Below are 71,287 nucleotides of genomic sequence, written 5' to 3'. Positions count from 1 at the left end.
GTGCCCGTGTCAGCTTCAGTATGAGCCCCGTGCTAGAGCATATTCAGCATGGTCGTGTCATTTTCAGCACGGCCGTGCCAGGAAGCTGCACGGCCGTGCCATATATAGCACGGTCGTGCCAATTTGAAGAAGAAACCCGGTTTACTTACTGACAAGCTAGCACGGCCGTGCCAAATACAGCACGGCCGTGCTGATCCAGGGTTAACTGCGCGCTTGACTTCTCCGAATTAGAAGACGTATATAAGGCCCGACTTTAAGAGGATTAAAGGACAGTTTTCAGAGACAGTTTTGAGAGCCTTTGTAGAGAGTTTTTGGAGAACGTTCTTAGTATTAGAGATTCATTAGTTTTCTTAGAGAATTTCCTAGAGATTTTAGTTTTCTTGGATTGATTTGAAGCAAGATTTGCGAAGGTTCTTTGTATTATTCATTGACGACGGATATCGAAGTTCTGAACTTTTCCATTGATTCGCATCAATACAATTGGTATTATTCATTCTTGTTTATTAATCAAGCTTTATTATTCCTTAATCAGAATTCATGTTTATATCTATTATGCTTTTGGAATTCATTATTGCTTTGATTATGAATATGTGTGAGTAGTCTCCTAGCTAGGGTTTCGGGATGAAACCTGGCCTAGGTAATCTATGTAATTGAGGATTGATTTTGATAAACGGATTGTGATTAATTTGATTATATGCGATTGCATGTTAATTCATTATAATAGGAGTAGCTAACCTAGAATCTTGAATTTGATTGCATGATATTCTTGATTTGAACAAGAGATTGTGAATTGAGTATTTCATTATTGAATGTGGTTTGATTATGTATCGAGTAATGTTAAGTGCATGAGAAATCCAAGCTTAGTATCGCCCGTTGTCTTCCTATCACATGATATTGATCAGACTTATAGTCTTTGCATATCCCGTTTGTCTCTGTGATTCCTTGTTGCTTAGTTACCAATGGTTAGGCGGATTCCCGTTCTCCCTAGTGTCTTAGTTTATTGATTTATTCCATCTTATTAGTAGTATTTTAGAACACCATTTTCCATTGATTTCGAACTAGCTTAGGTTTAAGATTGATTTGCAATTACTCTCGTTCCTCGTGGACCGAACCTTTATTTGCCATTGTACTTGGTTATAGGGTGTTCGTATAAGTATTGTTTGATTGAGAGTTAGATTGTAGCGACCGATTTAACCCTTGTCAATACCCCTCTTCGGTGATGAATGCAATTTTCTGCCTGTCTAGCCTATGTAAGCTGATTTGATGGTACCCCGAAAAAGCATCCATGAAGCTTAGCAACGCGTGTCCACTTGTCGCGTCTACTAATTAGACAATTCGTGGCAGCGGGTAATAGTCTTTTGGACATGCTTTGTTGAGATTCGTGAAATCAACGCACATCCTCCATTGAGCATTTGCTTTCTTTACCATGACTATGTTGGCTAGCCACTCAGGGTAATCACATGGCTTAGTAAATTCGGCCTCTAGTAGCTTATCCACTTCTTGTATGGCTTGGTTCCATTCCGCAGTGAAACTTCGCTTTTTCTGCTTGACCGACTAGATTTCTTCTTTCACGTTCAGCCTGTGGACCATAACCTCTAGGTCAATTCCAGGAATCTCGCCTGCCGAGAATGTAAAGATGTTCTTGTTTTTTCTTAGCAGCTCTACGAGGTTTACCCGCACTCCGGGCTCGATGTCATTTCCGGTTTTTAATGTTCTGGAGTTGTCTCCCTCTGTGAGCTCGATTACTTCATGCTCACCGTTGGGTAACGGTCTGGCCGATTCCTCTTTTGCAAGCTCAAAGTTCTCCATGGCCAGCTTTTGTTTGTTTTTTTCCCTGCGATATTCTTCTCTTTTTCTCTTCCGAGACCTCCTTTCACCCTGAACCTCCTGCTTCACCTCCGAGCCTGACTAGGATTTTGCCTTTTCTGGTTGTTTGAGAGTTGTAATGTAGCACTGTTATGTTATTTTTAGACTTCCTCTGAGCTTGGTAGACCTTACATCATTAGCTGTATAGGCTATGGCCAGGTGATAGGTAAAGACCACCCCTCTTATCTTGTGGATGAGCGGTCTTCCCATAATTACATTGTAGGGTGAGGGTGAGTTCACTATCAAGAATTCAGACCCGACGTCACGTCGCCTGGATCCTTCTAGTATTAGGCCTGACCCATTAAATTCGGTGACTTCATAGCTCACCCTTTTCAGGTCTTTTTTCGTCCAGCTGTAAGCTCTTAAACACACCAATGAATACTATGTTGGTTGAATTGCCGCCGTCTATTAGTACTCTGTCCACCTCTAAGTTTGCAATCCTCACTGTGACTACCAGAGGGTCATCATGAGGGTAGACTATGCCTTTCTAGTCATACTCGTCAAACACTGCTCATGGTTGTGGTGGTAGGGGTGGCCATCTATGCTTGTCATTGTAGTTCACCTGGTGGATCATTGCGCGGAGATCATCTATTTCCTTGTTCACCGTTCCACCATGTACCGGTCCACTACTGATGACATGTACTCACCCTACGGTCTACTGTCACGATCTCTACCTTCACCCTAATCTTTTTGACCCTTTTTGCGGTCGTAGCCTGACTTATCCTCCTCTCTTCGTCGGCTGTAATCAGAGTGTTGTTTGAAGTGGTTCAGGTACCCACGTCGGACTAAATCTTCAATGTTGTCGTTTAGATGCGTACATTCGTCAGTGGTATGCCCATGGTCCCTGTAAAAGTCACACCACTTGCTAGGATCACGGTTTCTGTTTACCATTTTAGGTGGTCTTTGCCACTTGTCATTAGATTTATTCACCCCACTTGACCAGGACTGAGATCTAAAAAATCTCCATCAAAGAACGAGACAAGTGACCACATTGATAAGTAAAACCAAGTCTAAAAGGGTATTCGTACATCATTACGTGCCCTGGAGGACAACTTTCGGGCCTCTTTGAACCTTTTGGCACTTGAATCACCGCACTCCCCGGCATCCCTGCTAAAGCTATGAAAGACTCTACCTCCTCTTAAGTAATGTCGCTCGAAGGGTCATCAATTTCAACCATATCCGTTAAAATTTTACTTTCCCCTCTTTCCAAGACCCTAAACAAAAACCTAGTTCTTTGAAAGTTTGCTCTAATGGCCATAATTAAACCAAAAATTTGAAAGGAATGGTGTCCTTCAAACAAGTGTATTATTCTGATAGAGGGTTCAGAATTACTAGAAAGCTAATTATTCAGTAAGATCAAGTGATCGAAATGCCTAGCTAGAGGCCGCATCCGATCAGTAATATTAATGCATAATTACTATTACGGCATAATCTTGACTGAACACCCAATCGGGTAACCAAACCGAAACGATGAATTAATCCAAAGGATTAAACCAGTCATTAGAGTATTATGAACATAGACGTCGAATTCTGAGCTTAAAGCATCGGAAATCGAGCGTCTTAAATCGATAAGAATTTAGGAATCGACGAGACGAGATATCAAACAAACAACAAGTCATCGCATGAGAAAATCCTAGCCTCGAAGTGGACTAGCCAATCGAGGGCTAGGTTGGCTAGCATGGCTAGTCCAAGCCATTGTCGCAAGGCAAGGCTTGGTCGCAAGCTCAGCATGGCCGAGCATGCTGGCCGAGCCAGCCATGCGTGCAAGGCAAGGCCTGCAAAGGGCCAGCCGCACATGCTAGGCATGGCAGCAGCCAACCCGCACCATCGCAAGCAAGGCCAATAGCACATGCTAACTGAGCCTTACGCGCGAGGTAGTAGCATGCTGGGCTGCGCCTAGCACGAGCATCGCATTAGTAGCAGCAGCACGTTAAGCGTGCGTGTGCTGCGGGCTGTGCGTGCTTGGTTGCGCCTAACACAAGCATCAAAGCAGCATCTAGCTAGGGAATGCTAATGATAGCAGCACAGGAGCAGCAGCTCGCATGCATAGTGTGCCCAGCATGTCTGGTAGTAGCCCGCATGCATGCGTGGTGTGCTTGCTAGGCTGCTCGCACACTCAGCCATGCTGGCAGCACAGCCAAGCACCAGCCCACCAGTTGGGTGTGCCTTGGTGCGTAAGGTCTTGCTCCAGCTGGCGTGCGGAGGTTGGCTTATGTGTGTGAAGGGCGGTTTGTGTGAGTTGCTTGGGGAACAAGGGGAGGGCGGCCCCCCCTTGTGGTCCTCCCCTAACCCCTTGCTCTCCACTTGACACTTGTTGTTTTTTGATTCATTTACATTTTAATTTGATTTTAGAATTAAGTTACATTGAATAAATGCCTTTTTACAAACTCTCCCACATTCATGGGAGATTGGAATTCAAGGGCTCATTTCCTTATAAATACCAATCATTTGGCATTGGGAAAGGGTACTTGAGTTATGAACTTGAAAGGATCTCCATCAGCGAGAACACTTTCGTTCTAATACTCTAAGTACATTTGGTCTAGCCCCGACTAAGCTTCGGGTAGGGGCTGTTCGGGTCGGGTCTCGAGGGTGAGAGCCGTTGGAGGCTTGCGCATTTGCGAAGCTCTACGCTTTCAAGTACGAGCTCTAAGAAAGAGCGAATCATGCATCAAGGGTATGATCGTCTTTTCTTTCTCTCTTGTTTAATTAATTATGTGATTGTTAATTAATATACATATTTAGTTACTTTAATTTGTGTGCGAATTTTGGGAGGGTTTCATTCACGTAGTGTCGGACACTACGAAACCCAACAGCGGTATCGGAGCCGCGCTCATTTAATTATTGTAACTAATAATTAATTAAGGTGATTTAAATGGATTCAAATTTCTGGTTTTGCTTTCTAATTAGATTAGAAGCTCGTTTTAATTAGTTTTAATCTCGTTTTAATGTTAATTTTGGCTAAAGAACCCAGATTTCGACCCAAAAGTAGTGAATTTTGGGTGGAATTGATGTTCTAAATCGGTTTTGATTCTCTTTGAGGGTTGTGCTAGGCGCAGCCCAGCACGCAAGCACGCACAGCCCGCAGCACACGCACACTTGATTAATTATGGCATGTTAATGTTTTTCGAGGGGTTTTTTCGTTTTTGACGAAAAATTTTAAATCTTTAAACCTTGATTAATTATAGCATATTAATGTTAAATTATGTGTACGGTTAAATCATTAATCTATTGCAATAATAACCCTTATTAAGCATGTTTATGAAGTCATATTTGGTGCTTAATTTAATGAGTTCATTTTTCACATAAACTTGCAATTTCACATCTTTGCAAATTAATTGCTTCAAGTGTGAATGTTTATGGTGAATTTGTATTTTATGAAGCCCCTAAAGGGTTAAAGATCTAATCTTTAATTGTTTATTTGGTTGGAACTTAACTTTCTAGATTCTATGTTGAACGAATTTTTTATTTAATCATTTTTGAGTTGATTAAAGTCTTAAAAGTTCAAACTTGTGATTGAAATATAATTAATCTTCATAATGGAAGATGTAATTTTTCAAGTTTACACAAGTTAGTGTTGGAAATTTTTGTCAAATCTCATTATTAATTTATGTTTGGTTAAATTAATTGTGAGAATAGCCCTCAATTTTTGTAGCATCAAGTTGAGCCAAAAATAATTTAAAGAATGGTTCTTGAATGATTTATTTAATTATTTTAACGAGGTTAGGCCTCGGTTTTTCCCGGCACTTGCAAAATACTTTTGGCAAAATTTGGGTAAACCTCATGTGCTTAGAATGACTAGGCTCTTCAAGCACATGGAGCTTCTCGGAATCCCATTGGAGGATGAGATGGCGGGTCATATCTTGCTTGCCTCACTCCACTCGGGCTATGATGCACTTAGGATGCATATAGCTGCAGGAAAGGAGTCACACTCTTTAAGAGATGTGGTGCAGCTACTTCGCAAAGCCAACTCCTATGGAGCAACCAAAATGCCCTTGAGAGCAAAGAAGATGGAGTTCAACAACAAAGCGAAGATGCGATGCTTCTATTGTGGTGGGCAAGGCCACTACAAGAGGGAATACAAGATCTTCCAAAGGGATGAGGAGAAGAGGAATGTTTCATCTACCCCAGGTATCTTCATTAACACTTGTGCATAAGCTATTCATAGGTATTGGATACCATGTATGACTCACTTTATTCTCCCATTTTCAGGGACTAAGTGAGAGGGCTTCACAAGTGGATGTGCAACCACAAACGGACAATGAAGATGGTCTTTCCGTCATGCTTGTAGGCACATCATTTGTCTTTGGCTTGTAATAGACTAATTCTTGTTTATCATGCTTACCGTTGAACATATTTTGATCTATGGCGTTGGACGTCGGGTTATTTGATCACAAGACTATAACAATGGTTGTTTTGAATGATACCACCAAAAGAGCTAAGACCATTGAATCGAATCAAACATACTTGTGGCATTGTCGTCTTGGCCACATTAACATCAAACGCATCAAGAAAATTCTTCAAGAAGGTATTCTTTACTCATTCGACTTAGAGTCGTTTGAAAATTACGAAGGATGCTTATTAGGCAAGATGATAAAGCAGCCATTCTCCAAGTTGGGAGAAAGGGCCGATGACTTATTGGGCCTAATGAGTACCAATAAGTACACCCTCAAGGAATGGTTATCGCTATTTTATCACTTTCACGGACGAATATAGTAGACATGGATATATCTACCTTATGTCGAAAAAATCTGAATCATTTAAAAAATTCGAAGAATTTCAAAGTGAAGTGGAAAATCAGCTTGGCAAGAAAATCAAAGCCCTTCGATCGGATCGAGGTGGCGAGTATTTGAGCCATGAATTCAACGGTCACCTGAAAGAACATGGTATTCTCTCAGAGTTGACACCTCCCAGAACTCCACAATGGAACGGAGTGTCCGAAAGGAGGAATCGAACCTTGTTAGACATGGTCCGATCAATGATGGGTCTTTGAAATCTTCCTATCTCTTTCTGGGGACACGCACTTCTAACCGCGGCACTAACACTGAACCGAGCTCCGTCAAAAGCTGTTGAAAAGACTCCATATGAATTATGGACGAAGAAACCTCCAAGGTTGTCTTTTGTTAATATTTGGGGTTGCGAAGCATATGTCAAGAAATTAATTTCTAACAAACTTCACCCAAAATCAGACAAGTGTTTCTTTGTGGGATATGCAAAAGAAACTAAGGGGTATTACTTCTACAACAAATGCGAGAGAAAAGTGTTGTTGCTCGTGATGGTGTCTTTTTAGAGAAGGATCACTTTTCCAAAATGAAAAGTGGGAGGAAAATCGAACTCGATGAAGTTCGAGAGGCGAGCAACAAAGTCAAACTGACAAAACTGACAATCAAAGTGTTTTAAAGGCAGCTGTTGACATTGGTCAAAGTCAAACCGACAATGTGCTAAGTCAAACCGACAATGCAAATGCTCAACCTATTACCTACGTAGGTCGCAAAGGCTAAGATCTCAACTAGACAAATACCTCGGTGTTGTCTTAACCGAAGATCAAGACATCCTAGTTATGGATGGAGATGAGCCAGGGATGTACAAGAAAGCTATGATGAGCCCTAACTCTGCAAAATAGCAAGAAGCCATGAAATCCAAGATGGACTCCATGTTTGAAAATCAAGTATGGGACGTGGTTGATTTGCCCAAAGGTTACACACCTATCGGTTGCAAATGGATTTTCAAGTTGAAAACCGACAAAGATGGAAATGTATATGTATACAAAGCTATATTGGTGGCAAAAGGTTACAGGAAAATTCACGACGTTGATTATGATGAAACCTTTTCGCCAGTCGCCAAGCTTAAGTTCTTCCGGATTATCCTAGAAATTTCCGCATATTATGATTATAAAATATGGCAAATGGATGTTAAAACCTCCTTCCTTAATGGGATTTTGGAAGAAACTGTGTACATAACACAGCCGAAAGGTTTTGTTGATCCAAGAAATGCTGGGAAGGTACGCAAGCTTAAGAAGTCCATTTATGGATTAAAGCATGCAAGCAGAATTTGGAATCTACTATTCGATGAAGCCATTAGTAAGTTTGGTTTTATCAAGAATCCAGATGAGTCTTGTGTTTACAAGAAGGTCGGTGGGAGTGACATCGCATTCCTCGTCTTATATGTCGATGACATATTGCTCATTGGAAACAGCTTTCCAGTGTTAGAGTCCGTAAAGAGCTGGCTTGGAAAGTGCTTTTCAAAAAAGGACTTGGGAGAGGCACAGTACATATTGGGTATCGAGATCTGTAGGGATAGATCTAAGAAGATGATTGGATTGAGCCAAAGTACTTACATCGATAAGGTACTGGCACGATTCAACATGCAAGAGGCCAAGAGAGGGCACCTACCCATGTCACATGATATAACTCTCAGCAAGAAGTAGTGTCCGCAGACACCTGATGAGCGAGAGAGGATGAATCAGATTCCATATGCTTCGCTTATTGGATCAATCATGTATGTCATGATATGTACTAGGCTAAATGTGTCGTATGCCTTGAGTGCTACGAGGCGATACCAATCAGACCTAGGAGAAGCGCATTGGACTGGGCCCAAGAATATCCTAAAGTACCTGAAAAGGAACAAGGATAAATTTCTAGTCTATGGTGGGAGTAATGATTTGGTTGTTAAAGGTTACACCGATGCGAGCTTCCAAACTGACATATATGACTTCAAGTCGCAATTAGGGTACATATTCTGTCTAAATGGAGGAGCGTTTAGTTGGTAGAGTGCTAAGAAAAGCACAACTGAAGCCGAATACTTGGCAGCTTTAGAAGCAGCTAAGGAGGCAGTTTGGATTCGTAAGTTCATTGGTGAACTTGACGTTGTACCCTCAATCAAGGGTCCGATAGATCTCTATTGTGATAATAATGGAGCTATTGCTCAGGCTAGGAAGCCTAGGGAACATCAGAAGGTTAAACATGTTAAGAGGCAATTTCACATGATAAGGGAATGGAAGTCCGAGGGTGAAATCGGAATTTGTAAGATTGGAATGGACGAAATGTAGCCGATCCACTCACTAAACCTTTGCCTCAAGTGAAACACAACAACCACGTTGAGGCAATGGGAATCAGGCATGTTGGAGATTGGCTTTGATTTCCCTGTTTATGTGTTTTAATTAATTTTGAAGATTTTAATATAAAACACTATGTTGAACCATTCGATTTTGGAGTAATTTAATTTTCTGCAAATTATTATCACTCCATTTCTATTTAATTGATGTTTAGAATTAAATAATGAGTCCATTCGATTTTTGAGAATATTCAAAACAGGGTATAAAAACAATGTCTTGGATAAAGAAACACTTGTTAAGTGAACATTGAATATTTTAATCGAAAATTAATCCTAATCAAGGTTATTTAAATGATGGACAATTAATGACCACTGGAGATTAGTGTGTAGTATGATTTATAGCACCGTTTCTTATGCCACAAGGGCATGATTGTCATAAATCATTTGCATAGGTATTTGTTTGGAACTATACCGAATAGACCTATGAGAATACTTTAAGAGATTTAAAATCGTCATAAGTATATTTCTCATTATAGCTATCAGAACCATTTTCCTCGATCATGAGTATTGTAAGTTCTCTTGTTTGAGTACTAGCCCATTTTGATGTTGTCAAACGTCTATCGTACATGGGGATTATAATGGCAACACTCGGGCGGCTAGGTCCTCTTAGTAAGGGAAGCTAACAATGCAAGACTGGGAATGTCCCCCTATTAACAATAGGGAACATGTCTTTGTTGTTTACAAGGCCTCTCGAACAACTAGACTGTGAAAATGCATGGTCGTACTCATATGAATTTTATAAATCATCTGCTTATTGACATCGAACTCGGAAATCGAGAAACACTCATAATAAGGATGACGAAGAATCTTACCTTATAGTTCATGAAGAGACATTAAGTGACATAGGAAATAGGTTATACATTAACAGCGCACTTGTCCGGAAGGACAAGTGGGAGATTGAAAGGAATGGTGTCCTTCGAACAAGTGTATTATTCCAATAAAGGGTTCGGAATTATTAGAAAGTTAATTATTCAGTGAGGTCAAGTGATCGAAATGCCTAGCTGGAGGCCGCTTTCGATCAGTAATATTAATGCATAATTAATATTACAACTTAATCTTGACTTAACCCTTCGGGTCACACCCAATCGAGTAACCGAACCAAAACGACGAATTAATCTGGAGGATTAAATGAGTCATTAGAGTATTATAAACATAGACATCGGATTCCGAGCTTAGAGCGTCGTAAGTCGAGTCGAATTTAGGAATCGATGGAACGAGAAATCAAGCAAACAACAAGTCATCGCACGAGAAAATCCTAGCCTTGAAGTGGACTAGCCAATCGAGGGCTAGGATGGCTAGTATGGCTAGTCAGAGCCATTGCACTAAAGAGTGGCTATAAAACAATACCAAATCTACGAAAACACTAGAAAACACATATTAGTAATAAAAATGGCTCTAAAGAGCCAAAAATACTCCTAAATATGACTAAAGGACGGGGTAAAACACTATATAAAATGAACATATCAAACTCCCCCAAGCCAAACCTTTGCTTATCCCGAAGCAAAGAGCTCATCAATGAACAAGTAAAACATACTTCACCCCAAAAATCAATTAAAACCAAGCATAACCAATTCTAGGCAAATCCAACAAATATGCATCAAAGTCAACCAATAAAATCCATCCAACTACTCATCCTCCTTAACAATTGTCAAGTAGAACAAACCACAAGTTTATATGGGTTTCAAGACTAGTGCTCACGCACTCTTCACTCTTTTATGTGGCGAGTAAAAGATGTACTTGATCGCTCTCCATCCCAACCCCTTATATATGAACAATGCCCTCCCAAACTCACAACACTCATGTGTTTAAGAAAACAAGCACTCAACCTAGTAGTCGACTCAAAATACATCAAATTATTCTTTGCATTGATAAACAACTACTTTCACACTCATACAACTCTATGCACAAAGGTCAGAGGTCCTTAAAGCTTATAACGTAAGGTTAGGGTAAAAGGTAGGATAATTTGGGAAAATGTGAGAGTAAAGTCATGCTTTAGGGATCCAATCCTAATAAACCACGGTCAAAAATAAATAATGACCAATCATCTCCAACACAACTCATCTCAACTTCACAAAAATTCACCAAACATCCAATTACAAAAAAATTTCCCAACACTTACAATCTCACTCATAAAAATAAATAATAATAATCAGGAACTTGAGCGAATTAGACAAACGTTGAACTCTTTAACACTTGATTTTTTTCCTTTCTCATTTTTTCTTGGGCAATCTTCAACTAGAACACTTGAACATTGAAACAATTTTTTTCTTTTGTTTTTTTTTTCTTTTGAATTTCTTTTTTTCATATCATCATGCTTTATTTTTTTTCAAGAAAATTCAACTTTCAAAATCATAAAAAAAAACCACAATAAAAAAACAACACAACTTCTAAAACCACCCAAATTGTGCAAATTATAAGCACACTACAAACTCCCTCACCTCACTCACTAATAGCTCCCCTAAGCTAAGCTTGGGAATAGTAACCAATAGGGCGAAATCGGATTTGTTATGTGGTTAATAAACAACAAAAAGTCAAGGCAACAACATGGGTAGCAAGAAGGGAACAAATGTATCTAATTTCGTCTGAAGGCCACCTAAAAGAACAAATGCCTTCATCCTCCTCAATGTGCATAATAATGAGCCATTGACAAGCGCTAAATCGGTCGCAAAATTTAGGCTCATTCCAACACATTTATAACAAACACCTCACTCAAACAAGTACAATGGCAAGCAAGGGTTCGGTCCACGGAGAACGGGAATCAATTGCTAAATAATCTTAATGCTCAAGCTAAATCGAAATCAAGGTATGAGTGGTGATTAACTAACAAACTACAACTAAAGGTTGAATTCAAGGGATTAAAACACTAGGGGAATGGGATTCACTCAACCAATAGCAATTAGGCGAATAGGGGGGAATAAGGATAATGGAATAGCAAAGACCACATGCAAGACCAACATCAAACGATATGAAAACAACTCAAATTACTAAGCTTAGATCCCTCATTAACTTAGAAACAAAAGATACATAATCATATTGCAATAGGTAATGAAACATTCAACTCACATTTCCATGTCGAACCAAACATTTCATGCCATCAAGTTCAATAATCTAGGTTAATTACTCCTATCATGAAGAACTAACAAGCAATCCCATATAATCAAATTTAATTGCAATCCATCATCAAAATCATCCCAAACTCACATAATCACCAATAGGTTGAGTTTCACCCAACCCCTAGCTAAGAGGACTACTCACAATTCATTGTGAGTAACATGCAAATTCCAAGTTTGGATTATAAGTAGTTCTAAAATTTGGGGAAAAGTGATTATCTATGGACAAAGCTAACATGCAACAACAATATATCAAGATTGAGAGATAATCAAGTGACTTACAATTCAAAAAATAAAATCAGAAAATAATGAAGGACAAATGAAAGAAGTTACTATTGGAGCTTCAAGAATGTTGGATAATTGCTGAAATTCTGAAAATAAATCTTGAAATTTGCTTCTACAAATGATTAGATTTTGAGAGTTTCTAAAACTAAATCAACTAATTTAATGAAGTTGCTAACAAAGAGAGAGTGTTTTTGCTGAAAACTATTCTAAAAAAAATGTCTGCTGCTTCTCCCTCTCTCCTCCTTGATGTTTTAATCAGATTTTAGGTTACGGATCGCAGCAGATAGGCGCGCCAACTCTGAATAAAGGCGCGCCCGCTCTGAATAACGGCGCGCCCGCGCTCTAAATGGTGGCGTGGCCGCTTCAGATTAAGCGCGGCCGCTCCAAAATGGGTATCAAGGGATTGGGCCAGCTCAGCGCGTGCCCGCGCCAGGAAGAGGCGCACCCGCTCCTAAAGTGGCGCGACCGCTACTGGTGTTGCTCGCCCGCGCCAAATCGCTGGTGCAATATCTTCGATCCTTGCTCTAGTTCCTTCTAAATCTGAACCGCCAGCAATAATCTGCAATTACAAAATAGGAAGGCAAAGCGTAATACAACGAAGGAGGGGAGTAAAGACTACCTAAACCATATAAAAACACATTGCACAACACATAGGTAGACTACTTAAATTAGGCAAAACATAACAAAAGCACACTATAATGAACCAAATTATTGCTAAAACTACTAGAAAAGACTACCTTAGGAGTGACATAAATGTCACTCACAACCATACAAACACCACTCAAAGTTGCAAACCAATAATCAAATTCATTGACATACCAGGAACTAACACACAATTCCTGACCGAATCAACTAGCTAAGCACCAAATCCACAAATAGTTGGACAAAATTGACTCATGTTAGGGCATCCAAGCAATCAAACATCAAACCATGGCTAACCTATCCACAATACTCATCATCATATACCAAGAATCAAAACAATGTTCATGTATGGGGCATAGGGAAGCATGATTTATCATTCATTGGATCGTATTTTTGTATTTTTGTATTTTTGTATTTTTATATTTTTTTGAAAGCAATAAATCTAACCTAGAAAGCAATAAAATCTATACTATGAAAGCAATAAAACTAAACTAAACACACCAAAGAAAATAAAAAGAAAAGGGAAAGAAAGAGTACCTATATATACAAGAAACCCCCCCCCCCCAAGCTAAATCAGACAATGTCCTCATTGGCTTAAAGGGAAGGTAGTAATCCAAGTGACTACCCCTGGTTTGGAAGGAATTAACTTGCTCCATGGAACTCCTACAATCTTGACAACGGCGCCGAATTTTGACAGGCTAAAGTCGTATCACCTAATCAAAAGAATTACCTAAGTCCTCTAACTAAAGTAGATAGGGAAGTAGGGTCGAATCCACAGGGAAACAAGTCTTTCTATTCCTAAATAATTAATATAATCTAAACTATTAAGTAACCGAATTATTATTATGTGAAAATTAAACTAAGGGAAAACAATTAAACTAAAGCAAATTAAATAAGGGAGAAATCAATAAATCAAAGCCTAGGGTATAGGTTCACCAATAAATAAAATTCCAGGGTAAAACACAATAATCAATCATCAATGCATCAATTAATCAGATCATAAAGGGCTTTCGCTATAGCATCCACCTCACTGCTCCAAATACCAGCATCACATGCAGTAAAATCACCACAAAGTACTTCCTCCAATAGATCCCTCGCAAGGATCTGTGGTAAGCTATCTTCACAAATAACATCAATCACATCAATACTACAACAATTTTCCTCTAACATAGGACCTTTCAAAACCTTCCCTAAATTAAAAGTGATATTATCATCTCTGACAGATAGAGTTAGTTTTCCATCTTTTACATCAATAATGGCTCCTGTAGTGTGGAGGAAAGGTCTACCTAATATTATTGAAATTTGTGTATCCTCAGCCATGTCTAAAACAACAAAATCGACAGGGATAAAAAATTTACCAACTCTAACAAGGACATCTTCTAGAATACCTAAAGGATATTTAACAGAACGGTCTGCCCTTTGCAAAGTAATGTTAGTAACTTTTAAATCACCCATATTAAGCTTTGAACACACAGACGATGGCATAACGCTAACACTGGCACCCAAATCACATAATGCTTTATCAATGAAGACATTACCAATATGACAAGGAATAGAAAAACTACCAGGATCCTTTAATTTAGGTGGAGATTTATTTTGCAATAAAGCACTACATTCCTCTGTAAAAGCTACAGTCTCTACCTCATTAAAGGCTCTCTTCCTAGTCAAAATATCTTTTTTAAATTTAGCATATGGAGGAACTTGTGTAATTAACTCTATGAAAGGAACTGTTACCTGAAATTTTTTCACAACCTCCATAAACTAACCAAACTGCTTATCCAACTTAGTCTTCAATTGTCTATTAGGGAATGGTAGTTTGATAACTGGTTTCTGTACATCTCCACTCTTATCTTGGGTTGGAACTTTTTTTGGAGTTGTACCCTGCAATTTATCATCAGAAATGTTAGTTTTACCCTAGAGCCCTGCAGGGCTAGTAACAAGATCATTTGGTATAACAAAATTTGGATTAGCAACATTTGTTAAAACAGGTTCATCATCCTTATGCATAGGAGGCCCATCATAGTGTGAACCACTCCTCAGAGTAATTGCATTTTCATGATCTGTAGGTTGTACTGGCTGTGATGGTAGGGCTCCTTGCTGGCGAGTTTGTACAGAAGAGGAAAGTTGCGCAATTTTGATTATCCATGATTTTATTATGTGCTAGGATCGAATCAATTTGTGCATCCCTACTCTGCATCTGTTTCTATATATTGGCTAACATAGTTTTGATTTCTGATAAGCCAGAATCAGAAGGAGGAGGAAAAAACCTGTTGTGGTCTCTAATGTGGAGGTTGGTAGTACCTCTGTTGTGGTAGTTGTACTTATGGTGGGGGGTTAAGCACATTTGTACTATTGTACGACATATTTTGGTTATTTTTCAACCCTGTATTGTAGGTGTTAGTGTATGGACTAATTTGCTTATAGGTCTGAAAAAAATTAATCTTCTCAAGTGAACTCCTACATTCCTGCACCGAATGACATACAAGACCACAATTTTCACAAATTATTGCAGAGTTAGTATCAATAGCAGAAACATTAGCAACGGAAGATGAATTAGAATTATTAATATTGTCTAGTTTCTGGCTAATAGAAGTCAATTGTGCTTGCAAAAAGGATATAGAATCGACTTGGTGTTTTCCCTTATTTGCAAATCCTTTGGGATTCCCATATTGGGAATTATGAATAGCCATTTCTTTGAAAATATTGCTCACTATATCCTCATCCAAATTCATAAATCTTCCGTTAGCTGCAGAGTCCAAAATCATTCTTGAATTATATCCAAGCCCGTTGTAGAAGGCTTAGATTATCTACCACTTTGCTAGCCCATGATGGGGGCATTCTCTATGCAAATCCTTAAATCTTTCCCAAGCTTCATATAAAGGTTCATCCACTTCTTGGGAAAACATGTGGATCGAACTCCTTAACAAAGTTGTCCTCTCTGCAGGGTAATTTTATTATAGAAATTCATAGCAAGAGTACTCCAGTCAGTAATACCAAGGGAAGTCCCATTCAATCCATTGTACCACAATTTAGCTTTACCACAAAAATAAAAGGGAAAAAGGATCTCCATGATTTGGTCCTGCGTGACCCCAGCTTGTCTAATAGTATTGCAATATTGACAAAAATCCAAAATATGAGGATTTGGATCTTCACCCTTAGCTCCGCTTAATTGCTTCCTTTCGATCATAGTAATAAATTGGGGTTTAATTTCGAATTGTACTCCCTCGAGATTAGGTGTAGGAGCAAGATGTGGAAAATCCGTTAGGGACGGCTGCGAATAATCGTTGAGCTTGCAAGGTGATTGAGCCGTCATCTCCGATTCCGGTTCTGAAGAAACTTCTGTGTCACTAGAATCAGATGGGGGTTCCAAAGGTGTATTACACTCGCAAGTAGCTCGTACCTGTCTAAAAAGGTTCTTCTGTCTATGAAAAGGACGTTCGATTTCAAGATTGAATGGACTGTAACCTGATCTAGAACTCCTGGGCATAAACATAGAACTAAACAAACAGATATGAGAAAGTGTCCCAAAGAACTTGCGTTCACTGAGACGAAAGAAAATAATCTAGACTACAGAAATACTCAGGAATAAAAATTAAACTGTTTCCCCGGCAAGGGCGCCAAATTTTGACAAGCTAAAGTCGTATCACCTAATCAAAAGAATTACCTAATTCCTCTAACTAAAGTAGATAGGGAAGTAGGGTCGAATCCACAGGGAAACAAGTCTTTCTATTCCTAAATAATTAATGTAATCTAAACTATTAAGTAACCGAATTATTATTATGTGGAAATTAAACTAAGGGAAAATAAGTAAACTAAAGCAAATTAAATAAGGGAGAAATCAATAAATCAAAGCCTAGGGTATAGGTTCACCAATAAATAAAATTCCAGGGTAAAACACAATAATCAATCATCAATGCATCAATTAATTAGATCATAAAGGGCTTTCGCTACGTATTACAATCACAGAATTAACCTATCGGTATTAAATCACATCTCTCGAATCTTGACTTAACCATTTGTAAATTAACCTGCCTATTGAAACTAAGCCTAAACACTAATTCTCATCTCTCGAATCTCGAATCAATATTGCATAACTCATACAATTAAACCTGGTCAAATCTAATTGCATAGCATTAAATCAATCAATAGGAAATCAATTAAGCATTGACAATCAACAATAATATACTACCCCTTCATATTATTTATGGATCCCCACAACCCTAGAAATAAAATTACTCACACATATTTAAATCTAAACTAAGCAGAGCAAATTTAAACAAGACATAATTAATTAAGCAATTAATTACTGAAAATAAAAGGGGAAGGAATCGTGACTAAAATAAACAGAAATGAAGAATTGCATAAACCAAAAGTGTAGAGAGAGAAAACAAGAGTATTAACCAAAAGCTTAAATTAAAATTCTGGAAATTAACTAAGGAGAAGAGAGATCCCCGTCACTTGCTAAACAAACTTATTTATACATAAGCTCAAAAATCCTAATTAAAAATAAAGTAAGATCGTCGAAACTACTCTTAGAAACACGCACCCGGTCGGGCGGAGCTTTGCCCAGCCGGGCCCGCCTTTTTGATGGAGACTTCTTCGCTCGCGCCCGATCGGGCGCGAGACAGGGCGAAGGGCTGCTTCACTTTTCCTTCCTCGCCCGGTCGGGCGCGCCTTTGGGCGAACCCACCTGGTCGGGCGAGCTCCCGGGCAAGGGATTATCTTCGGTTTGGTCTACTTCTCTTGGCCCAATTCCGGGTTTCCACCTTGGGTCTTTAATACTTAGTCCATTGCCTCGGTCTCTTCTTTGTCGAGCCCTTAATCACCGACTCGATGACCCTAACCGGTCTTGGGCTACGAAATATGGTCATATTTCTCCAATGCTCGTAATGTCTTATCATAAGTCCGGGAAAATACTCCAAATCTGCAACATCCTATAAAACAATACCAAATCTACGAAAACACTAGAAAACACATATTAGTAATAAAAGTGGCTCTAAAGAGCCAAACATACTCCTAAATATGACCAAGGGATGGGGGTAAAACACTATATAAAATGTACATGTCACTATATTCATGCTTTCTCTCGTTTTAAGGAATGACAAGCTCATTCTTTTTTAGACTCTATACACCAACCCGATGATTTGTCCCACTCTCAGCCTCTGCATCCAACTTCCCCTACCGTTACTTGGTCCCCCCTCCGGTCGGATATTGTAAACTTAATTTTGATGGCTCTGCTACACATAATTCAGCATCATCTGGAGTAGTGCTTAGGGATCATTTTGAGAATCATATTGCTAGTCGTTCTTATAACTTGGGTTCCTACCCAGCTTTTCTTGCTGAGGCTATTGCCCTCCGTAATGGTCTTCTTTTGGCCAAAGACCATAACATATCTCATATTTTCATTGATAGGGATAATCTAACTGTCATTAATATTTTGCAGACCCACTTTAGCTGTCTTTGGAAACTTCACCTCCTGATGGTAGATATCAAGACAATTTTGGAACTTTCCGGGCCTTCAACTCTCAACATATTATTAGAGAAGGAAATCGGGTTGTAGACTATGTTACTTCACTTAGTTACTCTACTCCGACTCATCAAGATATTGACTCTTTTATGGACAGCAAATTTTCTTATTTTTAACTCCTTGATAAATTAGGTCACAGTCTTGTGAGAAGACGGTCCTAATTTTCCCCGTGTACTTAACCTTAAAAAAAAACTAAAAAACTAATTTAAACCTCTTTTCTCTCTCTCTTTTTTTTTTTTTTTTTTTTTTTTTTTTTTTTTTTTTTTTGTGGTAGCCTTGTAGGGCACACTAAATCCTTAATTGGCTCCGCCAATGAGTGTATGAGAATGATGCAAAAGTCAATAGTTAAAACACCAACTGGGTATAATATCCCCTCCATCCCCCTTCTGCCTCGCAATTCTTTTTGGGTGTTCCTTTGAGATTGCTTTATAATCTTATATTAGTGAATTTTCCACTTGTAAGCTGCAACTAGAGTTGTCAATAGCTAACTCGACTTAAGATATTAACTCAAATATGATCTTGACCTGACTTGATTGAATTTGCCTCAAATATGATGACACAAATTCAACTCGACCTATACTAGCCCGACCCAGGTTCAACTCAACTCGACTTATCATTGACCCCACCTGTAATGTATTCAACTCGATTCAAATATAACCTATACAACCTTGATCTTATGAATTACATCACTTACACAATAATGCTCCCTTTAAAAAAAGTGCTACTATGAAGATATTTTTCTCCAAACGATACTATACGAAATTGCTAAACAATGTTTCAAAACCATAGAATTCCTTAACTAAGTGAAATATCTTAGCTTCAATCCCAAGTTTTTCCCATGCAGCACATTGTTCAATTCAAATCTAAACTACATGCAATCAATGGCGCAAAAAAAAAATAAAATAAAAAAATAAAATAAAAGGAAGTATGAGTAGAAATTTAAAAATAGTTAGAATACTGAGTGCAAATACAAGCTAAATATGTAATATAATTTAATTTTTTATTATTCAGTATTTGAACTAACTTGATAATAGCTTGACCCAAAATTGCTTCCAATACAATAATGGCACAAATTATTTCGGGGTTTTTTGGAATCCCTCGGGATACAGGTCGTGAATATGTCCAGACGGCTGCAGACACTTGCAAAACAACGAATATTTCGGTTGACGGAATATTCGCCTTCGACGATCAAGTTAGTGATTGGAAAAAGAAAATAACTAGAGAGATAAAGTAGAGAGAGTTAGAGCAATTTAGTATGCTTTGAATGATATGTCTCAATCCACCCCTCCCATCATAAATGATTGGGGTATTTATAGGGGTGGGAATGTGTGCATTCTAGGGTTGGTGCCCTAAAAAACAGTGCACTGATTGGTGGCGCAATCAGGTTGAGACACGTGTCTCTTGAGGGCGCCGTTATGGCGCTTTGAAATTGAGCCTCCTGATGTATAGAGGCCCTCTCTCATTTCAGATGCTCTTATGCTTTGCCACGTGTCGTCATCCTATTGGGACACGTGTTACCCTTTTATTGGGTCACGTGTCACTATAGGATTGGTCCACGTGGTGGGGTAATTTTTACCCTAAACATTTGCCCTTCAGAGGGGGTGGCTCGTATCACAAGTGCCGCCTCCTCTAATTTTCATTCGTCCAGATATGTTTGAGTATAAGGCTTTTGAACAATTCTTTGGATAGGGCGGACTATACCATTCGCCTGAAGTTGGGAAGCATTCCTTTGGACTATTTGCCTTGAGCTTGTCCGCCTGATTTCTTCTTGGACTGAAGTCTTGGAATCAGGCAGACAAATGGTGCCGCCTGGTGTCAGGTGAGACACCTGTCCTCCGTAATTTTCGGACCAACGATTTAAATTCATTGATGTGGTCGTTTGTTTTGACGTGCCAATTTAATAACCTATCAAGAATCAAACAAATGACACAATTACACTAATTGACATGGAACATGACTCAACTTAAACTATTGACACCAAATTATCTGCATTTTAAATTAATTTGAGAATGGACAGTACACCAAAGACACCCAATGACATGAATTTAATAAAAAAAAAAGTTAATAACGTCATTAGAAGGATTTTTAATGATTAAGTTCATGCGGTAATTGTCTTTAGTATATTATTATATCAATGAGTGTTTTTAATTACCTACCAAGTTAATGTCAATCTAGTTACGATGAAATTTCATGTTAATGGTTATAGTTTAATCTTAGTTCATGTTAATGTGTGTAATTAACATTTGTCATATCAAAAATGTGAAACACAATGTCACAATCTCATTATCTAGCCAAATTAAAGTAAGACTTGTAGCTCTTTTAATAATAAGAACTCATCAATTACAACTCTTAGACAAATTTTATTTTAAATATACACATTCAAACTGATTTATAAAATATAGAATAATTTTTTATTTCCTTATTAGAGCTTAAAAGTATTGTCACATATCTTCTATCTTCTCCTCTTTAGTGGCTTAGTTAAAGTTTAGCAAATATTTATACAATATTATTGGTGAAATCAATTTTTTTTAACAATTGTTTCCGGGGTGAAGCCCTTGTGAGCCTCATATATTAAAGGTCCGCCCCTAAATGACACTAACCCAAACCTGATAGTGACCAAATCAACTTGACCCTATCCAAACTAAATAACCCACTACAAATCCGAACTAAGTTGACTTGATCGTAATTTAATTGAATCGACTAGAATGAACTTGGCCCGATTCAAACTTGACCAAAATCAATAAGATGCATGACTCAACCCGAACATGATTCAACCCAAACCAAACCCACATAGGTTAGTCCATCAACCTGACATGACCCAAAGCAAGCTAAACTGACTTGCATTCACCCGACCCACACCCGATCTGAAAACTTAATTTAATAGATCTAGTCACAGTGCACCCTCTACGTTACCTTCTAGCTCTCCCTAATCGCTCTGTCAAAAACAATGTTGTAATCCTGATTTTCACATTAATAATACAAAGATGATTAACAGAGAAATATACTACGAACGAGCAAACGACATAGTCTGCTTACAATATTTGTTATATATATATATGACCAAGTTATAATGAGAATTAGCTGAATAATAGGAACTAGGAACTTATTACAATCGTTGGATTAAAAGCAAACTCGCGCGAGATTAACGACCGTGATTTAATTTGGCAATTCGTTGGATTCAACCGTTTCTCTCTCCTCTTTCTCATATCAATGACGCCATTTTCTCTCTCCTCAAGCATTATTCAAGGTTCCTCAAATCAATCAACAGCTCTAATATCAGAAAAAGTTGCTACAATTTACATACTTCTTCAATATTGTGCTGAATCCGTTGCAAAATTTCTCAACATTAGAGGTAAGCATTGAAAATTTGGTATAATAAATCGATGTTTAGGGTTTGATACTTTTTTTGCCTAATCAGATTGTATATCCTACCAATTAGCTGCATAAATTTGCAAATTCATCAACAATTTGCTGTTTTTTTAGTTTAGCTAAGTGATTATAACTGTTTTTATGGTGAAATTTTGAGGCTCGTAGTTATGCGAAATTTCAGAGATGTTGGAATTAATTTTTTTTTTTGTTTTTTGTTTATTTATTGTTAGTATGATCAATTTAAAGTTCATAATACTGAAAGTCGAATCATATAAAATTTTTGGCGAATTCACTTTTATTCAATTCTTGAAATTTGGTATTTGTATTTCACTGATTTGTGCTTAAATTTCATTAAAATTTAAGCAAAATAAAGTGAATGCACACTAACTGTTTGACAGATTGCCCCAATGGAATCATATTATTTTATTAATTTCAAAAGTAGTTAGATAATAAGTAAAAGTAAATCAATTATATGCTAAAGTAAATCGAATTGAGTGACATTGTGAATGAATGTTAAATTAAATTTCTAGCCTAATTTTTTTTCTTAACTTTGTATTTGTACTGATCATTAGTCGCTTCCTGCTTCTTCTGGTGTGCAGGACTTGGTTTGTTTCTTCTGGCTATTTGAGTTGCTTATTATGTAATTGAGGTAGTTGGTGCAAACCCTATTGCAGGTGCTTCCTTTCGCAAATCTGCTTCCTTGGAAGAGTGTGTGTTTTTTGCTTCTTCTAATTCTGATGATGGCTCGGCCATAAATGCTGCAATGCCTCACTCACTTGATGCTGATCATGACTAAGTTGCCTCCTCTGATCAGCAGCACCAAAATGTGCTCAACATTTCCTTTGAACATGTTGCTTCAGCTCATGATATGTCACAAACTCCACCTCTTTGTCCTATTTCCCCTGCTTATTTTGCTAATCTTTGCTTGGAAGATGAATGTGCAGGTGACAATATGGTGAAGGGTAATTCATCGAGGCATTGCCAACACTTTAAGGTTCTGTAACAATCCTCTTACCTGTCATTCTGGATTTTTTGAAAAACAAATGATAACATGTTCATTTTGAATCTCTGCATTCGGATTTTGTTTTTAAATTTTTTATGCTACCTACTATGCAGATTGAGTTCAAGGCACAACTGTGATGTTCATTCCATATTCTTATTGTTTTTTGTTTTGTTTTTGTTGTACATCTAATTCACTCTGCATCTTTGAATATGAAATAAGGATTGTGATATGAATTCTCTCCCTGGCAACTCTAATTTAGTATGGCTATCCGTTTTGTTTAATTTGTTTTTATAATTTGATTACAACTTGATATGAGTTTTCTACTCTCCTATTTCACATCTCTCTTTCACACACATGAGTAAGGCTATCTTAGCATGGTTTAGAGTGATTGGAAGACATAGAGTGTTGAGCCCTAAAAATCGCCCACTTGTGCAATGAAAGATTGAGAGAGTTGTCTAAATGAAAGGAATGTGTATTATATGGTATTATAGAATTTAGTTTCATAGTTTTAAGGGAATGTTTCACTTGTAGAAATTATGATTGGCTGTGCAAATAAGAAAAATTGGAGTGGTTTTTAGCTACATGTTTCAGTTTGGGATTTAAATGTGATGAAAATCTGCAATCTAGCAATTCTTCTTCTGTACATGTTTGTTTGAATCTAAAATGTTTTGCCTGCTGCTGTTGAACTCAGGAAAATTCTTTGCCAAAAGATGAGAAGCCTGTTGACTGAAAATCTGTTGAAGTAGCAAAGGTTGAGACTGCAGCAGAAGCTGCTCCCAAGAAAACTAAAGAAGCACCTGCTGCTGTAGAAGATAGCAGTGAAGCTCGCACCCTCTGCTCCAGCTGTTGGGAGCAGTGAGGCTCAAGCTGATGATGCTCAAACAAGCAATGAGGATGCTGCTCCAGCAGCTGAGGAAAGCAGTGAAGCTGCAGAGCAAAAAGAAGCTCTAAAGCAAGAAGAAGCTAGAAAATATAATGGTCATTTTACTTAAAAAAAAAAAAAAGTTAAATGAGATTATCGATTATGCTTTAGATTGTTACTAGGTGTACTAAAACCTATTAGCTCAAGTGGTAGAGCATTATGCAAATGCATAGGGGATGTAGGTTCAATTCCTACATAGGTTGTCTCTAAAACTAAATGAAAAACGCTCGAAGTAAATTAAACAGCATTGAAGTAAATGAAAAACACTCAAAAGTAAATAAAAAACGCTCAAAAGTAAATAAATCAAAAACAGATGAGGTGAACTGGAATTGTTCTAGATGCTTGTCTTCTCACAAAGCATCTAAAAACATTCGATGACATTCAATGGGAGATAACAAGCAAGGTTTGGGTGGAGCTGCCATGTGATGCTGCTATGCTTTGCTCACCCAAGTCCCATGGCGTGCAATAAAGCAAAGGCGGGGAATTCTCACGTTAGTGTGGCTGTTAGTAGCTCATCTTGGTTTACATTGGGTTTGAAAATACAAAAGATGAATAAGGTTGGAAAATGTAGATTCCTATAGTAGTTGTCTAAAGTAAATAAAAAAAGTATTTAAAGTGAATAAAAAAGACTCTAAAGTAAACCTATTTGCTCAAGTGGTAGAGCACTATGCGGATGCATAAAGATGTAGGTTCGATTCCTATACCTCTAAAAGTAAATACAAAACATTCTAAAGTAATTCAAAACATCTCAAAAGTATATCAAAATAGCTAAAAAGTAAATCAAAAGTAAATAGTATTTACTTAAAAGTAAATAGTATTTACTAAAAAGTAAATAATATTAACTCAAACGTAAATAGTATTTACTCACAACTATTCAGCCTAGGGTGCACATTGCTAAAAAGAAAAGGCAGGGTATTAGTTTACCAACATGTTTATATCTATAATCCCTAGATAAGTGACCTTGAGTTTCTAGTAATAAAAGTAGATACAAAATAAGTTAAAGTAAATAAAATATTTATTAAAGTAAATAGAAATGAAATTCACCTTTTCTACTTCTAAAATAAGGAAATTGCTATGAAGAAATGCTTATTGACAATCTCTAATTGCTATGAATGCTTAAATATCTAGTATAAGTGATAGAACCTTCTGTCATACCTTACCTTATAAGTGATAAGTGAGCTTGAGTTTGTAAGTAATAAAAGTAGATACAAAATAAGTTGAAGTAAATAAAATATCTCTTAAAGTAAATACAAATGAACCTACGTGGGATTTGAACCCCATCTTTTGTGCATTTGCACAATGCTCTACCTCTTGAGCTAGTAGGCTAGTGTATATAAAGTTGACAATAATAAAATGAGCAAAGACAACATCAGCAACTTCAAGATCAGTGGCTAAGACCAAATGAAATAAGTTAAAGTAAATAAAATAAGTTAAAGTAAATAAAATATCTATTAAAGTAAATAGAAATGAAATTCACCTTCTCTACTTCTAAAATCGGGAAATTGCTATGAAGAAATGTTTATTGACAGTCTCTAATTGCTATGAATGCTTAAATACGTAGTATAAGATTATAAAACCTTATCATATCTTTAATCCTTGGATAAGTGAGCTTGAGTTTCTAAGTAATAAAAGTAGATACAAAATAAGTTGAAGCAAATAAAATATTTCTTAAAGTAAATACAAATGAACCTACGTGGGATTTGAACCCACACATTTGTGCATTTTCACATGCTCTGCCTATTGAGCTAGTAGGCTAGTATATATAAAGTTGACAATAATAAAATGAGCAAAGACAACATTAGTAACTTCAAAAACAGTTTCACTGATGCAAGGCTCCTAGCGGTTTTTCACCTTCCACGAAGCAGCTACATGAGCCTTCCATCATTCCCCTTGATTACAGCTCCCGCACACAATCCCCTCCCCCCAAACATCCTCCCATCCACATTCAATTTGTAGCAGCCAGCAGCTTGTCTCCATTTCTTACGCTTTGGCCCTCGCACCCACCTTATCTTCCCCTTTTCCACATCAAGCTCCTTCATAAGCTTAGTAACATACTCTACAGATTTAATGGGATCGCACTCCTCCTCAAAGACCCACCTGTTCCTTGCTGTCCATATCGCCCAACACACGGTCATGAAGAAACCATGCTCAGTTCTTTGCAACCTATCAAAGCACACACTCGCCATATCTCCAAAATCTCAGAAATAGCCACCTATCTCTCCACTCAGGTCACACGTATCCCAAATCTGTCTCTCAATTACGCACTCCTTCAAACAGTGAAGCTCGCTTTCCTCTACAGTCCCACATATGCTACACATTGAATCAACTTCCATCCCCTTCCTTCTCAGACCCTGCACAGTAGGTAATGGCCCCTTGCAAGCCCTCCAGATAATAAATTTCACTCGGGGTAGAGTATTAATTCAAAAGTAAAATAGAAAAACTCAAAAGTAAACTCGCTTTCCGCTTGTTTCTAGCATCAACCACCCTGTAACAAATCACCAGCCTAGCTCCTTCACCCACCCAAACAACAGAAACCGACAAACATCACCACACCCTTTTTTGCCACACAACTCAAACACACCACCGTACACAACTCTAATTTCACTCCCCTAATACACACATTGAGAATGCACCGCCAACAAATCAAACCCCCAAATAAAAGCATAATATAAACAGTCACAGACACACCACACAGGAAAAGTATAAATCGAGAAACACATAACAAAATCAAAATTATATACAATAGATTCAATCGAAAGCTAGTTAAAGAACCAACAATAAAATTGAAATTAAACTCTTCAATCTGGAAAGAAAATTGTGACAGAACTAAAAAAAATCGCAATAAAATCACAACAAAAATAAGTAAGACTGCACATTTCTAAAAAATAAAAAAAAAAATAAAAAAAAAGCAAAAAAAACCCTAAATTTCACAATTTAAATCGCTGAAGTTTGATTAAAAGTCAAATTAAATAGAAGAAAGCAACGATAATCGAAATCAAATTAACTCACTTGCTCATAATTAGCCAACAGCGAAGATCCAAGAACATATAAACGAATTTAATATGCGCAAAACCCTAATAAATAGAATTAACTCAAAAAAAAAAAACCAAATCGGAAGAATTACCTCTGCAGAAATGATCAAATCACACCAAATTCAACAACATGACAAACGAAATTGAAGAAATCGTCAAAATAGATGAGCAAAATCAAAGAAATAGATTGGCGAAATCGAAGAACAAAATCGTCGTTTAGAGAATTAGAAGGTAGAGAGAGAAAGTCATAAGAAGAGAGAGAAAGGAGGGAAGCAGCGAAAATACTAGAGCAGAAGTCATTCATAACGCATATTTACGAAAATACCCTTAATAAAGCGGGTGAAATCTGCATCGTGCGATGAAACGCAATCAACGGTGTATAAGGGTTCCTAGTTTCTATTATAAGTCTTGGTTCTCACATAATCTCAATCCTATATATATATTTTATTGGCTTAACCTAGCAACTATGTAGTCTGTATTATGTTTGAGATTAGTAAGAAACTCTCCTCTCGCTTATTCGCGAATGTAGCTAGCACATGGAGAGTGAACCACCTAATTATTTTTTTTTTCCTTGTTAATTTTCTTTAATTTTTCTTGCGTTTAACTTAACTAATTAATTTCTCATTTTTAAAATCAACTCTCACATTAGCACTTGACTGATATTAACAAAAATTAAACGTAAAATTTATAATGAGCCAAAATTAAAAGGGATATCATATTATCATGTACTCTATATCATATACTTAGTACTCCTGATTATTAAGAAAACAAATTTAGCTTACATGCGGAGTACCATATGGAATTGTCAAGAATCAGAAAAATATAAAGTATTGTTATAAATGAAAGTTGCAGGAACAAAAATAATAAGAACAATATTACCGGGAATAAGACTGAGTCGCGGATTATGTCGCTTTCTTTAGAACATTCACGGTACTGCCTTTAGTTTGTGCAAGCAGATCGTACACCACCGGATATCCCCCAGGATAAAACAGCCTCTCAAATTGCAATGTACCAATGGATTTGCACAGAACCACCGGGCTAACTAAACACCGAAAAATAAAGAAAAATGCTCGAAGTAACTTTGTAGAGAGAAGAGAAGAGAAGAATTGTTTTCTGTTATGTTTACAAACCGAGAACAAAGAGGCCTTTTATAGGCAGAAATTGCAGCATAACAGTATAAAATATATCAGCCATCAAATCCGCCCATGACCAGTCATTTTACCAAAACCGAAAATTAAAATTAAACGGCCAAAATTTAATTTACAAAACGGTAAGCAATATTAACACACCATTAAGTCAGAAGACGGAACAAATTAAAACGGTAGCAAAAATCACGTAATTAAGCCTTGTTTAATAAACCCGACCCAGCCCGGCGCGCATGTGTGATAGGTTGGCTTAGTAGGTAAGTCCTCCCTCTTCACAAAATGTGGGTCGCCCAAGGATTACATCCAAAAACTCCACACTCTACATTATAAAGGAGGTAAAACTTTTATTTCCCACCGATATGTAACTTGTTGTTTCTCACAAAATTCACACTTCACGCTACTTTGTTCCAACAAATATCAATGTATAATGTTGACTCATTTGTACTCTGCTTGTACCTACAAGTCTACAGCATAGGTATCCACTTTTTGTTTGGTCGAGTACCAATTCAGTCCAGAACACGAGATTAGAAAAAATAAAGCACATGGTTGAAAGTCTGCAATTTGAATTAATTTTTACCTTATTCCAATGCATGTTTAATTAGACGATAAATTAGAAGATTTAACAAAACAAATTGGTTGGATTGAGAATAGTATTTAACACAAGATAAATGAAGTGTGAGAGCAGAAAATTGAAGTATTTAAAACTTTAAATTCCAAGACTACATTTGACATAAAGTAACTCAGTTTTGCTTCTTGATAAACTTCTTGCAGGCGCAGGCCCGGCCCTGAGTTATGTTTAGAGGGGCGGCCGCCCTGAGCCCCTAATAAAAGGAGGCCTCGAAATATAAAAAGAAAATTGCTATTTTATTATTAAAAAAATAAAAATTTGGCAATCATCATCATCACCACTCCAGGAAAATTAAAAAGTTTCCTACAATACTCACTCAACCCCCTACTCCGTAAGCGGGCGTTTGATTGGAGGGATAAGAATAAGAGGAATAAAAAGGAAGGATAGGATAGGGATAGGGATTTAGTAATGGGGATTATATAAAAATTATCCTTGTCCCTTGTTTGGCATGGGAGTGAGACTTCATTATCATTTCCTTGTCTCATGTTTGGTATGGTAGACTAAATTATGGGGATAAAGAATGTTATTACATTTTCACCCTTTTGCATACTACATATAGATAGGGATGGCAGGTGGGTATAAAAATACGGGTCTCGCACCGCACCCGCCCCAGTTGGGGTGTGGGTATGGGTACAAGCTTGGCGGGTATGTAGGCGGGTATGGATATAAAAGTCATACCCACCGTGGGTAGTGGGTAGGTGGTGGATTTTGAGCTATACCTGCCTATTACCCGCATGACCCGCCCATTACCCACCTACCCACCTCCTTACCCGCATACCCGCCCAAATACCCACATATTGCCTACTACATTGTATATTATGCTATTATATTATATATTCACAACAATTTAAAGTGTATAATGAAAAGTTATATAGGAAATTTATTAATGTTGAGTTGGCGGGTAAAAGGCGGGAGGTGGAGCGGGTGTGGGTTTTGGTTTCTACCTGCTTAGGCGGGTGCAGATGTTAAAATTTTACCCACCGCGGGTGACGCGTAGGTGGTGGGTATAAAATATTTTGGCGGGTGCAGGTATGGGGGAGGGGGTACCCGCACCACCCAATTGCCATCCTTACATATAGATAAGGGCTTGATCAAATATTGACTTTTTATTTTTATTCATCAAATATTGACTTTTAGAGAATTATGGGAGGCAACGGTTTTTTCATCCTATAAATTAAGAAATCATTTTTTTTTTTCACTTGCATCTCTTCTCTATTTTCTGAATTTCATCTACCTCTTTATTTATCATAATTACCCATTATCCTAGCTTCTCTCTATTGAAAGAAATTTTTTATGTTATGAAATTAGCTTTGGTACTGTCAAGAAATATTGTGAATGTGAAAATTGAAATCAATATTGTTTTTTTTTATAAGAAAAATTATGAACTTATGAAGGGCCCAATTTATCATCTCGTCCTGGGCCCTTAAGAGGTCAAGAATGGGCCTGTGCAGGCGTCTTAATAAAGTAACCGAGTCGAGCTTAAGTAGCCCACGAAATGTCTCATCTCAAAAGCACCCATACCTGATACTATAATTATTAATCATGACCCGATACTATAATCATTAAAGGGAAACATGACTAAATAGATGATATGATGCCATGCAAAGACATATTAGTTTTTTTTTTTTTTTTTTTTTTTTTTTTTTTTTTTTTTTTTTTTTTTTTTAGTAAGAAGAATATTATGATTAATAAAAAATCATACGGCATCTACAATAATAATAAAGATTTGTAAACCACAGATTTAGAGAAAATAACATAAATTTTACAATCAAAATCATAACTATTTTGCATATCGGGCATAGCTCACACTCCACCGCTTCAAACTTGACGCGAGCAGTGATTTTCGATGTCTTTGCATCTTTCCAAGTAGAGACCTTCGCAATTTGCGCTAATGTTTTGATCGTAGAGTTGATGACGAACCCTAAACCCATATGAATCCAAATCACCTTCTCAATTATTATTAAAATCCTAAAATAAAATTCTCATCCATAGATGAGAATCAAAATCCCAGAAAATTGGGAAAAACTCAAAAAATAATTGGGACAGACTCTCATGAACGGATAGAATAAAACAAAGCAAAACCAATCAAAAACACAAAAAAGCAAATTAAATCAAAGAAAAAGGGTCGAAAATAGTCTAATTTTGGAAGAAATTAGACTATTTTCGGCCTAAACGACCAAGAAAATTAAAACTCTAAAAAGAGAGGAGAGAAAAGAGAGCCCAAATATTAGTTCACTGCTGCGAAAATAATCATATTTCCAACATATCAAAATTTTAAAGACAATTTACATAGTAATTAGAGCTGTCAATTCGGATATTCAAGTTGTACCATCACAACAATAAATTATTTTGGATTATTTTCACTTTTATGATACATTATAATATGTTTTTAACTATTTATATATATGTAGATAAATAGAACACGATTTCTTTGTAGCTAAGATGATAATAGGTGTGGTCTTTTCTTAAGGAGGTTTAGTATTCAAACCTCTTTTAAATATTATTTATTAATTAACAAATTACGTGAAATTACATGTATATTATATTACACATAGTTGACACATATAATTATATGTATTAATAGATTAATCTAAATAAGTGAGGTCAATTATTGACCAATTTATATAAATTTAGATCCACCAAAATAAGTGAGGTCAATTATTGACCAATGTAGATGAATTTAGATCCACCACTGGCCATCAACACTCCTCTAGGCATTACCACACGTGAAACATATGTGCAACTGACCGTTGGGGCGGCAAACAACACAAACATCTATACCATGTATCATATTCTAACATATCATCTCGAGTCCTCTACCTTTGTTTAGAGCAATGCACACTCTAGCTTGACGTAACTTTCATTAGCAAAATCATGTATGTAACTCTTCATGATTTCTCTCATTTCACCAAGATTCAGGCTCCTTTAATTTTTTCCTCCCTTGTGAGTGACCTCCAAGGAACAATCACAACAATTCCATCAAAACTTTCATCGCAACCACCACCTTTTGTCACCAATTGCATCATGACCACCACCAAATTGGGTATTCAAGTTGGTTCAGGTTAGGTCAAATCAGGTATGAGGTTATGTTGGGTTAATCAAGCCTCGAGATCAAGTTCAGGTATGGGTTGGGTCTATTTCGGTTTAGGTCATTTTGAGTCGTTCACCCTTTCGGGTGTAGGTTGGCCCGAATTTGATTTGAGTCAAATTTAGGCTGGGTTCAATTTCAGCTTCGGTTTATGTCAAGTCGGGTTTGGATGGGTTAATAGATGGTAAATTCGGGTTTGGGTTAGGGTTGGGTCAGATAATTATCAGGTCGAATAATGTTTAATTAAGTTGGATTATTCTTGAGTTTACGTTAAGTTTAAGTTGGATTAATGTCGGTGTGTCAAGTTGAACCTATATAATTATGCCTTCCATAATTCGATCAAGCATTATAAAGATTTTATTAAACCTATGTAATAGAGAACAAAAGGTATATAATCTAAACAATTGTACCAACATGTTGTTAAGCCAACATATTGGTATACATGATCTGAAAAAATTGAAAAATTCTACGATTTTATCATTGTATACAAAATAAATTCAAGATTAATTTTGCTTAAACTTGTTTCGGGTTATTGGGTAAAAGCAGGTCGCATTGATATTTAGTTTCATGTTAGCTTTAGGTCTGGTGAATGACATGTTGGGTTAATAATGGTGAATCAAATAATTGGGTCGGGTACTAGTTCGAGTGTGGATCGTTGTCGGGTCAAAGTAAATTGGTTGTCGTTGATTACTACCAGGGCGGGTGCAGGTTTGGGTTCAGGTCCTAAAGTATCGGATCAAATTGATTGTGGTTAACATCAGGTCGGGTTCGGGTCGGGTTATGTGTCACTAGTTTTATCCCATTGTTCGGACATAGGTTGGGTTCAGATCATTGCCGGTTATAGTGAATTTACCCATCACCACCCATTTTTGCCTAGCCGTGCATGATTGAGGCTAAAATGATATTTTGTGATTGTGATTTGTGATCACATGGTTGAAGGGAATTAATTGATTCTCCTTGACTAGTGCATGCATGGCTACACTGAAAGCCTTCCTTATTTATAATTAGTACACAGTGGAGTTTGCTCCACTTCATCGAGACACACAAAAATTATGTTACTCTTCCTCTTCTTTAATCCAAAAATGTTACACAAACATATAGTCTCTAGTTGTTGGACATTGATCATAGTGTACCGTTCGCAATCTAGTTAGCTTTCTGTCTTACGCCGTAGAGTTGGAGATATAATCCTAAAGGTTGGCTGCTATGAGTTCGCATGTACAACATGGGGTAAATTTTGACTTTAGGGCAGCGATCTATTGTCACGTCACGACATTTTCATCCTATAAGCCATTCTAATTCTATTGTACTCTCTAATAGTCATATTTCTTACAATTATGCTTGTTCCCAATTCTCTATATCAATTTGTGGCTTTATTTGGGATACTACTTAGCTTATATTATCCAATAACAAGTAGCTAGTCATCAGAGTTCTACACAAACATTTAATTATCACACATTTATACACAACGATACATGTATGTCCATTACATCATTAAAAGGCTATACAAAAGACCAGTAATATCGATGATGGAGTCATGGAAACTAAGGCATCCATGACTCCATGGCTTTGTGATCGATCGAAACCCTTAATCAATCAAGTATGGAAGACATCCATCTCAGCAGCCTTGTTGCCGGAATGAGTAGTAGGTGGATCAAAGCGGCTAAACAACCTGTATGATGAGATGAGAGAAAGAGCAGCATAACATAACATTACAACAAAAGTAATGGAAACTGATACAGTAGCTTTGTGGCAAAACCCTCCAAAGGTACCACATGCTGCACTCCAAGTGATGGCTGTGTCTCCCTTGTATGCCAAGTACACTACTTCAGTTGACACTGCTCCTGCCGCTAAGATTATGTACGTCAACAGCTGCACGTACACAATTTTTTTAGGTAATTAGAAGCGCAAAATAATCCACTCGGTATACATCTATCCACTGGGTAGAGAGCAAAGCTACATCTATCCACTAGGTAGGTTACCCACAAACAAGACCATTACTAAGTATAATATTAAAATATTTATTATTAATCATGTCGAGTTGAAATGTTGAATTCCATTACTACTAATCTTTATTAGTGGTGGGTATACAAAGTTTTTCCCTAAGATACATATATTATAGATTTATGTATAGTTTGAGCACATTTTGAAATATTTTAGCAAAAGGTCCAAGCTCTTACAACTATGAAAATACAACTAATAGAATATATAGCTTATGAAATTTAGAAAACAGTAAAGGATTCTTCTTTACGCATGGCATGTATAGCATTATAGATAAAGAAGTGCTAAATGTTGGAACATGAAATTGAATTATATTATCTAACCTGGTCAAGGAGGAAGAAGGTCCAAGCTCTTGACATGGTGGGAGGACGAGGAACGGCTGTAACCACTGCGGATAGGAGGGAGTAACCCGCGCATATGCCATTTGCATGAACAAGATATCTGCATACCATCAATTTCACTAAGTGCAATTAGACCTCACCAAGTACAATTATTACTTCGGTACTATTTCAATTTATTTAATCCAGTTATTCTACCCAATGCCCAAAATAGTTTAAGATAGTATGTTAAATTGTTGTATTTGTACAGTAAAATAAAGCAGCTGGCTAAGTTGATGTCTAATTTCTATTCATAATACCCTATCCTAAAGCAATAGGTTGGGGGTTCAAATAAATTGTTCTTGTTACTTCATGCGACCCACCCTATACAAAGTTTTTAAATCTGCCTTTGATACGCGTGATTATAGAAATTACAAATTACTCCGTACTTATTATATCTATTAAAAAATAATTGATTCTCTAAAAGTTTTCTTTTTAAAGTTCTCTCAAAGCTTATAATAAGAATTGAATGCTATCAAAAGAGAATGATAAAATAATTTCATTCTCTAATTCCACGAACTTTTCTTCAATAAAAAAAAATTTAATAATTATTTGCTTAGTAATTTAGTATAGTCATTCAATAGATCCCGAAACCTAAACCTCAAGGGATTGTGAAATCCTTTAATTATTATAGACTAGTTACAACTTGATGGGTATAGCTATTCAATCATACATCTTCAAACTATGTATTACAGTACCTTATTTGAGTTTTTGTTCTCTTGTTACAAAATCAGAAAATCTAACCAAATCTAGCATCTAAAAAATTTTGGACTATGCAAAAGTCAAATGTTATGTGACTACGCAATATATGTAAATATATTCTGTGCTGAATAGTGAATACTGCCAAATTGAAATATTATTTGCACAATAACATTTAGAGTGATCATACAAAGTTAATCATTTTGTTCACTTCTCCAATTAACGTAGCTAGTTTTTAATATAATCAAAGATTATTATTATTAGTACAAGTAATCATTGAAAAAAGGCAAGTAAAGGAAAAACAGCTAGTTTAACTTACTTGAAAGCACCAAGATTAGTGTAGGAAAGAGAGCCAAAATCACTAGTCTGAGAGTCCTTGAGCATGACAATAAGAGCAGCTACGCACAAACCCATCGGCAGCAACCGGAACAACGTCTCGGCAGTACGCATGCTGGTGGTTCTGCCACTTTCATCGTCGGCGGTAACAACGCCTCCTTTCGGTAGTATCTTCTCCGCCATATTTCCTTGTCTTCCTGATCAAATGAATAATGATGGTGTTGTTGTTGCTTGTTATTTGTTACTTGCTTGTATGTTATTAGTACAGTAGCTGGCTAGTTAGGAGGATGAAGTAGACTGAAAGTAGTTGATGGTATTTAAAACAAGATGAATGGTGTGCAAGTTAGGTGTGCATTAAATTGGTGCCATTATGGTGTGATATTGTAATACCACGCATTTCCATGTACTTGCGTGAAATTGATCACCTTTCCTTGCATTATGTGGTTGCCAATGTTCACCAAGTAGTATGGTTCCCCTGCCCTTAACTTTAATTATGCTAGGATATGCACGAATAAATGTTATCCGGTTGGTATAGAGTGATTGAATAGGAGATGGGGTGTAAGATCGGGTATTCTAATGGAGTTTGTGTTGATGGGTCGGGCTGTTTGAATCAGGTAATGACGGATCATTTAATCCTAACGCGGATCAAATCAAGTCAGGTCAAGTTCACTTAAATTGGGATTAAATTTGGGTCCGAGTAATGTGGTCAGGTATAGATCAAATTTGGGTCAAGTCATATCGAGTTCGATTATGTGAACCTAGATCCGGATTTAATAAAAATTATTTGGGCCAAAAAGGGTTCAGTAAACTTTTTAGATCAGGTCATTTCAGATTTAATTAGTATAGATTCATTGGTGAATCTTAATATCATCTCATTATCACTTATATCTAATTGGTTCATGGGAAGTTTCAAGTTTGTTTAATAATAAGCCAGATATAACTAAGCAATGGGTAGTTTCGGGTCAGGTCTAATTGGGCATAGGTAGTTTCAGGTTGGGTAAATAAAAGGTCCTTGTAAAACCAGAAATTTGTTGGGTCTAAATGGTTTCAAGTAGATTTCGTTTCAATTCAAATTGTATTCAAATCTTGACTTATCGAGTCTTAATGGTTTTTGGGTAGATTATGAGTCAATTCCAACTCGGGTTTGGATCGTAAATTATCAGGTAAAGTCAATTTCCATTTAACTTCGGGTTGATAAAAAAAGTTGAAAACGGTTTGTTTAAAGTAATAAACATTTTGGGTTGGGTAAGTTCCACTTTTACTCCCTCTCTATTAATTTTTATTAAAATATGGTCAATATGATGGTGACTTGAACGATTTTTATGGTTATTTTAACACATTTCAGGGTTACTATTAAATTTTATTGAGTTTGGTTGTATTTTAAATAAAGCTGAGCAAAATTATTCAAAAAATTAATAACCCGATCCGAAATTAGAGTATTCGATCTAATAATCATAATGGTTTGGGTACCCGATCCGATAATTTGTTATCGGGTACGGTTAACGGGCATCATTTTAAAAATAACAGTTACCCGATCCGAGAGGATAAGCAATTTTCTCTTTTATTTTTTTTCCTACTTAAATGTATTAATCCAAAATCTAATCTCTTACTTTATTTGATAATCACTTTATAATTCGAATGATTAGTTATATTATTAGTAGTTTGGTCAAAATAATGTGATATTGTTGTTTAATAATGTTGAATGATATCATAATAATTAAATTATAAACTCCAAATTTTTATTATTGGATATCATATTAGTTATCCAATAATCGATCCAAAAATTCAAGTACCCAAATTTCAGTTTGGTTCATGGATATCATTTTTTGTGTTACTGGTGATCGGTACCCGAACTAATAGTGATAACGTTTCGGGTACCCGACCCATATTCACTCCTAATTTTAATGTGTATGTTGTAATGGAAATCATCCTGATGTACACCCTAGTGTACAATAGAATTTTCATTTTAGTTGACTCCTTTTATCACGCTTGCGATTGCACGATTATAACAACTAATATCTCTAATTATCCACATCGTAAAACTATAAAAAGAGGTTATTTATTAAACTTACAAATTATTAAAACAAGATTCATATTTTATCGTACCTATATATCACAAACAGCATGTTTTGTATGCGGTTGACCACACCATGTGACCGCTTGTAAAAAAACAAAATATCCCCTATAACACTGACCAAGTAACCCCTGCAATACTGGCCAAGTAACCCCTAAAACACTAATGAAGTAACCTTCATGATGGTTGGCCACACGGTGTGACCAGCCACATATGAAAGTTTGTGTAACAACAAAGCTAATAATAGTGTTGGTTGTGAATAGTGCAAAGTCAACTAAAAAAACAGATGAAGTACTTCGTAATTGATAAAAAGTCACATACTTTTACATTACTAGGCTAAGCCCCGTGCCATGCACGGTAATTTCAATAATATTCTAAATCTATAACTAATACTAAAATAGCAACCACTAACATCATTCTATCCTAAAATTAGACATACTAGGCGAAAATTCGAATTCCCCATCGGTTCAAACCCCCCATGTCGCACCGGTTTTGAACCGGGCCGGATTTGGGGGGTGCTAAAACCCTATATATTTCGCACCGGTTCAAAACCGGTGGGAAAAATGACTTTTAGCACCGGTTCTTGTGGAAAACCGGTGCCAAAAACCGGAACTTTTCGCACCGGTTTTAACTTAAAACCGGTGCTAAAAGTCCCAAAAAATATTGTAAAAAAACGTTTAGCACCGGTTCTTTGCAAAACCGGTGCCAAAAGTGCCCAAAAAATAATTTTTTTTTTTTTTTGTATTTTTTTCACTTAAATTGATGTATAAACACTAACATATGTATAAAGTTACATATTTTGACTAAAAAAGGCTTTAATATTACAATTTTTGTCTAAAAAATAAATCAAAGAAGACTAAAATATTAACCAAAGGCTTTTCTGGATTGCATAACAAATCAAAGAAGCTTATGTAGTAGCTTCACGTAAAAATCTATTAACCAAAGGCACTATATACCAAAAAGTAGACTAAAATGCTAAATTCTAAGAAAATTATGCCACAAACCTTTAAGTGTTGCTTTTCATCTTTTGTTAAAGGTTTGTGGCATAATTTTCTTAGAATTTAGCATTTTAGTCTACTTTTTGGTAAACACACAACATCAATGCATTCAGTACCAAGGTCAGCATTGCCTAGAGAATTCAATTGATCATGCATCACCGGAGTTTTTAGCTGCTGTGGTTCCTGATGGACTGGAACTCTATTAAGATACCCTTCTAGGTCCTGCTCAAGATGTTGTATTTTCCGTTGAAGTTCAGCATTTTCCCTCTTAAGTTTGCCGAGCTCAAATTTTAACTCCGCATCCTGGGCGCAGAGTGCCTCTTTAGCAGCTAGATCCCCTTCTAACCGCAAAATTTTCTCTTCAAGGGCTATTTTACTACGCTGATAGTTATCTAACTCCAACAGAGACTGTTGCATACCATTTATCTTCTCCACAAGCGAATCCTTCTCAGTCTTCATATCTTCATGATCTTTACATAGCAGGTGAAAAGAAGCTTTCACCCTTTCATTTTCAAATCTGGCTTCACTGAGAGAGGTCTTCAGACTAAGAACTTCAACTTGAAGCAGGGTAGCTCTCTGTAGTTGTTCTTTAAGGCTTGAAATTTCCTCTGCTAACTGCAGTTCTTCATATTTTGAAGCTTTAAGATTGATCTCAAGCCCAGTGATGACACTTCTTTGTTTTTCTTCAATAATTACAAAGATATGATGCTGAAAGCATGTCAAGATTCAAGATACAGTACAGTTTATAAGGAAAATGTTCTGCAATAGCAAAAACAACACAATTACAAAATTTGTGTGTGTGTTATGGGGGGGGGGGTGAGTTACCTGCTGGTAAGCATGGAAGCAAAGAGCAGCCACCAATCAAAAAAATGAAATTAACTCAAACTCTCAAACATCAATCAAACAAATGATTAAGAATATCAATGTATTGTATGTACTGTGCAAAATAAAGAAAACTACTCTTACACCAAGAAACAGGAAAAGGTAAGACATTCCCCATTATGAAGCTTTCTCAATATGTAAGAAAAAACCAATCCAAAAAAAAAGAAAAAGGAATTACCTCTTTCTTTACCATGACCTTCTTGCTAAGGACATTACGGGATTGGTTTGTCACATTAGAAGCCATAGCACTCCAAAAACCAGCCCTTCATGAAAACAAAAACACAATAAGCAAATGGTTCAGATAATACTCATGCTGAAAACCCAGCGGGATCCTTGGAAATAGGAAGCATAAAATCTTGTCATAAAATTAATTCGCTAACCAGTTTAAAGAGGCTTCAGTCACACATGCAAGAGCCACCCCTCCAACAATGGGAAGAAGCGAAAGCACAACCCAAGTAGTGGGATTCCGCAATGAAGGATATGAAAATTAACCCACACATAAATTGAATCACAAGTGAAAACATAATAAATACTTCAACCACTGGCTAAACAATGTCTAATCCTACTCATCAGAGAATCTTTCACATTTCAACAATTCTATGTATGTAAAAATAAACACATGAAAATTATGTGAAATATACCTCTCCCAAAAATGCAGCAGACAGTAAAACAGAGAAAAATGGCTCCATAGCTTTGATAGTGTGAGTAAATGATCATAATAAGGATAAGCACACATACCAGGCAGCTGAAACTAATTAACTCACAAAAAAGAAATAGTTAACAAATGAATTTTCCTATTGCCATACTAGATGTAGAGAAAGCACAGTAGAAACGAATCATTGTAATCTCCAGCAAGCATGCAACACGGATGTGATATCTATCCAACAAAATAACAACTCAACATTACCCCGTAATAAATAAATGACCTAAAGAAGACAATAACGGGTATAAAGTCGTAAGAAAAGGTTCCTTAGCCTGTCTCAGAATTTTGAAGTGCAATTTTGTGGCCATGTGATCGCTGGTATAATGGACCAAGAGATTCCATGACTTGATTTTAACTAAATAACAAATAACAATAAAATCTTAGGAGAAGCACTACCTGGATAGCACGCAGAGCACTACACCACCATAGACCAAATGCTTCATAGAAGAAACAATTGACACAACACCAACTTGATGATCAATAATTCAACTGTCAAGAAATAGCCACATGACCAAATAAAAAGAAATATCCAGTAATAAGCAAACCTTTTAGCAAATAACCCACTTGATCACCAATAACTTAACAGCAAAGAAGCAAGTCAAGGCAAAGGAAATTCCACCAATAAATCAACTGATTATGATAACTTCAAACCTCAAACTTCAATCATATACCCATCTCCTCACCGCAAGGCAATTTTTTCTTTGCAAGTCCCGGTGTACGGGTAGTTAGCCATATTAGTCACTAAAAAGCACCATTAACAATAATAATATTCGTAAAATTAATCACTAATCAGAAATTAATTAATACCAAGTCAAACAAACTACAATATCAAATTAGTTATATAGAATTTATATGTTTACCCAAATTTTTTTTGGTTAAGATAGGTTTGTGGATAATTTTTGGTGATAACTGGTAATATTCACAAGCTTGAAAAAACTGCAAAAGTAGCTGCCCAAAACTCTGCCACATTTTATGTAACAAAGGACAGTGCAGCAATAGACAAAACGTTAAATCATAACAACTCTAGAGATCAAACACCAATCCTGCAAGCCTTTCTAATAATCAAAAATCAAACCAAAAACCCTAAGTTTGAAAGAATTTTATAATCAATGAGCCAATAGATCAAACCTCAATTAACCGAAACCTTTTTATTCAGCCAACTTGATCACCAAATATTCAACAGCTAACAAAAGACTGCATGCTCAAGAATCAAACCAAAAAAATACCCTAATTCGAAAACTTTGAATAGCGCAAAACCTTTATATTCAGCTAACTTGATCACCGATTAGTCAACAGCCAATAAGCAACTGCATGCTCAACAAGAATCAAACCAAACAAAAAACCGAATTCGAAAAAATTGGTAATCAATCAACTCAAATGATCAAGCATACCAAATAGGCAAACCTATTCAATGATCAACAAAATATATTCCCTGAAAGAGGAAGTATAGCATATCGCCTTCATCATGCCAATTTTATAACAGTACCAATTTTTATTTTTTATGATTATATTCCCTGAAAGAGGAAGTATAACTAACAATAACAGAGGGTTTGAACTATTTTACAACATAATTCCATGAAGGCAGAAATAATAAATTTAACACACAACTTAACACAGAACAAAAAGACAGTGAACAAGGAGCAGTAGACATAACAATTAATGGAAGCTACATGATTTGCAAACATAATACTGGTGGATAAAGACAAAAGACCACACACAACATCAAAGATTGTATTGAAGAAAGTCATTCGATCCATGTTCACATTTTAAGCATAGGAAAATCCACCCAAAATCTCAAAGCAAACCGTAAAGAACAGAAAACCGTCAAACAATGAACTATTGTTGAATGCACAACTCGAAATTAAAGTCACAAAACCAAACCACAAAGAACAGAAAACCCTAAATCAACGACTAACCCTAGATTGCGAAGCTATTCAATAGACTAGGAAGACCACGAAATATTTCTTACCTCGGAGCTGCTACAATGGAGTTGGAAAGCTCGGAATGCGCTTCAATGGAGGTCACAAAGCTCAACAGTATGCGCTTCAATGGAGGAGATAGCTATATATGGAGAGAAAGAGAGGCTTTGCGCGACAATGGAGGTGAGAAAGCCCAGGGAATGCGCTTCAATGGAGGACAACCTATGCGTGAAGGAGATGGTGAAGGCAGGCGAGAACGAGAGAAGAAGATTAATTGAAGGGGAAGCAGGGGAATGAAATTGTTCGTGCTGAAGGAATTGAAGAAGAAGAGTATTTCACGGTTTTTTTTTTTTAATTTGCGTACTTTCCCCACCGGTTTGGGTTGAACCGGTGGCATATCCATTTACCCCTTTTTTTTTTAAACAACACATTTAGCACCGGTTCGAACCGGTTCGGAAACATACATTTGCCACCGGTTTCAAAAGAAACCGGTGCGAAAAGTAAATATCCGAATCCCGCCCAAATCTTTTCCCACCAGTTTTTAAGAACCGGTGGGAAAAGGGGGGTGCCTTTTTCAATTTTTCTACTATGTTGTTATTAAAAAAATTTCCTTCAAAACTACTAATGATGTCATTATTTTATGATTTTTATTTTTTTTATAAACATTCTGGCCAACTATATTATTATTATTATTATTATCAATTTCAAAAAACAGTCTATTCTCTCTAATAGCAATAATTAAATTTTTCTCATCATTCACTTTTTCTATGAGTTCTAATTCTTTTTAAAAAAATATTTGATGTATTATTTGTTTCGGGATTTTTTTCAAAAAAAAAAAATAAAAAAAAATAAAAATATTGGAATGAAAAAATAAACAGATTTAGAAATTATTTACTCAAATCGTGCATTGCACAAGACTAATCTAGTTTAACACTATTTTTGTAAACAACAACAACAATAATATACATCTTTTCTAAAAATTTTGTTACAAAATTTACTATATACTCTATACAAAATATACTGTATTGACATTTGAAGGTAAGGGATAAAATACTACATATGAAGTACTATCATATTTAAATATGTAAAATAATATGTACTCCGTATGATATACAAAGTAACAGATATAGAATATATTTTATACATTAAAAGAAATGAAAATGATTGATGTGAATACTTTTTTAAGAAAGTGAATCACAATTATATGATTTGGTGAATTAAGGAAGTGAATTACATTTATAAAGAAAATGAAAATTTTTTTAGGAAGTGAATGAAAAAAAAGTTTTGGAGGGAAAAAACAGCACCTTGAAAGCGCACATAATAATAATAATCTTTGGAATGGTACTTTTTGGCCTTTCATTTGTTGTTTACGAACGTACTACAGTGTAACATCATAACCAGTTAATCACAATTGACACATATGTAGAGCTGTCAGTTTCTAACCTGAATCGTTAAACCCCCACTGTTTCGAACTGATCCGAAAATGAGCTGAACCGTTAAAAACCCGTTTTTTGGAAATCGAAAACCGACCCGACCCAATTTTTGCTAACCCAAAACTGAACTGAATCGAATTTGTGTGAACCGTTACTAACCCGACCCGTTATCAAGCCATACTGTTACAACCCGAAACTGAAAACAACCTGAACCGATTACGTCTGAACCCGATAGTAACCCGACCCATTTTGAACCGAAAACCGTTTAAACTCGGCAAAAATCTGATAAATCTGAACTGGTCCAATCGATAACCCGTTGTGACCTAACCATTTATAACCCGTAACCCGTTATGATCGAACCGTTTCCAACCTGTAACCCGTTGAGACCGAATTGTTTACGACCCATAACCCGTTGAGATCGAACCGTTTACGACCGGTAACTTGTTATGACTGAGTCGTTTACTGGTAGGCGTGTCGCGTACCTATCAAAAATAACCTAACAGACCAATTCTAATGTAGACTGGCAAGTAAGGGTCGGATCCCAAGAGACTAAGGTTCAAAAATAATTAAATAGACTCGAATTTCTACTAAGCAAAAATCAATTATAATCAATTATCTACGGAACTAAGTATGAGAAGAATTCGAAAATAAACTAAATAAGATGATTAAATCAAGTACTAAAAACATCCAAGATCTAGTTTCACCTCAATTATTATCGATGCAATTGTAATTCTACCCTTAACATACGATTTCAATCGAACGGGGAAAAGTAAACCCTAATAAATACCAAGGATCTCTCTCGAGTATCAATGGCTTCCCTAACATACAATCAATCCTATTCTCATGGTATCATGCATATTAGAGACATTAAACACATTACTCTCACTTCCCAATTATCAAACCCAACTACTCTCGTGTTGAGAATCAAACCCTAAATTGATTTACTCAAATCCGTTTATACCCAACTCTCGCTGTGATAAAAACAATGGAATAATCGCAATACTATAGTTACGTCTAACCTAGCATTGGCATAATCACAATCAATTTAGCAATTCAATTGTTAAAGTTATTAAAGAATTTAAAGATTTAATTCATGCATCAATAATAATAGGGCTACACTAGACATTGAATTAAAGAATCTACTCACACATGATTAAAGAAACAAAAACAATAATAAATAATGAAAACATAATTAAATAACAAAGGATGAAAAATAAATACCAAATCTTGAATAAAATTGAAAGTAGAAAGCTTGAATCTTGAATCTTGAATTACAAAAACTTAGAAAAATAATGGAGAACTAGTTCTTAATAATAGGAATTGAAAAATAATAAAACTTAATGCATCCCCCAAAAAACCAAGGCTAAAAAGTATTTATATAAGCCTAAAAAGATAAGAAAATCGGCCAAGCCTTGGCGCACAAGAATCCCAGGAGGCACGGACGTGCCTCTATGGCAGAAACTTTGGATTAATTCTTTCGCGATGAGGCACGGACGTGCTTCAATGGGGCACGGACGTGCCTCCTCTGCTGCGCGTATCACTCATCATAAATCAGTCATAACTTCATATCCGGAGCTTCGTTTTTGAGGCGTGTAATATATCGTTGGAAAGGTCTTCAAGTCTACTTTCCAATGAAATTTGAATAACTCCATTATCATTTTTATATCAAAAGTTATGAGCATAATTGTGAACAGGTGTCATATTTGTCAAGTATTTCATCAACGTTTTGCTTCATTTTCACTCAATTAGCTCCGTTAATCCTGAAATTCATCAAAAACAACAAAACTACTCAGAAAAGCATCGGATTATCAAAACTAAACCAAAATACGCCAAAACGGACTCAAATACTCAACTAAACTAACAAAACTAACTAAAAATAAGCCAAATAACATACACAAAACACGATATATCAAATTCCCCCAAGCTAAACTAATGCTTTTCCTCAAGCATTTAACCATGAATCACAAGGGAAGAGAATGACAACTCCTCAAACAATCACAATGTGCCACTAAGTTCAAAACCACGATAAAAATGAAATCAAGAGTCAACTTGCACAAAAACCACCATTCATCTCATATACTTGGACTTGACAAACAATCTTACCACACATCTCCCCATACCTACTCACACAAACATAAATAACTCTCACTTTAGTTGTGAAAAATAAAAACAATAACGCTCATGTGTTTTCGGGGTGATAAATGAAGCCACTCAACCTAAGCATAGCATGCATATCAACTTCACACAACCGACCTCTTTAGGCTTGCAATGTGACTTTCTCCACTTTTAGTGATTGATGCAAACACGAAAATCATGAAATCCATATTAGGTAAGCTCGGTAAAAAAGGGTTAGACGACGTATTTTGGGAATGTGGTGCTCAAAATAAAACAAAACCTAATCCCACTATACATTCAAATGTCGGGTTCAATCCAACCTTATTTCCTCCAACTCCATACAATTATAAACATAGCCCTTTATTCTTTCCTTCCCTTTTTTTTTTCTTCACACAAAGAGGAAGGGATTAAATAAAAATAAAATGGAAGACTTCTCCATTCTTTTCAAAGGCCTTTGAGACCATATTTCTTTTCTTCTTTTTTTTTTTTTCTTTTCTTTCTCATAATCTCCCTTCTTTTCTCTTTGTTTTCTTTCCTTTTTTCTCTTTTTTTTTCTTTGTTTTTTTTTTCATTTTTTCCATTTTTTTTCAACATCATTCACACTCATAGGGCTTAACAAATGTAAAACACCTTCAAAATAAACCTAGAAAAATAGCTCTAAAGCTTTAAATGTAGGGTATCAAGAAGGGGTTAATATGGCTCAAATTGGTTCAACCTACGGGTGAATGTAAAATAAAAATAAATAAAAACAAAAAGAAAAAACATGAAGGCCTAAAATGTGGAGGCTCTAATTTCTACAAGGAAATTTCAATCATCTTTTCGCGACATGCATCATAAAGTCTCAAATAGTCAAAAAGCAAGACCAAGAATTCGATTATATGAAGGACAATCTAATCACACAAGAAGAAACATGACTGAGGTAGAGTGAAATCAGTCAAATAAGGCTCAAGACTCTCACCGGGTACACAAACTATTCACATAAGTAGAGCAGGGAGACCATCCTGGCCACAACCTAGCTCAAATCCAAGCACATCAATGAATGGGTTTTCAAAAGCTCTTTTTTTTTTTCAAAAAGCACACATATGTGATTATAATCATAGAAGCACAGTCATGCAATGGCATATTATTCGACACTAGAAAGAAATAAATTACCCAAAAACTGAAATAAATCTAAAATATACAAGGAGAAAAGCATATCCTCCCCCAAGCTAAATCATACATTGTCCTCAATGTATGCATAAATCAAAGCAAATAAACAAGGGGAAGGGAAAGGCAAACTACTGATCAAAGCAAATAAAAAGGGGGGGGGGGGGAAACCATACCTCGGGACGGTGCTAGGACCGCCCTGGAAGTGATGTCTCATCATGCCCCCGATGTCATAGAACTCGGCCTGGAAGGCGGCCTGGGACGTCCGTGCCTTATTATTGGGGGAGGCACGAAATTGCACTCCTTGACTCTTTGCCCCATCTGCAGATTTTTTTATTTTTTTTGAAAATAAATTAAAAAAATAAAATAAATAAATACGGAAAACCTTAGGCACGGACGTGCCTAGTGGGGAGGCACGGACGTGCCTCTCTAAAAATTCAACCCCCAAACTTTCTGCCTCAGAGGCACGGACGTGCCTCCTCAGGGGCACGGACGTGCCTCTGCAGAAATTGATTTTTCTCCTTTTTCCTTCCTCTTGGCGCTTTTCCTCCTTGTTTCTTCTTCTTGTTGCTTACTTTTCACCTATATAAAAAGACCACAAACAAAACAAAAACTAGACACAAGAATCAAAACAAAAAAAAATCAAGAAAAATAATGAAATTAATGAAGGAAAATTAACGAAATAAGAGTAAAAACTCGAGAATGGGTTGCCTCCCATTTAGCGCTTTTTTAAAAGGTCTTTAGCTCGACCTCCCTTGTTGGCTCAACCGGGATCATTACACGGAGAAGGAGGACCGCGATGTTGTTCATGAATTCCTCCAAGCGACTCCTTCATCGGCTTATTCACTTGCCTTATAACCGAATTCACCTTCACATAGCCAAACATGCCATCGGGTGGAACTTTGTCCTTCCCTTTCACGAAATTCCTGTCAAACACATACCTATCAAACGGGGGGTTAGTAGCATCGATTCTCAAACAGGTACCACCATCGAACGTAGAGTTATGCCCATCAAGCACGGCTTTTGACAACCGTTGCGAGAAGGGCATCGGTTCATCATTGGCCGGTGGAGCTACATATTTGGAGCCTTGAACATCCTTGCTCCTTACGTCCTTTCTAGGCTCCTTGATGCACACCTTCTCAACAATTTGCTTCGGAAATAGTCCATCTCTTCTCAGGAAGATAGCATTGCATTGTTCTTTCTGAACCTTCGCTTGATCTTTAAGAGTCAATAGGCGGTTCACCTGTTGCGAAATTGGCTTAACTGATAAATAGTGTCTCCCGTAGAGGGAGAACCCATGACATTCAAAAGTGAGTATTCCAACTTTTCATCACCTACTTCAAAAGTGATCTTACCTTTCTTCATGTCTATGATTGCACCTGCAGTAGCTAGGAAAGGTCTACTAAGTATGATCGGAATATTCACATCTTTTTCCATCTCCATCACAACAAAATCACATGGAATGAAAAATTTACCTACTCTGAGGGGTACATCCTCAAGTACACCCAAAGGAAACTTCACTGACCTGTCTGCAAGTTGTAGAGATATTCGTGTAGGTTTAAGCTCACCCATCTGCAGCTTCTTGCATATAGAAAGTGGCATGAGGCTCACACTTGCACCTAGATCACATAGTGCCCTGTTGATCTCAATATCTCCAAGCTTCACTAGAATTGAATAGCTACCTGGATCTCCTAATTTCTTAGGGAGAGTGTTCTGCAAAATAGCACTGCACTCTGCATTCAAAGCAACTGTAGTATTCTCTTCTAATTTCCTCTTGTTAGATAGCATATCTTTTAAAAATTTTGCATAAGAAGGCATCTCAGATATGGCATCTAGGAATGGAATATTAATATGAAGCTTTTTAAGAATATCGAGGAACTTACTGAACTTTTTCTCAAGTTTAGCTTGTGCTAACCTTTGAGGAAAAGGAATCTTGGGCACATATGGAGCAAGTGGCTTTGGTGGTGGTTCCTTTGATGCCTCCTCAACCCTATCATCTTCTACTTCCTTCTCACTTGCCTCTGCTTCTTCATTGACCTCCCTTGATGGCTCCATGGTAGGAGGATCGTCGAACTGCCTTCCACTCCTCAGGGCTACAAAATTCATTTGGGCTCTTTGAGGTTGTTCTGTCTGGCCCGGGAAGGTTCCTGGAGTCTTTAGAGCTTAGTTAAATTGGTTGGTCAATTGGCTTATCTGATTCTCCATAAGTTTACTCTGGGCCTGCAACTATTGGATAGAGCTATTTTGATGTTGGATGGCACTGTTTTTTGCGGTTATGAAGCTCTCTAAGGTCACCTCTAGGCTTGATTTCTGAGGTTGTGGTTGCATAGGTTGTTGGGCATTGGGTGGTTTCTGTTGGAAGCCTGGTGGTGGTTGGTTGTAGGTATTGGGTTGAGGTGGTGGTGGAGGGTTTTGTTGTGCTTGGGAATTTTTGTACGAGAAGTTAGGATGGTGTTTCCATCCTTCATTGTAGGTGTTGGAATAAGGGTCATAAGGTCTCTTTGGGTTAGAGGAGTAGAAAGCATTGGCTTGCTCGATTGACATCTCTTCCGTATTTTGCGAAATCTGTGGGCAATCTGGAGCAACATGACCCTGCACATTACATAACTAACACAACTCCTGTGGGGTGTTAGAAGTTCCTGCTTGGAACTTATCAAACCTGCTTGTTAGTGCCTGCACAGAACTAGTTAGCATAGTTAAAGCATCAACATCAAGTTTACCTCCCTTTTTCACAGTGTTTCGGCCTCCAGGATGATAGTTATCATTGGCCGCCATCTTCTCTATGAGCTCCCTAGCTTCAGTGGGGTTCTTTGTCAAGAGAGAACCTCCTGACGCGGCATCTATGTAAATATGGAACTCATGAGTCATGCCATTGTAAAAGGTCTGCATCAAAATCCAATCTGGATTGCCATGGTGAGGGCATTGTCTCTGCAATCTTTTAAATCTCCTCCAAGCCTCATAGAGAGACTCATCATCCGACTGCTTAAAAGTTTGTAGCTCATTCCTCAATCTTACAGTCTTCTCATTCCCTAAGAACTTCACTAGGAAGGCCTTCACTAACTTGTCCCATGTATCGAACGAGCCAGTGCCTTCATCTCTTAACCACTCCTTTGCCCTGTCTCGAAGTAAGAAAGGGAAAAAGCGTAGTCTGATTGCATCATCTGTAACACCATTCAACTTCATAGTGTCACATTTCTCCAAAAAGCTATATATATGACTTACGGGGCAATCATGTGGTAGCCCTGCGAATGAATCATTGGAGATGAACTGTATGAACTGTGGCTTGAGCTCGAAGTGCTGAGCCGTAACTAGTGGTCTTATGATGCTTGAAAGGACTCCGGTAGTCGTATCAGGAATACCGTACGCCAAGAGGGATTTCGTTGGTTGGTCTACCATGTTTCTCCTACGTCTGTTCCTTGTTCTCCTTCTTCTTATAGTTGCCTCAATCTCATAATCAAATGGTTCAAGATCTTCTGAACCTGAGCTACGTGTGGGCATGCACAAGAAAAACTAGAGAAAGGTATCAAAAACACAAGGGAAAATAGCCGAAGCAACGAAATAAGCCTAGCAAAAATGAATCACAAATAATCAAATGAAACTGTTAGTCCCCGGCAACGGCGCCAAAATTTGGTAGGCGTGTCGCGTACGTATAAAAAATAACCTAACAGACCAATTCTAATGTAGACTGGCAAGTAAGGGTCGGATCCCAAGAGACTAAGGTTCAAAAATAATTAAATAGACTCGAATTTCTACTAAGCAAAAATCAATTATAATCAATTATCTACGGAACTAAGTATGAGAAGAATTCGAAAATAAACTAAATAAGATGATTAAATCAAGTACTAAAAACCTCCAAGATCTAGTTTCACCTCAATTATTATCGATGCAATTGTAATTCTACCCTTAACATACGATTTCAATCGAACGGGGAAAAGTAAACCCTAATAAATACCAAGGATCTCTCTCGAGTATCAATGGCTTCCCTAACATACAATCAATCCTATTCTCATGGTATCATGAATATTAGAGACATTAAACACATTACTCTCACTTCCCAATAATCAAACCCAACTACTCTCGTGTTGAGAATCAAACCCTAAATTGATTTACTCAAATCCGTTTATACCCAACTCTCGCTGTGATAAAAACAATGGAATAATCGCAATACTATAGTTACGTCTAACCTAGCATTGGCATAATCACAATCAATTTAGCAATTCAATTGTTAAAGTTATTAAAGAATTTAAAGATTTAATTCATGCATCAATAATAATAGGGCTACACTAGACATTGAATTAAAGAATCTACTCACACATGATTAAAGAAACAAAAACAATAATAAATAATGAAAACATAATTAAATAACAAAGGATGAAAAATAAATACCAAATCTTGAATAAAATTGAAAGTAGAAAGCTTGAATCTTGAATCTTGAATTACAAAAACTTAGAAAAATAATGGAGAACTAGTTCTTAATAATAGGAATTGAAAAATAATAAAACTTAATGCATCCCCCAAAAAAACAAGGCTAAAAAGTATTTATATAAGCCTAAAAAGATAAGAAAATCGGCCAATCCTTGGCGCACAAGAATCCCAGGAGGCACGAACGTGCCTCTCCATAGTCACGGACGTGCCTCTATGGCAGAAACTTTGGATTAATTCTTTCGCGATGAGGCACAGACGTGCTTCAATGGGGCACGGACGTGCCTCCTCTGCTACGCGTATCACTCATCATAAATCAGTCATAACTTCATATCCAGAGCTCCGTTTGAGGCGTCTAATATATCGTTGGAAAGGTCTTCAAGTCTACTTTCCAATGCAATTTGAATCACTCCATTATCATTTGTATATCAAAATTTATGAGCATAATAGTGAACAGGTGTCATATTTGTCAAGTATTTCATCAACGTTTTGCTTCATTTTCACTCAATTAGCTCCGTTAATCCTGAAATACATCAAAAACAACAAAACTACCCATAAAACCATTGGATTATCAAAACTAAACCAAAATACGCCAAAACGGACTCAAATACTTAACTAAACTAACAAAACTAACTAAAAATAAGCCAAATAACATACACAAAACACGACATATCATTTACAACCCGTAACCTAATATGTTTATGATCTGATCCGTTTCAACCCACTACTTGATAAACCCAACTTATTTATGACTTGATTATAACATGACCCGCTCCTACCCATTATCTGACTAACTCGACTCGATAATGATCCGACTCGATTTTAACCCAATATGATTTGGACTGAAACCCGCTTCAAATTGGGTAAATCCGTTTTCAAACCGACCAAGTTCAATCCAAATCGATAATGACTGGAACCCCAATTTCACCTGATCTGCTTTGAATCGAAACCCATTTTCAAACCAACCCGGTTTAACACAAATTGATTATGACCCGAACTGATTACAACCAGACTGGATTAGAACCTGAACTATTTTGAACCGAAACCCACTTTAAACTGACTAAACCCGTTTTCAAACCGACCCGATTAGACCCAAACTGATTATTACCCGAATCAACTACAACCCGACTTTAATAGAAAACGCAATAAAAAAACCAAACCGAATTGACCCGATGATTTTCAAAACCGACCCCAAACCGGTCCGCTAATCATTTCAACCCGTTATAAACCGACCCATTATAACCCGAAATTGATAAACTCAACGCAAACCCGAACAGTTTACGACACCCCTACCCATATCGTATAGAGGACATCGATTTCCGTAGAAAGTCTGTAGTTCAATTTTCATACTTCCTCCGTTTTTCATTTATCGCATCATAGAGGGTTTGACGGCAAAATTTGATAGTGGTAAAATTACAATATTATCCTTGTATTAGAAAAAAATGAGACCCACCACATAAAGCACATGCTGCCAGCTATGGTGATGTTTGGCAGTGTATTACACAAAAAGGGACGCTTTTTACTGCCTGCACTCCACTCACAAACAGTGAAAAGTGGGAAAGTTTTACATTTACCAAACAAAATTCAGTTTAACTATCCCCACCAAAATTTTCAACACTGAAATTTTTTAACATAACAAAACACCAAAATTTCAGAATTTCAAAAAAAAACCGCCAACATTGGTGATTCTGAAATTAAGACTACCCCCAGTACTTCAACTACAATATAAAAGGAGTGAGTTACTCAGTCCACTACATTGAATGCTTTAACCAACATTTTTTTTTTCCTGAGGTAGTCCACTGCACTTGGAAGCACACATCACACACATCACTTAACACCGTTTCTTCTGTCATCACAGCACACACATCACATTGGGGGAATGGATTCTGAGTGGTTTGAGGATGAAGATCAGCTTTACAATTTGGAACAGTCAACACAGTTTCACGAAGATTACGGGGTACTCTTTTCTTTTGAATCTGAACCTGATTGTGAAATAGGATTAGAAAATAATGGTAATCCAACAACTGTAGTTTTTGAGTTAGAACATGATAATGTCATAGTAGATAAAAATGGAAAAAAAAATTTGAATTAACTGATAAAAAAAGACAACATATTGTTCAAGAACTAATTTTAGCACAAGAAGGAAAAAGGTACTGCCCGGGGGGAAATCAGTACCAAAGGGTTCAATTACAAAATTAGCATACAAATATAATGTACATAGGACAACTATTGGAAGAATTTGGGCAAAAGCTAAGGGGCAGTTTGGGGGAAATAGAGTAATTGATGTGTCCAGCAGAAAAAGACAAAGGGGAAGGAAGAGATTAGACTTTAATCATACAATTTTAGCAGCAATACCAATTGAAAAAAGAACCACCATTAGAGGGTTAGCTGAGGCACTGCACTTAAGTCATACAACAGTCTATAGGTTGCTGAGAAATGGCATACTTAGGGCACATACAAATAGCATAAAACCATCACTTCAGCATCACCATAAAATTAAAAAAGTGCAATTTATAATGGACAGTGTCATTCCGGGAACGGTAAATGAACTTCCTAAGTTTAGTGCAATGTATAACATGGTGCATATTGATGAAAAATGGTTTTACATGAGTGATAAGACTCAAAGATTTTATCTTTTCTCGTGGAAGGATGACCCATACAGAGCAACTCAAAGTAAAAATTTCATGGAAATGGTTATGGTTATGGCTGGGACTTCTGGACCTCATATTTGCAATGATGGGGAAATATTTTGGGATGGAAAAGTTGGTGTTTTTCCTTTCACAGAACAGGTAGCAGCAAAGAAAAACTCAAAGAACAGAGTGGCAGGCACAGTTGAGACAAAGGCTTTGCAATCAGTTACTAAAGCTGTTATAAGGTCAATGTTAATTGATAAAATGCTTCCAGCAATTAGATCCAAATGGCCATTAGGAGCATGCAAGGAAATATGGATACAACAAGACAATTCCAGACCCCACATCAGCCCTAATGATACAGATTTTTTACAAGCTACAACTTTGGATGGTTTCAACATCAGGCTTATAACCAGCCAACCCAAAGCCCAGACCTCAATATTCTGGATTTGGGTTTTTTCAGAGCCATTCAATCAATTCAGTATAAGGAATTTCCAAGAAGTTTAGAAGAGTTATTACAAGCAGTTGAAAAAGCATACAACACATATGATCCAAAGTCTTTGAAATTCACTTGGTTGCACATGCAATACTGTATGCTGGAAATCCTTAAGGGAAATGGGTGAAATCGATATAAAAACCCTCACAAGGGAAAGAAAAAGCTTGAAAGAATGAGACAGCTGCCCGTTCAAATAGAAGTACCAAATGAATTAATGGTTCAAGGTCTAAGTTTCCTAGAACATGGACAGATTGATGTCAGTATTCCCCAACCTAGTAATACTAAACACAATCTGTCTCAAGGGACTTACGAAAAGTGTTCCAGGAAATTGCATTTACAAGGCTTTAATAGTGGAAATAGGCACAGGGACTGCCACACATAACCAACATTTTGTTTACACAATGGGTTTGTAACATATTTCAATCCTATTTGATTATGTGTACTTTTGTATTTTGTAAGTTTTTGTCTAAGGCAGTCATGTTAGAAGACATTTTGTGAAGGGACTTAATTTGTAGCTAACTTTAACATTGTATAAAGTCTTCCAAATTACTAGTATTGTATATGAAAGTCAGTATTGTATATGAAAGTCAGCTTTTATTTTTTTGCACATACATGAAAAAGCATGAATACATTACTTCTAAGTCACAGTAAACATAGGGTGGTTAATCCATCAGAGGGTGTCATTTTTTCTCAAAAAATGATGCACAAACCATGTTACCTCAACAGTAAGTTCACAACACTAAAACTGGAGCAAATCATAGTTTGGACAATTTTAATCAACTGAGTCCCTTCATCATATGGATTATTAAAGGGCAGTAAAAAAATGAAATAGGGACTCATTCCACTAGGGACAAATACCCACAAAAAGGGACTAACAAAGGCAATTGCATTTACTGTCTTGAAAACAGAGGGACTCAATGCAATGCATACTCTCTTGAAAACAGGGCGTTCTCTCAAATATTTTCATCGGGAACAAGAATTAACATTGCTCATACACATCATTTAGTCAATTACAGTCCCTCATACGCAAGGCATCACGCATTTGGCAACATTGATCAGGCAACATTGAACACTACACAACATGCATTCAACAGTATGCAATGAAACAAAAACGAATACTCAATAGGCAACGAGGCAATAGGCAAAGGACTCCTTCATTGAATAATAGGCAATGAAACATAACCAACCAACAACAGACTAATCCAAGCATAACAGCAACATCAGATTAATCCAAGCATAACACCAACATCAGCATAAGCAAATCATAACAACAACAATAGCATAATCAAATCATAACAACAACATCACCATACTCCAAACATAACAACAACATCAGCCTAATCAAATCATAATAGAAACATCAGCATAATCTAATCAAAACAGCAACATCAGATTAATCTACCACCCTGGCAACTTTTGTTGCTGGCATCCATTGGCATGCACACAAACAACACTTCACCAATCAACCAGTATAACAAAAAAAACAAAAATAAACGAAAAGGGCTAGATCAGAAATTGTTACTGCCATTGCAAATTCCATTCGCTTACTGTCAGGTCAATTAGAAGCTTCACCAAATCTCATTCGCTTACTCTCAGGCGCAACATCAGATTCGCCAACAGGGGGGACTCATATTTCTCATCATCATCGTAAATTGGTGTTATCTTAGCACCAATCCCATACATTCTTCTCATTTGTGCAGTAGAAACCCTACGCATCATCTTAGGGTATTGGTTAGGTCCGGGTCGGGTATGGGACTGTGATTTGGGTTTGTTAGCACGACCCAACCTAGATCTTCCACCCATCTCAAAAATAGATCCGAGTCCTTTACAAGGATCTGAACTCGCATGAATCACCATCTCAGAAAAATTAGTCCCTTGTTGTGAAGAACAACCAGACCCAAACTTTCCGGCAACCGTAAGAGAATCGCATTTGACCTCCCCTTCCCCAACTGTCGAGGCAACAGAAAGTAATTTCTCACCGGCTTCCTCTTCTTGAACAGATCTGAGAACTTTACCAATAGCAGCAAAGGTTCGTTCGCTGAAAATGTCGCCACCTTTGCCCGACATGTAGAACGATTTAGGCCAGGAAGCCCGTTCTTCAAAAGCTTCAACAAGAGCAACAATGAGACCCTGCTCAATTTCATCGTCACTCGCGAACAGGGCTTCGTTTAGGGGAGATAGATCCATTCTAGGAGGAGGATGAGAGGAAAAACAACGAGGAAGAGAGGAGCAACAAGGACGCAGATCCTTTCAAGAGAAGAGAGAAAGAGGAATACATGAGGAAGAAAGAGGAAAAACGGCTGTCGAAGAAGGAAGGGAGGAGAGAGAATGAGAAAAGTCAGGAAGATGAAGAACATTCAAGAACTAGGGTTTGAATTATGCAGATCCAAATTATAAGTGGGCTACTGAAAGAATTAATCAAGAGCCTGGCAAAACTATTTTTCATGTTATAGTAATTAATCAGAAAAAAGAATTGGTTGGTGTAATAAGGGGTTTAATTTGGTAGGTGGGAGAATAATAAGTGGGGTTGTGTTGTTATTATAAAAAGATAAAAAAGAAATTCTACAAGTAATAATTTGCCAAAAAAGGAATTGATTCAATAAAAAGTAAACTTCCTGCGATAAAAAAAAAGAACGGAGGTATAAGATTAATGAAAAGTTATAACAAATTTCTCAAATGAATTACTCAAAAAAAAAAAAAAAAAAAAAATTTCTCAAATGAACAGAAATTGTGCAGAAATGAACATAGTAAAGACAATCGGAGTGGTGGGAGCCGGCCAAATGGGCGCCGGAATCGCCCAGCTCGCCGCCGTTAATGGCTTCGACGTTTGGCTTTTGGATTTGGACCCTATTTCTCTTTCTCGGGCTACCAAATCTATCACCAATTCTCTCCAACGTTTTCTTTCCAAAGGCCAAATTTCCCAGGTACTTTTTTTTATCTTTGGCAGTAATTTAACGGTTTTAATTCTGCATGTATTGGAAATTGATGAATTTTGATCTTAATTTTTATGGGTTTTGTTTGAATTTTGGTTTAGTTTAGTTTGTTTCTTTGAGGTTGCTATAATTTGATTGATTTTGGGATGTTTGGGTTTGAGTACAATTTTATGACTGGAAATCAGATTTAATTTAAACCAAATTGTAGGGTAAAGTAGTTATGTGTTGGTGGAGTTGTACTTGGTTTGATCAAGAAAATGACTCTTCAACATGACTTTGTGGCTTGAAAGTTGAAGCAATACTAATTTATATGGATTAAACCCTTTATCATTAATACAATCATCCGTACATTTGATGTCTCACTCTTGAATCACCCAAACAGGGGCCGTAACCAAAAAATTTGTTTTTGAAGACCAAAATTTTCATGTGACTTTTTGACGGGACTAATTAAAAATTTAACCTATATAAAAAAGAAATAAACAGTTTACCTTAAGGCTTCGTTTGGTTTGACAAAAAATATTCAATGAAAAACACATTTTCAAAGAAAACCCCAATTCCAAATTAGTTATCCTTTGTTTGTTTCCTTACAAGAAAAGCTATAAAAAAAAGTTTGAAAATAGGGTTGGAAAGATGAGAATGGATAAGAGGAAAGAAAAAAAGAGCTTAGGGGAGGCAGGAAAATATGACTTACCTTCTATTGTAAAAGAAAATGATTTTCACCATTGAGAGTGTAATTTTCCACCATTGTGAGTGTAGTTTTCCACCATTGAGAAAATTGCTTTCTACCCCTTCACGAACTAAACAAAGGAAAATGAGGGAAAATGGAAAAATCATTTCCCAATGAAAACATTTTATATCAAACCAAACACACCTTAAGGCCCCGTTTGGTTTGATGTAAAACATTTTCAATGAAAAATTAATTTTCATGGAAAATTATATTTTTAAGGAAAACCACAATTGCAAATTAGTTTTCATTTGTTTGGTTCCATGCAAGAAACGTTGTAGAGAAATTAAAAACAGGAGTAGAAATGTTAGGATGGATTGAAGAAAGTAAAAATGAGGCAAGGAGGAGGGAGGAAAATGTGGCTCCCCATGTTTTGTAAAGGAAAATGTTTTCCTCCGTTAAGGATGTATTGGGAAAATTATTTTCCACCTCTTCACAAACCAAACAATGGAAAATGGGAAATCATTTTTCATGAAAACATTTTACATCAAACTAAACAGGGCCTTAAGTGTTTTTTAAAAATCCAAAAATTGGGGTGTACTAGGGCTCCCTCTAGCCCCTCCATGTTCTGCCCCTGACCCCCAAACTTGGTATCTTTGCTTGGAGACACCCCTACACACACTTCGAATATCGGAAAAAGTTTACACATTAAACAACAACAATATCTTGTATTCACCGAGCATGATCCTTTCCTTCCATACCTTTCTATCCAGTGTTATATTTTCTGCAAACCGAACTACTAGAATGTTAATAGATGTTATATGGTCACAGTGATATGGATGTGTTGAAGGCTTTCCTTTGTTTTTTATGTCGGTTCCTGGTTCTGAAGATTGTGTATTTCGAATCTTTATTACATACTTTATCTATGTGGCCGAGTACTAGAGACTGGATTTTTTAGGGGTGTCTTCCTTTTTGTTCTATGCAAAGTATTATTTCAATTTAGATGATTGCTACTGCTCCTTGTGTTAGAGAAACACTTGGTGTAATATTTATGTATAAACAGGGAAGAAATAATTAAGCACTCTAATATCAGTTTTGAGACAAGAATTATTGGCTTTTGCCATGACTTGAAAGGTGGGTGGTGAATGATCTGATTCGAAGGAGTCACCAGTAGCCTGGAACCTTGTAGTATTGTTCTTGAGTACATTCCAATTTCCAAGGGTTCAAAGGTTGACTTGAGGCAGTATATACTTTGTAATTTTTATTTTTTGTCCTGTGACACCTCAGGTGTCTCTGGGAAACCCTCAGGTCAAACTTGTCTGTCACTGATCGCATGCCAGCAGTAAAGATGAAAACCTTTTTCACATAATGAAATTAGTAATTTTTCCAGTATGCTTTTCTTCTATTGATTAAGCTATTGGGTAGCTGCCCACTTGATTGATGGAAGACATTTGCTGCCATTCCTTTGGAATTTGCCTTTTGAATCAATATAGGCCGCCACCTTGTTAATTAAGCTTTAAGAGTTTGTTCACCTTGTTAATCAATATATGGCCGGACCAGACAATTTTTGTTTCCAGATTTGCAGCTTTGGCTCACAGTAGGGTATGTATGTCATGTATCAACTTGGCAAACTATTGACTAAGGGCATAACTCTCAAGATATCATAACTTAGGGCTCTCTTCTATCCTTATATTCCTGGTTACTCGAGAGATTCTCCTTCGATAAACGCATTTTACACAAGTGGCAAATATGTCCGGAATTACCATTTAAATGTCTGTTTTTGTGATATACTCTGTCGTAATTGTTTTAGATTTGATTTCTTAACTGCTGAATGCCGATGATGAAAAGTATGAAACAGCATGAGTGGCAGCAACAAATATTGCACTCCCAAGATAATTTTGGGGTTCAGGGGTTGTTGTTGCAATGACCAATGTGCCAATATGCTAATCTGATGGCTTCCTCTTTTTTTTTTTTTTTTGTTTTTTTTTTTTTTTTTTTTTTTTGGGTTATGATGGTGGTCGGGAGAAGGGGGGGGGTTAAATGATTGATTGACATGGGAAATATTAGGGATTTGAATATAGATCCAAAAAATTTTGGGTACAAAAATGAAAATACGTTATAATTGAAGGTAATGTGTCAAGTTACTCTTGTAATAAGTACAACTATGATATATCAACCCTGAGGGCTAATGATAAGCGTTATTTCCTAAAATGGTGTGTATTTAGGAATGCATGACAAAATAATGTGTCATCGGTGCTATAAATGTTTGATTTATGCACTATATTCTAAAAGGCTGCATATGTTGTTTTCCCTAATACACAGCAAAAAAGCTATCGAATTAACCGAACAAGCTGATACAAAAGGAATTCAAATCCAAATTGCCGGCCGTATTGATGGAAAAGAAATTGCATGTATCGAATGAATAAGAGAGGGTAGGGTTCCCCTACAAGCCATTCGCGCGATAATCACCAGGTGTTTTTTTTAGAACTTACACGAATATGCGTAAATCCCATTTAATAGAGTGATAATAGGCCTGGCCTGCTCACAAGCTACTGAGGCTTGGGGTGGTCAACGACGGCTTGAGTGAGCTATCTAAAGCTCGTGATTGCTGGAAAGTGGAAACCTTTTTGGGAAGCTCAGCTAGAGTTCCCCGGCATGCTCAGATTTGTAAAATTTGATAGAATAATTAAATTATGAAATGACAATATAGGTTTTACTACTTCCATTCTCTGAGTTAGTTACAGTTACTGTCTACACTGATATTATCATATTAAGGAGGGTAGGGGAGAGATAGAGAGTGTAGCAAGTGAATCATGTGTAAGAAAAGAGGTAGTCAAGTAGTATTGTAAGTATTTTTTATGTATTAAATAATAGGACAGTGTTGTAAGTGGGAGGGATAGTGTTGTAACAAATTTATACAAAAATGGGTGAGAGAAAGTTTAAAGTAAAAGATGAAAACAGAAAGTGTATCCAACTTAAAGGAATGTAGTATTAAATACATATGAGGACCTCAATGTATTAGCAAAATGTTCGAATATGGAATGATATGGTGAGAAAGTGTACTGGTTGAATAAACTAATGAGTGGAGCTGTACCAATATTTCTGAGATGGACTTAGCTCGAGCTCAAGTATGGTTGTTGCTAGCCGATCTGAGCTATCCTAAGCTTGAATTTGGTTCAGCTTGTTGTCACTCTTAATGCAGGACTTCTATAACCAAATTGTTAGGAAAGCGTCAGTCGCCAAAGACCAGAGAAAAAGCTAAAGATTCATCCCCCACCCCTTTGCATCCTGTGACCTTTCCTTTCCTTCTAACACATTTTTAGCCTCTAGTTTTTTTTTTTTTTTTTTTTTTTTTTTTTTTTTTTTTTTTTAATATTTTAATATATATATATTTTTTTATATTTATTTATTGTAAGCTACTTTTTTATCCTATGCTTATTACTTGTCTCTTCGTTCTAATCTACCATCTTATTTTAATTGTGTTTCTTGTAAGTATTACTACTATGAGGAAAGTTAAATTTCAAATTAAGCTGCCACACACTTTGATTAATGTTATTCTTTACTCTTTAAGTGTGTAGAAATAGTCTCTTTACCTTTTCGTACTAGTTATGGATTAGATTGTGTATGTCTAGACCTCCTTAATCCCTATCCGTAGCAGGATTGGTACTGTTGGCTGTATTGGCATGATAATATTTAGTTATGATCAGTTGAAATTGTGGAAGAATTATGTGTCTGTAGTCAAGATTGGCTTTTTCTCTCTGTAGGAGTGTAGGGTACATCCAGCTACTGAACTGTGGTCTATTGTACTCAAGGCTCAATTTATTTTCATTGTGTCAGGCTGTCATGAGTGATGCACTGAAACGCCTACACTGTACCATGAGTTTGGAGGATTTTGGTTCTGCAGATTTTGTAATTGAAGCAATTGCTGAATCAGAAGTAGCTAAGAGAAAGCTATTTGTTGAGCTGGACAAGATAACCAAATCTTCTGCCATCTTAGCATCAAACACCAGTTCAATATCCATTACACGACTTGCTTCTGCAACAAGTCGACCATCCCAGGTCTGCGTTAGTATATTTTGTCATGTGTCACATTTGTATCTGCACTGCAAAGTTCCCAAGAGTTTTATTGGTACATTGAAAATCATTAAGTGGATAATATCTTTGTGTCGTGTTCTGTGTTTCAAAAGCTAGCCTGAATATGAATTCTTCCTAAGTACCATGCTGACTTCATCCTTATTGGTCAAATTTAGATTGCATACTTGCATAATGTAATTAAGCTGTGCATGGGTTAGGTATAATACATCGTGGTTCTTGCTGAACCATAGTTTGCTTATCTTATGAAGATGTTACATTATTAAGTTTTGACATCTAGGCTGCAAATAAAAGCTCAGCTGTTCTTTTCATGTTATGGAAGAAAGGAAGAATACTTGTTAATTATTATGATATGTCTAATAACTCTATTGTGAAGATATATTTGACAGTCTATGGACGATGTCAAGTGTGAATTGTTTGTTTATTTCGTGCACTGCTTTCTGTTGTGTTGAGGTTTCTATGCGACATGTAAAAATAACTGCATTACCTTTGGCACTTAGTTGCATGTTATTTGATGTGTCTTGTCCATGAAAAAGTAAGTGTTTCGGGGTTTTTTCTGTGTCCTGCGGGAGAGTTACAACACCTAGACTGACCTCCGGCTGTCTGTACCTGCAAAACAACAAAACTCCCGGGGGAGTTCCGCCTCCGACGATCAAGTTAGAACGTGCGTAAGAAGTATATTGCGGAATGTAAATGTGTTTTTCGGCTGCCTGAGGCAACCTCGAAATCTGAGTGTTTCACTCTCTGATTTGAGGATTGGAGGAGTATTCATCATGAATCCAATGTGAATGAATCTCTCTCTCTAAAATTTTTGTGATCCTTTGTAACTGATGCAAATGATTTGTATTTATAGAGATTTGGGAGAGGAGCTTGATGGGCTTAAGGACACGTGTCACTTTAGCATAGACCCATTTGTCAGGGGTATTTTTACCCCTAAACAGTAAGGACTTGGAAAAATTTAACTATATCTATGTATAATGATTAAGTATGGGTTACATTAATGTATAAGATGTAAGCATGTTATCATCTTATACATAATCATATTTATGTAAATTAGAAGTACATTTAACATTTTTTGGTAGTAGCATGTGGAACTGATATTGAGGCTGCTTTAGGCTAGTGCTTTATGATTGATTCATATTGTATTAATGTGTAAGAAACGAATTGGTGTTCTGTAAATGCACAGTTTCCTTTAATGGATTTAATCTTCCATATTTTCCTATAAAAAGAAGCTAAGCAAGGCTACCATTGTCTGAAGAGCCCAATTATTTTGCTTGTCCAGTTGTCATGATCCATACCAACTAGAAATCCAGGCACTTTTCATATAGTTAACTTATTATAGGATATTGCTAGGAACTTGATTTCCTCAATAATTGTAGCTGCTACCTTTGGAGATTTGAACATTTAACTAACTGGAAGCAGTCAAAATGACTCAGAAAAGAACAAGGCCTTGTGATAACACCTCTCTCTGGATTTTTACAGGCCTCCAGAAACGCTCTTACTTCCCCTTGAAATGCAGACACTGCCACGCTAGAATTTTCACTCTCCTTACATCCTTGATCCTCCTATTTAGAACAAACAAACCCATTCCACTGTGGCATCTTATCATTGCCCTTTTCTTCTGTGCCTTTTGTTAAGAGCTATCCACCATGATATTTGGCATCCTTGTTACCAGGTTAAGGCTTCCTAAGTTCAACTGGCCAAAGGATTGGGATTTGGGGATCCTTACACAACTTGCCTTCTACTTTCAATATCCCTTAATACAGCATCTCTAATTTGAAGCTGCTTGGACTGAACCCTTAAAGTCCCCTGAAGTATCTCTTACTGATATTCCTTCCCAGCTGCTTGCAAAGGAAGGGTGTAGTGTTCACCACCCATACTTTACTTGATAAAAATCCATGTTCTTTCTGAAATCTCTTGGATTGCCTCATTGATAAAGTCGAACTGAACAATTCAAGTTCCTATTTCCTACCCTCCAGCTATTTTGAGGCAAATACCACTTTCTTTCATCTAAAGTAGATTGTTTTGTGCTCAGAAGAAGAGGCTTACCAGAGTGTTAGAACTCTGGATGTGATTATGATTTACCCTCCTAGGCAACTTAGATTAACATTAAGTATGAACACATAGCATCAAACATAGAATTTTAATATATTAATTATTTAACTTGAGAATTGGGATTAATCCATAAACTTCTAGGAATGATTCTATCTTTTTAAGATTTGGAATTTCAAACTTACTCAAAACCAACTGCACCAGAATATAAATTGAATATTTGAGCATATACATATTATTATATTCTATTGTTATAAATAGTTCTTATAACATGGTGATAAAATCGTATTGATACACGTCTCTAATATTTGCAGGACAGCTTAGAATTACGATAATATTGACATTTCTTGTGAGAAGTGGTCACAAGTTTTGAACTTCCCATAAAGAAAAGAGTGGTGAAATATTTCAAGATAGAGTAATCTTGTGTAGTTTGAAAAAGTAAAGTGTTGTTGGCTTGCGTCTTATTTGACATGTTTTTATAAAAGTACTGAAGCTTCGTATCTCTAGGAACTGAAACAATTCATTTTTCATTAGCCATTAGTCATATATTTGATTCTTTCCATGAACAACATTGTTGGTCATAATACTGTATAAAGTTTTATGACTGTTTTACAATGTAGTTGACACATTGATGTCTAAAATCTCTAAATCCTTCAAGCTCCAATTCTTGATCTCATTCGTGGTGTTTTGCATTCTTTGCTTGTTTCCATCTATATTCATCATTTACGGACTGATCAGATTGACGAATTTGTCGTATTAAGAGTGACTAAAACATTTGCAGGTCATTGGCATGCATTTCATGAATCCTCCTCCTATAATGGAATTGGTTGAGATTATAAGAGGTGCAGACACATCAGTTGAGGCTTTCAATGCAACCAAAACTTTGGCAGAGAGGTGATTTAGTGAAAAAAATTTAGAAGTGTGCAGAAAATTTGTTTTCCTTTATATATTTATTTTCGTGTGTGATTATTTTGTTATGTCTTTTCTTTATATCGTACGATTCATGTTAGCCGACCCCAAATCATTTTGGGACTAAGGCTTTGTTGTTGTTGTTGTTGTTGTTGTATGTGCTATCTGTTTTGTCATCTTTTTGCTTTTCCTTCTTGCTTTTATTTGTCATTTATGAATCCTTTTTCAGTCCATTCATGTGTAAGTTATCAATAATTCGCCAAAAATGCAGAATCTGGCTATCTTTTATGTTATTATTATTTTTTATTTTTTTAAAATCAGCTCTCTGTGTCTTGCGGTCTTACCTTTTTTAAAAATGAATATTTTTTTTAAGAACTTGATTAATGTTGCTTAATCATCTTATGCATTATAAATAACTCAGGTTTGGTAAAACAGTGGTATGCTCTAAGGATTATTCAGGATTCATTGTAAACCGAATCTTAATGCCAATGATAAATGAAGCATTTTTCACTTTATATACCGGGGTGGCAACCAAGGAAGACATTGATGCAGGAATGAAACTTGGGACAAACCAGCCAATGGGTCCACTGGAGCTTGCAGATTTTATTGGCTTGGATGTTTGCCTGTCAATACTCAAAGTTCTTCATGGAGGTCTTGGTGACACTAAGTATTCCCCTTGCCCTCTTCTAGTTCAATATGTTGATGCTGGCCGTCTTGGGAAAAAGTCTGGTGTTGGGGTGTATGATTACCGTGATGCATCAAAATCTTCCAAGCATGCAGCAAAACTTTGATGTCTATGTTGTCAGATAATGAGGTAAGCAGCATAGCCCTTTGTGTATAGAAATATGAAAAAATCAAATCAGATGTAAGATGTGACGATCATCTTAAAAACATTATATATGGGGATGCTTAAGGATAACATAAAGTATAGCCCTTGTTATATCATCTGCTGAATATCTGTTTATTACCATCTTTTTGTTGCTTGCTTTCCCTTGCTATGGATATCAGCTGTAGTCAATCTTCCAAGGAACTGTTTATGCTAGATTTCTTGTTGATGCCAGTCTGACTGAGTATATGAAGAATTTAGTGCCTGCCTTGTAACATAAGTAGTTAACTACTCATGAAATGTATATCTGTGTAACAGGAAAATTTCTAGACACTGGTGCATGTTCATGACAAACTAAACTAATAAAGCAGACCTTAGGATTAGCTTCTTTAACCAATTAAGATACTAGAATATGCTGGGCCAATAAAGATGTAGATTCAAAGCACCTAGAAACAGGGAGACCCACTGCAGCACTACTTTCTGCAAAAGGCCTGTTGGATTTTCTGGCTTTTCCCCTTTCTATTATAGTATCTTTTTGCATGTTAAAAAAAGAGAATATGTTAGAATAGCATTTTGTTAGATAGACAAATTGTTAGATCAGAATTATAATCAATTAAATAAGAGAGATTTCGGCAAACAGAAGTTTAACTACATTATCAAACTTTTCTACAAGTATGAAATTTTTACGTGTAAAACTCGTAAAACACAAGCACGAGTCCAGCTGTGTAATTGGTATAATAGAACTTCAATTCCACCTTGTTTCAGAATGTAAATCTGTATTTAACTGTTTTGATTTCTTTTTTCTTTCTGAGGTTTTCTCTATTCAGAACGAAGTTGGATGATTCTACTTTTCCAAACTAGGAGTAATGTTTTCAAAGTATTGACTATAAGCTACAGAATAATGTTTATAGTATATTAAAATGTATAAATGTTTTATTTTTCTTTTATTGGTGGGAGGAAACAGAAAAATGTTGGGTTCTGATATTTTTTTTTTTATTGTGAATCTTGTGACATTCAGAAGAATATTCTGAATTTTGATTACCGATTGCAATCTGTTGTGCCAGTTGCCAAAGAATGGCATTGTGCGAATCCTCAGAATATCCCATACATTAGTATTTTTATAAAACTGATGTGGTACATTGATTCCCTTGTTTTTTTGGGGGTTGTAAGAGGGTTGCACCGATGTTGCAGTGCAAGCTGTGGTACTATGGCTAACAAATTTTCTGGTGCCAACAAACTAGTAGTGGAGAGAATATTGCGTGATTTGCAATAGGCTAGTGAATTTGTTCTTTTCTTGATGCATAAAGTAGAGTGTACATAGATTTACCTAAGTAAATCTATTGTCATGTATGGCCATCATGTCCATCACATGCAATCTTGCGTAGACAAAGTCTTAGATATACCCCACCAGTCATGTAAGCCTAGCCTTCTGTCTTAAGGCAAAATGATTTTCCTGTAAGAAATAAATGGCAATGCTCTGTATTTCTACCTAATCCTATCCGAAACTTCTTCTGTTTATTCATTTCAGAAATCAAGCTAGAACTTTTCTACTACCGAGAGTTTGGTGCACTCAAGGATATTTTCTCAAAAAATATTCTCGGGTGCACCTACCTATGTAAACCAGGTATAGGACCTTCTCCTGAGTGCACTGTAACAAAGTTCATTTGGAATTTGCTTCGCTATAAGATTAGGGTCTGGCTGCATATACCTAACCCCTTGCACCTCAATTCTGCTACGAGCTGGACTGTGGTCTTCTTAGAAGTATTGAGAATTTGAGATTGTATTGATGTTAATACTGTACTTAAGTCTCTAATAGTATAACTGCATAAAGTCTAAAATTCTATTTGGTACTGCTTGCCAGCGCAGGAGAGGAAAATGTTCTATTATTAACGCAAATCAAAAGGACCTTTCTTTTGATCTTAATGGACTGACATGATCCATAAAACCTGCTAGTCTTGACTCTATTGGTTATTGATAGCCTTTAGCCCCACAAGTCTACCCCACTTAAGAGCTGGAATTATTGATTGATGACCTTTTTTGTGGGGTTGAAAATGATGGAAATGGGATCCAACGGGCTTAGCAATTTGTCCATTTGGTTTGGGGAAAAAGCTGGAGTAATATAGAAGATAGTAATAGGTACAACAGAATAACAAAGCTTGACATTTTTCTAGTACGAAATAGAATCAGAATTTGAGGAGAGAGAGAATTTAGAATTTGCCTCAGAAAAAGTATAATGAAGTTCTTATTCCAATGTCCTTGCTGTTCATGTTTCTGTTTCATGAAGCCCCAGAAAGGGAAGCCGAAGGAAAAGACAGAGAAGCCAAAGGAAAAAAAAGACGGTAAAGCTGAAGTTGCACCTGCAGCAGCAGCCGCACCAGCAGCGCCTGCAGCACCTGCTGCACCTGCAGCAGAGAAGAAGGATAGTTAATTGTAATGTTCTAGCTAATCAGTTGGCTTTAAATCTATGAGATAAAGGCAATGTGTAAGTGATTTAATGTGAAATGCAGGTGCAAATTGCTCCTACTTTGCTGAAACTTCAAATATATGTATCTTCCCCTTGCCCCCTCCTATGCATTAGATTTTCTGGAATCTGTTTTCTGTGAATCCTTGCTTCTGAGACATGAGATTCTCAGCTTTCAGATCTTGTTGCTAGGTCCATGATTTAGCATAGTACAGATCTGATAGGCTATAATTCTTATATGTATGTATGGTTGAGTTCCACTAGATTGACGCTCTTGCAACGTTATGACTGTCAGTTTTTATGTGGTTTGTTTCAAGATAAGGTAGCTCTGCATTTCCTTCTGGTTGTTATGATATGTCATGGAAGAGCATAAGAGGGTTTGTAGGGAAACCACACTAGCATCCAATTTGAAGGAGAGGGGGGACGGGATCTTTGAACTCAAACTTTCAGGTGTGTGTAGAACGTAAATGGCCAACCCGCAAGCCAATTTACACAGGTAAAGGAGGACAAATATGGAGCCTATGATTTGGTTTAGTGCAAATATTTTGTAAGAGAGCTAGAAGATGATGTACTTTTATTAAAGGTAAAAGTGAATTGGTACATCAAGTTCATGTAGAGGCCAATGTCTTTCATCAGGTTCGATGATTCGACTTAAGCTTAGGCTGGTTTATGCCAAGGGTTCTAACTCGACACGCATAGTGACCTATTATTATTAATAGAGGTGGTTATCTCAGAGTTTGACATGTTTAGTCTTGCCCAATTTAGGATCGAGATCTTTTTTTTTTTTTTTTTTTGGTGTCACTATGGTGAAATCACATAATCTCAAAACACAAATGCAAACAACAATTACAAAGGTATTGAATCTTTGTTAAACTAAAAACAACAATTTAACCTACAACTCGATCCGTTTGCCATTTTTTTTGTTTGTTTGTTTTCAAAACAAAATAAAATATTACGGGGACTATGAGACAAGATGAACCTCTTTTGGAGCCAACCCGTCCTGCAAAAACAAGAGTTAGGGTCCGTTTGGTAGGGTGTAAAACATTTTCAATGTAAAATGGTTTTCCATGAAAATCATTTTATAATGGAAAACTCATTTTCAAAAAAGTTTTCCGTTGTTTGGTTGAATGGAAAATTATTTTCCATTTTAAGCATTTTTCATTATTTGGTTGAACTGGAAATTATTTAATAATGGAAAACTTCAATTCTAATTGTATTCTCTTGTCATTTCTTTTACTCCTTTTCTTTTCTTTTTATTATTTTCTTACTCATTATTAGCTACCCCAATGTATTATACTATATTTTACTTCAAACATAATAATATAAAATAATCAAAAGAAACCAAATAATCTTTTTTATAAACTTTATAAAAGTTCAACAAGAGTCCTAACAATTACCACGATAATAAAAGGCTACTAGGATTAAAACTTGTCCATATCGACATATAATTATTATCACAAAGTTGGTAGAACAAAAGAAATAAAAAATTAACGTAGAGATTTAACGAAATATTGGACTCAAAGCTTCCTAAGAGCTTCACTCTTGGTCAAGAAGGCCCTAGCTAGCATTTCACGCTCAACTAGGTGGTCAAACGCAGCAACACGAACAGCTTCATCAACATCATCCATTTTCATGATCTCCCCATACAATTTTTCGACATCAAGTTGATTGTCCAAAAACTTCTTGAGAGCACTAACTACTTCTCCTAGTTGTGTAGAAATGTGACGTAAGTCACCTTCTTCCTCTTCAGCTCGAGATCTCTTCTTATGATATCTAGGCTCCGAAGAAGTTGCACTGTCTGACTTAGTAGGCTCGACTTCAATAGTACTTGGTTGCCCACTTGAATTAGTTTGAATGTCACCAAACGTCTTGGAAAAATTACCCCTTGCAATGTCCTTGCCTGCCACTATTGATATCTCGTCGTACATGTCAATTTTCTTATTCAAATACTTCTCATGAGATGGATATTGTTGTTAAGTAAAGGAGTAGCTCACATTAATCACATACACAAGAAGAGTAACACACATTAACAAGTAATGATCATCTCAAAAGAGTTGCCTAAGAGTATTGTTAGCATGACTACATGACAGCATCTGTTAGAATAGCTTGCAGTTAACAGCAGGTTGGTCAGTACAATTCATAGAGTTAACACATGGAATATTTCAAAATTTTAAGAACAGTTTCCTGCAGTAGGACGGGGAAGATTGCTAGAATACATGCCACCCAAACAAAGATTAAGGATCCCTCTGACCACATATCGAGCACATCCTACATATTCGGATTTTCTTAAGAATAACAATGGATAAAAACGGCACTGTGAAGATCAACAATAAGAACACCCACCCAAAAAAAATGACATTGGAAAGGCGATGTTCAGACCAAATCAATCAAGCAGAAACTATTGAAGACTAACAAATGTGAGTACGGAGTGGTCAAAGACAATACCTAGGTAGGGAGGGTGCTCCACAGGCTTACAAAGAAAAATGGTATATATGCTAATCACATTAATACTCCATGAATACATAGTAACTCGTACAGGCAGGTCAACTTTTCTTTAGCTTTATTATCAAATTTATTATCTCACAAAATGTAGGTCCAATAACTGAAGAATTATGACCATATTGGAAGTAAATGAGCAATCAATCAATCCAACAACAAAGAATAAGCAGAACATATGAACAATCAAACCTGAATATAAGCTTCATAAGCATTTGGTGAAGCAGTCACCATCTTTACATTATCATCCCAACCAAACCCAGATCTTCCTCGCACTTGAGAGATAACTCCCCAAGTAATTCTCACTGTCCTCATATGATTCTCAACATGGTCAGCAATACATGTGGTGTGAAACTTTTCAGAAATCATCTTTGCAGCATCAATGAAGGAGCTAGTCCTGAAAGTATTATTTGGCCGGTGTCCTTTCCTCACTTCTTCAGCAAGAAATTCCAATAGCTCCTTAGACATTTTTTTTTACCAACGAAAATTAACTTTTTTCTCGTCTTTCACCTGCATAACAAGTAAATTAAACACACAACAAAATAAACTAATAATAGGAAGCAAAATCAGAAATATAGACTCACGGCAGCAGCACTGCAACAATAACATTCTACAACTTCAATTAGTTCGGTGCTTCTTATATGCATTCCACATGGCCAATGCTATAGAATTTCGTTTTTTCACACACTCTTTGGTTTCCTCAAGAATTTTCTTTTGAGTAAGCGATTTCCTTATGTCATGTGTTTCAACCTCCAAGTCGGCCTCTCGTGTAATTGCATCATTGGGATCAACACCTCTTAGGTAGTTATGTATCACACAACAAGCAATAACCACATCCACTTGGGTTTCATATGACCAAAAAGGCTCAGCATCTAGGACGCGAAATCTCTTTTTTAACA

At 36.5% G+C, this 71,287-nt stretch overlaps 4 protein-coding genes and 2 long non-coding RNA genes across 6 annotated transcripts in view; 3 read left to right on the top strand and 3 right to left on the bottom strand.

Moving 5' to 3' along the window:
• Nucleotides 1-21,642: 21,642 nt before the first annotated feature.
• On the top strand, nt 21,643-24,022 carry LOC110737671. Its single transcript, XR_002514430.1, has 3 exons — nt 21,643-21,892; nt 22,509-22,903; nt 23,604-24,022. It is a non-coding gene; the product is annotated as an uncharacterized LOC110737671 (long non-coding RNA).
• Nucleotides 24,023-25,380: 1,358 nt separating this feature from the next.
• On the bottom strand, nt 25,381-28,092 carry LOC110737670. The gene is made up of 2 exons (XR_002514429.1): nt 26,959-28,092; nt 25,381-26,443 (listed from the first exon to the last, which is right to left on the bottom strand). It is a non-coding gene; the product is annotated as an uncharacterized LOC110737670 (long non-coding RNA).
• Nucleotides 28,093-33,075: 4,983 nt separating this feature from the next.
• Nucleotides 33,076-35,430, bottom strand: LOC110737669 (CASP-like protein 2A1). The gene is made up of 3 exons (XM_021918006.1): nt 35,121-35,430; nt 34,049-34,166; nt 33,076-33,596 (listed from the first exon to the last, which is right to left on the bottom strand). Exons 1-3 carry the CDS (start codon nt 35,318-35,320, stop codon nt 33,321-33,323), a joined length of 594 nt encoding a protein of 197 aa, XP_021773698.1. The 5' UTR covers nt 35,321-35,430; the 3' UTR covers nt 33,076-33,320.
• Nucleotides 35,431-52,708: 17,278 nt separating this feature from the next.
• On the top strand, nt 52,709-53,966 carry LOC110737940. The gene is made up of 2 exons (XM_021918289.1): nt 52,709-52,866; nt 53,051-53,966. Exons 1-2 carry the CDS (start codon nt 52,709-52,711, stop codon nt 53,964-53,966), a joined length of 1,074 nt encoding a protein of 357 aa, XP_021773981.1.
• Nucleotides 53,967-56,536: 2,570 nt separating this feature from the next.
• Nucleotides 56,537-68,189, top strand: LOC110737668 (3-hydroxybutyryl-CoA dehydrogenase). The gene is made up of 5 exons (XM_021918005.1): nt 56,537-56,879; nt 61,390-61,611; nt 64,478-64,590; nt 65,027-65,419; nt 67,716-68,189. Exons 1-4 carry the CDS (start codon nt 56,673-56,675, stop codon nt 65,394-65,396), a joined length of 912 nt encoding a protein of 303 aa, XP_021773697.1. The 5' UTR covers nt 56,537-56,672; the 3' UTR covers nt 65,397-65,419; nt 67,716-68,189.
• Nucleotides 68,190-71,006: 2,817 nt separating this feature from the next.
• LOC110737939 (protein ALP1-like) overlaps nt 71,007-71,287 on the bottom strand; it is a 1,384-nt gene continuing 1,103 nt past the window's right edge. The window contains exon 3 of the mRNA XM_021918288.1: nt 71,007-71,287. This exon is cut by the window's right edge and continues 174 nt beyond it. Coding sequence (XP_021773980.1) covers nt 71,007-71,287 — 281 coding nt within the window.

This window comes from Chenopodium quinoa, unplaced genomic scaffold (assembly GCF_001683475.1).
Source record: "Chenopodium quinoa cultivar QQ74 unplaced genomic scaffold, ASM168347v1, whole genome shotgun sequence".
In the NCBI taxonomy this organism is placed as follows: Eukaryota; Viridiplantae; Streptophyta; class Magnoliopsida; order Caryophyllales; family Amaranthaceae; genus Chenopodium; species Chenopodium quinoa.
The sequence above is the reverse complement of the archived record's forward strand: the minus strand, read 5'-3'. Positions and strand labels throughout refer to the sequence as shown.

Coding starts and splice junctions, on each gene's coding strand:
- LOC110737669 (XM_021918006.1), bottom strand. CDS start 35,320: ATGGCGGAGAAGATACTACCGAAAGGAGGCGTTGTTACCGCCGACGAT. Junction 34,167..35,120: donor ACTAATCTTGGTGCTTTCAA/GTAAGTTAAACT, acceptor GATGGTATGCAG/ATATCTTGTTCATGCAAATG. Junction 33,597..34,048: donor CCTTCTTCCTCCTTGACCAG/GTTAGATAATAT, acceptor GTGTACGTGCAG/CTGTTGACGTACATAATCTT.
- LOC110737940 (XM_021918289.1), top strand. CDS start 52,709: ATGGATTCTGAGTGGTTTGAGGATGAAGATCAGCTTTACAATTTGGAA. Junction 52,867..53,050: donor CCAACAACTGTAGTTTTTGA/GTTAGAACATGA, acceptor TAATGTACATAG/GACAACTATTGGAAGAATTT.
- LOC110737668 (XM_021918005.1), top strand. CDS start 56,673: ATGAACAGAAATTGTGCAGAAATGAACATAGTAAAGACAATCGGAGTG. Junction 56,880..61,389: donor CCAAAGGCCAAATTTCCCAG/GTACTTTTTTTT, acceptor TCATTGTGTCAG/GCTGTCATGAGTGATGCACT. Junction 64,591..65,026: donor ACCAAAACTTTGGCAGAGAG/GTGATTTAGTGA, acceptor TAAATAACTCAG/GTTTGGTAAAACAGTGGTAT.